General features: G+C 33.2%; 2 protein-coding genes across 2 annotated transcripts; both read right to left on the bottom strand.

Moving 5' to 3' along the window:
* Positions 1-10743: 10743 nt before the first annotated feature.
* On the bottom strand, positions 10744-15225 carry LOC149540883 (aldehyde dehydrogenase 1-like). The gene is made up of 10 exons (XM_089799750.1): positions 15051-15225; positions 14614-14756; positions 14365-14518; positions 13876-14105; positions 13170-13259; positions 12349-12522; positions 12100-12237; positions 11444-11581; positions 11290-11351; positions 10744-11150 (listed from the first exon to the last, which is right to left on the bottom strand). Exons 1-10 carry the CDS (start codon positions 15187-15189, stop codon positions 10877-10879), a joined length of 1542 nt encoding a protein of 513 aa, XP_089655876.1. The 5' UTR covers positions 15190-15225; the 3' UTR covers positions 10744-10876.
* Positions 15226-23325: 8100 nt separating this feature from the next.
* LOC149540884 (aldehyde dehydrogenase family 2 member C4-like) lies at positions 23326-37068 on the bottom strand. Its single transcript, XM_089802747.1, has 4 exons — positions 36930-37068; positions 36531-36673; positions 36282-36435; positions 23326-23366 (listed from the first exon to the last, which is right to left on the bottom strand). The coding sequence occupies exons 1-4, from the start codon at positions 37066-37068 to the stop codon at positions 23326-23328; spliced, it is 477 nt and encodes a 158-aa protein (XP_089658873.1).
* Positions 37069-72089: the final 35021 nt, after the last annotated feature.

Consider the following 72089-nt stretch of genomic DNA (forward strand, 5'->3'; position numbering starts at 1 on the left):
TTTCAAAATCTATTCCAACTTTTTTCCTACCCACCCTGATACTAAATGAAAATAATTAATATCTTTATAAGGTCTACTATATTTTTTGATACCAAACCTATATGGTCAACTTTAAAAACATCCTAAAAATGTGCTTTTGGTCTATTTTTATGTGATTTTTCCTTCAAACATGTAGCTAACGACTTTTTTTTTACCAAAATTTGATGAAATGAAAAGGGTTTCATAATAATGTTCTTATCTTTTCATAAATGTAAGGTGTGTCAAATTATGAGTTTAGTAAGTAATTATTACTTATTTTCTAATAGAGTTACATATAAAGTGTTGACTGACACACTACTTGAAAAATAACTATAACTCTCAAATGGTACAACATTGTTTAATCCAAAAGATGCATCACATTCTATGTTTCTTCTACTATAAGGAAAAATAAATAAAAAATTGAATTTTACAGAGTTTTGAATTAGTTAAAGATGGTCAAACACGAGAGTTTTTTATTTCAAAATTACTAAAGACAAAATTTAAATATTAATTATTTATTTAGAATAAAAATACCCAAAAATATGTGCCACATCTAGGCATGAGTCTACTGCTTACATCTAGAATATTATTTAAAAAATATTATCATTTGATTTTGATTAATGTGGTCAGACATATGTCTACTTCTTATTTTTGTTCTGAAATTTTTGTAATATTGCATTAAAATTCAAAATTTTGAGCAAATCAATATTTATTTTTTTGAGATAAGTACTAGTAGTTTAGAAACTAGATTCAATTTGCTAGAGATTTTTTTCTCTCAACTTTTTGATATGAAGATAATAACAAGTAGAAAATTGCATGTCAAGTTGACATAACCCTGATTTTCTAATTTTTTATTACCACTTAAGGGCATAGTTTGGTTGACCATGATCCTGCACATACCCATATCAAATATTTTAGTAACAAAATGGTTTTTATCATTGAGGAAGAGATATTTCAAGTTGTTACAAAGCAATGATAAAAACTAAATCATTTTTTAGGGGTAGAAAGATGAAAGAGATTTTACAATAGAAAAGAATGAAATTTAAGTGGACACATGTCATCTTTAGATTAGATTTGAGAATTCATTTACTGTCTATATCTTCTTCTTTCTCATCCATTGTAGGGATTCTAGTTTTGGAGAAGTTTCTCACTACTATAATACTAGGTTTGAAATTTTTAGTGTGAGACCACATTGTTGGATCCAAAAATGTGATTCCACCATTTTATTTAGCATATTTCTCTTGTATGAAGAGTAGTAGAGAAGATAATATAGCTAGTTCTAATCTATTAGGTATTTTTATGTTTTTTTATTTCATGCATCTAAATGTATAGTTTCAAAGAAATGAATACAAATGAGCAAGAATTTCTTTAGTTTCATTCTGATTCTCATCTCCTATCTCTATAATCTACAATCTTATGTGGTCTATGGACAAAGAATTGAGACCCATTTGCATCCTTTTAAGGTTGTATGTCTAATATGTTTTGTTATTTGAACAAAGGGCCAAGTAAATGCTTGATTTGTCTGACTGGATTTTTTATTATTATGAGAAGGATACTTCATAAGAATGAGGTCTTTATGAACACCGATGTCTGATTCACAAAGTGATGGGATAGATCTGATATCTTGGTGTATGAAATGAATCACTGATATCACATATGTATGTGTTTAATTAATGGAATTCCCCAATAGATAAGGCACTGATCAGCTACAACATCACTTATTCTTACTACTACATGTTTGGGTTTTTTACTGAATTCAACATCATTAATCAAATGTTTTTCCCTTTCATGTTGAAGAGCTAAAAAGTGTTACCCTCACTAAGCTCATGGATTCTGTAGAGTTGCAATTTGCTACTGCATATCTTTGTTATTATATAGGTATAGGAGAAATAAGGGTTGTATTTGCTTTGTATTAGATTCAGTGTATGCTTTGGCAATTGGTACCATATAAATTGAATCTGAGGTCCACTTGCCTAGGTTTTGCAGAGCCTAAAATAGAAGAAGGGTCAAGCCTTGTAGTTGGCTTGGCCTTTGAAAGGATATGTTAAAGATGGGAGTTAGTTTCCCCTAGATGTATGTTATTCTCATCAGGGTAATTTGGAATCATCTTTGTTTCAAAACACCAATAGGTGGCTCACTATTGCATTCATGTTTCTCACCCTAATGAATGGAATCATCCTCTATGTTCTTGAAGACTAAAATATCCTCATCAAACCCTTGAGAGAACCATGACTCTCCTAGTTGCTCTACTCTTTCTTGATGCCCAAACCATCTAGCTAGTGGTGACTTGGGTAGGGCCTCTTAATTTGTAGCTTGGATCAAAATTGGAATGACATCATCCTATTCATGTAAAACATAGACCCTTGGATCAATTTTTTCCTTATACCTAAAAGGATTTTAGTGGCCCTCCTCCTTGTAAAAAATAATATAATTCATATTTTAAGGTTTAACTATGTAACGCTCAACTTGCTTGATATGGAATGCCTCTGCCATTATGAAGGTCTTTGTGCCATTGGACTCCCTTTGAAAAAGATCTAAGACCAATCAGTAGCAATACATCCACCACTAATATTAGTAGTGAAATCCTTGGATAAGAAAATGATAGAGTGTGTGGGGAGATCTATAAAAGTTATATCCTACAACATAGTGTAGCCAAGACATGCATGTAGGGTTACTTCTAAATATTTGAATACTCCTATAGTTCTACAAGAACTATAATCCAACTAAATAATCCCATTGCTCATGGGCTCATAATTTATGGCTAGTTGATCAACAATCCTCTTGGGCATGACTGAGGTGCAAGCACTAGAGTCTATCATACAATTATGAACTACTTTATCTCCCATCACCAAAGAGATATAAAAAGGAGATGGCTTCATTTTCTTACTTTGATTTTCTTCCTTGTGGGGTCATGTATAGTTGGTTGAACCTAAAGATTCAACCTAAGTTCATATATAAATAGCCTTAGGCTCTTCTTCCTTCTTGCAATTATGTCCCTTACTCTAATCTTGAACTGGTGTGGTTGCCCCTTTTTAATCCCTAGGTCCATGGCATGCATAGCTACATTAATATTGTTCCTATGATTTCTACAACCAAAATACCCTTTACCAAAGATGGCATAAGAGGCATTCCCCTGCACTTAAGCTTGATATCCAACATTAGACTGGTTTGCATTGCATTGTTGTCCTAAAGTTATTGGCATCTCCTATACAGTTAAGGCCTGAGGAAATGTACCTTGATCATTAGATGGACAACCATGTGTGTATCCTTATTATTTTTCAGCTAGGTTGTTTTGATGAACCATTGCTTTTGATTGATCTGGAGCTACATAAGTCATACCATTGAAAGATTTATTTTGGGCCCATAGAGCCTATCCTTGATGTGCTTGCCTATATGACTACAAGAGCTAAGGAGACCTAACAATCTGTACTTGTTGTCCCTTGAGGGTTGTCATCTCACTTCCATTGTTGACCAATAGCCTACATCATAGATTGTGTTTCTAAGCTTTGATCTTAGACTCTCTTACCCATGTTAGAATGATGGTACTATTGAATTATTTTATCTATAATTTACATTAACATTTGCATCATGACCTCAATCCTATTTGTCTCATTTGAGGATGTAGAGGCTATTGGGGTTGTTGATTGATGATTGGGTACATCTAGAAAGAAAGGCATTTGAGGTCTTGGAGCTAGTTTCCCTCCTTCTATTAAGATATTTTTTGCCCTTATAGTGATTTCATAGGCATCTGGTAAAGTATCCCCTCCCATAGTTTGCACTATAGTAGCTATGTCACTATTAAAGGCTCTAAGGTAATGTAAGAAAGCATTACTAGGAGAAGGCTTTAGTGTAGTAGGTATTCTATCCCATGTCTTTTGAAATATATAGTTAAAATCAATCATATATTCATGGGGGTCTCTCTTGATAGTTTTCAGTTGCTCTAAAAGTCATAAATGATCACTTTTATCTTCAAAATGCTTGCAAAATCTCGTTCCTAACCCATCCTAATGAGTAGTAGAGTTTTGAGGTAAACCTCGATACCATTCTAATGCTTTTCCTTTTAAGGATGAAGATAGAAGCCTAACAGCAACATCATCCTCTATAATACCATGTATATTACATACATTTGAAATCTCTTGAATATGTCTATAGGGAAGATGGAAGTTTCACAAATAAAATCAGGTATACTTTTGAGAGAAAATACTAGAATGTCATGTCTTTAAGCCAATAGGAGAGGACTCCCACCATTAAAGGTGGAAAATGCAAGTGCCCTAGGTTGGGCCTTATGAAATAGTGACCTATTCAAATGAAAGGATGGCACCCTTTGTAGTGATCTATCAACAAGAGGAGTGGAAAGAGATCTTGCAGGTGTATGTGTTATTGTTGCACTCCTAACCAGTGATAGAGATAATCTACTTCTCTTTCTTCTAGGATTTGAAAATGAAAGCTCAATCTATTGAAAATTACCTCTAGAAGATGCTCTTGTATGAGCTTTGGGCATGAACCACAACAACTTTGGTCTAGAAACCAGAATATTGAGTTGGAGTCACCAAGTACTTAAATATGAGCCTCTTGAAGGACTAAAAATACTGAGAGAAGCACTATCTTCTTAGCATGTATCTAAAATTCTTGTCTTCTTGACACTGATGAACTTATAATGCTTCAAATGTTAGTCCCACTTGGCATGCCAAAAACTATTGTCACAAAATCTTGCACCCTTACCTAAAGTTTTACCTAAAGGAAACCTTGTGAAACATGGAAACAATCTCCAAGTTGTGCGACTTAAACTATGACACTGAGTGTCTAGAGAAGGTTGACTTACAAACTATTTTGGTGTATCACCCCCTTTAGAATAGGTTAGGTAGTTTGCATTCATGCATTCTATCTCTCGTTTCCTTCCAAAAAATAGTTAGATGCACCATAATAGTAAGGAAGTCAGCCTACTTTGGAGACTCAATCTCATAGTTCAAGTTCCACAGCTTGGAGATTATTTCCATATTTCACAAGGTTTCCTTTAGATAAGACTTTAAGCAAGGGTGCATGCTTTTGTGACAACAAAGATAAATACAAAAAAAATTAGACTAAACAAAAAGTTCTTCCTTTATACCAAAATACTTCATCCTATCAACCGTGTTGCTTAATACTTAGCTAAATTTATTGAATTATCTTTTTCCACATGCTAGTTAACCTCTAGGATGTCATTCCAAAAATTTTAATTCAATGTTTTAGTAAACCAAAATTTTCCCTTATAAAAATTCCTTTACTCTTTGCCTTTACCTCTATTCTATCTATTCAGTCATGTATGTGGTAAATTATCTATAAATCTATCTATACACATCCAAAACTTAAGCATTGGTACCCACATGTTCTTCAATATCTATACTATCTTCATATAAGAGTGCACATGCTCAAGTGTTTCTAGTGAACCGTGCTAAAGAAAATAAGATGACTATGTATTGTTTTGTTGAATTGTACTTAGACAATTTTCCAAGTCTTGGTATGCAAAATTTTATATTGTGTTTTACCCTCTTCATAAAAGGTATATATTCTCATAAGTGACAACCCTAACAAACTTCCTTAGCCAAATTCCTAACAATAATGAGAAGCTTTCTTTGGGGAAAACATGAGCAATTACTTGTCGGTCAAGGCAATTAAGGCAATGCCTCCCCATTATCACACCATATTTTTGGTTCTAACTATATACATGTTGTACAATATATCTCCCTACAAAGTGATTAAGGGGATGAGAATAAATTGCAACACTTAGATTTCCTTTGTTTGAAGAAAAATGGAGTTATGGCTATGATGATGTCTCTTGGTCTCAAGAAGGAGCTATTAATGATGCTACTAGTGATGAATTGTGTGGAGACCTCATTGGACTCATGTGCAAGATAAAAATTCCTACTAGCATTCCTAGTCCTTATAGATTCCATTTCTTACTTATGCACTCATAGCATAATTAATTTCTTGCTAAATATTAGGTTTCCACCATTTTTAGTAGTAGCATTCCTAGTCCTCATGGGTTTCATTTCTTACTTATGCACTCATAACATAATTAATTTGTTACTAAATATTTGGTTTCCACCATTTTTTGTGGTATGAAGCTTTTAGATTTGAGGCTATATGATTGGATATAGATTTATTGCTACAAAACAAATTTGACAAGATTTTATTTAGTTGTGAATCAATTAACATCAAAAAAAATCTTTGATGGATGAGTAGATTTTAGGATGACAAAAAAATATCAAATGGTCAAACTACCATGTAAAAGTTAGAAAACCATTGTATTATATAGTTGACAATCATTAAGTCAAACCTCATATAAAATGGGCATGATTAAGTTCTTGCAAAATTTGTCATTGACCAAATTTCAAAAATCCCAAAACACAACAGATTTTCATGAAAATTTCAACATCAATTTTTCATGATCTCCATTTTTTATGATAGAAAAACAACAACAAAAATTGAAAAAAAAAAAAAAAATTATATTTTCACAAATTTGTAGCAAAATTTAGATTAAACAATTTCCTTTGTCTTTTTGTAAAATAGTCTATCAGATATAAATAATAAATCTGAGTGAATCTTCAATCATATTTTTTTTTAATCATATTTAGCATTAAATATCATTTAATCTCAAGAAGCAACATAAAAGCTTTAACTTTCCCTATTAGTAGAGAATATGTAAGGGTTTGTCCATGGTGAGGTCCAAGCATTGGTTCTACACAAGAGGAGAAACCATCGTGGTCATCGAGCAGTCATGGGTGGTGTGTGTGGAATGTACAAGTGGGTATAGTACATTCCCTAATGGCTCCATTTGAAGCACTATATGGACATAAGTTTAAAACTCCTATTACTTGGGATACAATTTGTTAGTAAATAGATTTGTCTTCTTTGAAAATCCTTCACAGACAACTCTGAAATGGCCAAAATGAAAGACAATTCTGAAACCAATAGTTGAGTCACCTGCAATTGCTTTGTCAAGTGCTCTCTGAATTTTGAAATGAAGTTATAGCTCCCTCCTTTTGATTTATAATAATTAATTTTATGATTAGCCTTTAACTAGGAGGCACATAAGGAATACTAACATCCATTCATCAACATGATATGAATGTGAAACTTGATTTAAATAAGTTTAAAAGGAAATCAAATATATAACACATAGGCTATCTAATCAATCTTCCCATTTACAAAGAAATACAGTGGAGATATGATACTACATATATGATGCAAAAAAACCCTAGGATTCCATGACACACAATAATCTTGATAGATGAGAGAAAGATGATATTTTGGATATGATTAGAAAAACCACAAGAGCTTTTCCAACTAGAGAAATTTGTACACTCAAACCAAAGGATCTAAGAGTAAAATTCCCCTCATTTCAAAATATACAAGCAAATAACCATATGATTATATACCTTTACACCATAAACAAGTTGCAACACAAATAAAATCTCCTTCCTTCCCTTCTCTGTTGCAAATCTTAAAACTAAAAATGCCTTCCCTTTCTTGAAAAATTGATTTATCATTTTCTTGCATAATCATTTTATCTTATTTGACATTTCAAATAAAATATGATATTCCTCATTTGGTGCAATTGGAATATTTGTAATAACCTCATGTTGGTAATATCACTCTCCAAGAATTGGTTATTGCATGTACTTGACATGGAGGATTCATATTGCCCTGGATAGCCATCATGACGGCCTCAGCCTTCCACTACATTTACAAATACTTCTCCTTTGATCACTTTCATGTTAGTTTTATTACATTAATTAGGTTAGTTTTTGTGTTTAGATTAGATAAATAAAATCAGTTCAATATATAGTTGTTTGAAGTTATTCCCGTAAGTAGTTGCTGTAAGGGAAAATAATACTATATAAAGACGCTTAGACATCAATGTAATTATTATTCAATATTATTCATATCATTCCAGTATATTATTTAGTATTGTTTCAATATCATTTTTAGTATCAAGTCTATGTGTATCCGAATGATTTGAATCAGTAGTTTCAACATGTTATATTTTTAGTTTCACATTCTTTGGGTCTGTTACAGTGGTATCAGAGCCAAGTTAATCAATGGGAAGAAGAGTGCTTTTAATGGATTTTGGATGACCAAATCCTATTTTTTGTGAATAAAATAGGAGGCTAGAGAATTTTTATCATCTCAAGCTAGCTTCTTGCTTAGAGATGATTACTGCATGAGAAGCACCTATTTGTGTCCCTGTAAAGTTGGGGCTTGGCCAATTTCTCGCTGAAGAGAAGAGGGGAATTGATAGATTTGTGTCCCTAAAGAAAAGAGGGGGCTTGGCTATGTGATTGTCCTTCTATTGAGTGGGGGGGGGGGGGGTGGCGCAGGATTTCAACAATGGCATTTGAGACACTCGGAGGAGATGTCGACTTTCAGAGGAATGATGTCGAAACATATTAGTGGTGTTTGTTTCTATGGCACTTGAGGAGGCATTAGACACACTTGGAGGAGATGTGGACTTTTGGAGGAAAGGCATCTCACATGTGCAACACCAAAGGAGGCATCAGGCACACTCCATGGAGATGTGAAATTGTGGAGGAACTATGTCTTGTTGTGTAAAAGAGGTAGAAACAATGTTTTTATGAGGCCAACTTCAAGATTTGCAATCTGAAATTGGGATATGAGGGCAACTTCAGGATTAAGATTTGCAATCTAAAGTTGCAAACTATTTTCAAAGATTGGTGAAAGAGCTCAACTTCAAGATTAAGATTTGCAATATAAAGTTGTAGACTACTTGCAAAGATTGGTGAAGAAGCTCAACTTCAGGATTAGGATTTGTAATATGAAGTTGGAGACTACTTTCAAAGATTGGTGAAAGAGCTCAACTTCAGGATTAGGATTTGCAATTTGAAGTTGCGGACTATTTTCAAAGTTTGGTGAAGGAGCTTCATCAAGGTTTATAATATTGGTGAAGGTTTTTCAATTTTATTGGATTAATGTAATAAGGGGGGGGGGGGAGGGGAATCTTGGACTTATTACATTAATTAGGTTAGGAATGTTGGACTTATTACATTGATTAGGTTAGTTTCTAATAAGTGAGAATGATTGTTGAATTAATGTAATAAGGGGGGAATGTTAGGTTTATTACATTAATTAGGTTAGTTTTTGTGTTTAGATTAGATAAATAAAATCAGTTCAATATATAGTTGTGGGAAGTTATTCTCCTAAGTAGTTGTTGTAAAGGGAAAATAATACTATATAAAGATACTTAGACATCAATGTAATTATTATTCAATATTATTCATATCATTCTAGTATATTATTCAGTATTGTTTCAATAAGAAAAGCTTATGTGGAAACCTTGATTGCATTCACCTTTACAACTGCAGGTTCGGCACAAATTCAGCAAAAGAATCAACTATGTCTTTGGTATTTATACCCACACCATAAGGTGCACCTCTGATTCTGATTTATAGACCAAACATTATTTATAGAGTGCAATGCCACTTTCATGCTCAATGACATCTTGAGTAACAGATTATAATGTTCTAGATTGGCAAGATACTCATTTTACTTTACTATGAAACATTTTCTCGTATTGGTCTCAACTTTCTAATATAAAACCTTCGGCCTCATGAACCAGTCAAGTATTAACCAAAATGTTGACCATGTGTGTCAACTACCAACCTTCTTTTTTTTGTTGCTGGCATGGAGGGAAATATAAAGAGTGATCTCGTATTGGTAAGAAGACGCTTCTTTGATAGGAGACCAAACTCTTGCTGATAACATTGTGCCTTTAGTATTTATGGCATGCTGTTTCATAGATCTACTGCAAGATACCTTCATCGCACATCCAAAATGTGAACCATGGATCTATAGATTATGAAATTAGTGCGGCAAGGTTCTGGTTGTTCTTGTTATCATCGGCATCATTATTATGCGCATCAAACTCAATCAAATCTATTTCCTACGGTCTTTGACGCGCTGCTATTTCGATAGCTCCTAATCCAAGTCTAACAACTGGCATCAGTTTCTGCTGAAGGAGGCCGGTCCGTTCCATTGATTATTTTACAATATGAATCGGGTCTTTGTTAGAGTCTGGCTGCTGTAGAACTCATTCTCCATGCCCGTGAAATACCAGACATCTATCAAAGGCAAACACATGTCTATGATTCGCACGGACACTTCAATTCAATTATGATAACTCCTTGTTTGATTTGCACAGCCGGAGGGGTGAAAGGCCTAGATCCTAAATCTTGATGCGAATTTGAAAGCTGTTCAATGGAGATGATTATTTCTAACAACTGAGATTCTTCACTCTAAGTGCAGCCATAACAGTTTTTCGCTTTTGTGAAAGGAATGGATGAAACTCTCTTCTGAGATCCATGCAAGCCCACAATATATGACTGAACCATTTTTTGTTGTATGGATAGGTCAGAAGTCATGAAGAAATCTTGGCACTAAACAGGGAAGAACACAATCCGTCAATGGGATAACAATGAATGGCTCGATGGAGGCCATCAGGTAGTGATTAAATTTTTTTTTTGGGGGGCGGGGGTCCCTTTTAAGAAATAGTGCAACATAAATCTTTTAAGCAAGGAAGCAAACATGTTCATATTAGTTATCTATGAATAAATAATATTTCAAAATAAGATTCATTTAAAATAATAATAATATGCAATAAATATTAGGCTGAAAAAAATAATACCACAATTAAATTTATCAAGAAATCTATTAATTTAAACATGGAGATAATTTTTTATAATCTAATATATATTCTTGTTAAGAAGCATGTTAATACATGGTTGATTTTTATTTTGTGAGTTGATAGACATGCAAAATGTCATGAAAATAACATAATATAGAACTACATAGAAGGTGGTTCTTAGAGCCATGGAGAGTCATGAAGAGGAGTAATAACAGATTTGACTTGGAGATAACTTTGAAGGCCCTGAGGTCCATACTCTCTTCCAAGTCCGCTCATCTTGTATCCTCCAAATGGAGAATCATCGTCAACCACAAGAAAAGTATTAATCCACATAGTTCCAGCACGGAGAGATCTTGCAACTCTATTAGCTATGTTAATATTTTGAGTCAAAATTCCACCTGCAAGACCATAGATTGTCTTGTTTCCTCTCTCGATTACTTCTTCTACAGTTCTGCAAAAATGAAGTGTCAATGTTAAAGTTAATGTCAAGTGGTTGTATTATTGTAAAATCAATACTACTAATAATAGTTAGATCTTTACTTGTTGATATTGAAAAAATATGAATATAATCTAGTTGTAAATATCCTTACTTGAATTTCAAAATACATAAGACTGGACCAAATATTTCATCTCTAGCAATCCTCATATCATCCTGCAATAAATTATAATAAAGAGTTGAATAGTTAATCCAGTTAACCTACTACACACTCGAGTAACTAATATTGCATTAAATATGAGAATTACCTCAACATCAATAAATATTGTAGGTTCAATGTAAAATCCTTTCTCAGCCAAGGAATGACCACCAATTAGTAATTTGGCTCCATCTATCTTACCATATTGAATGTATTTCAATATTTTATCAAATTGAGTTTTATTAATCTGCAATAAACATTTCTTACAAAGTAAGTACATAATTATAAATAGACATTATACTATTATTATTTTATCACTTTTAATTGGTATAAAAGTAATTCACATTCTATAAATTGTATATAATAATGAAAGTCCATTTCTTATATCAAATTGCAGTATCCTTGAATTTGCATATGGGTGAATTAAGTAGTTTTTATGATCAAGTAGTAACATATTAAAAGTAAATGAATAGATTACATTTATATATATTATAATCGTCATTGTCTAATGTATCATTAGAAGGGAAAGAAAATAATATATACTTAAAAGAAGTTGCATAATGATTTCATGTTTTAGATATATGTTGATACTAGAGAATTTTATACTAAATATTTTATAATGTAAAATGTTATATAGTCAATAGCTATTTTAATTACAATTTTTACAAAGTTGTTTAACAAAAGCTGAAAATATTTGTTTTGAATGTAGATAATAAATAATTATGCATGTTTCAAAGAAGAAAAAAGAGTCAAATAATGGACTACCTGAGGGCCATGTTGTACTCCTCTTTTAAATGGGTCACCTACCACAATCTTCTTTACTCTTTCTCCTATTTTCTTCACGAATTTATCATAAATATTTTCTTGAACAAACACTCGTGTACCTGCTACGCATATTTGTCCCTGTAACATAATCCAAAGAGTTTTTTCTTTTCTTTTCTTTCTGAAAACCCAAATTGATAAATACTATTTTATACCATTCAATAATGCAAACATTAAACTTTGGGAACACACCATGCTTGTGAATGTAGCCATAGTAGCAATTTCTACAGCTTCATCAATATTATAGTCATCCATGATAATTAAAGGTGATTTCCCACCAAGTTCTAATGTCACTTCCTTCAAATTACTTTTGGCTGCAGCTTCCATTATCCATCTTCCTACTTGAGTTGACCCAGTAAATGCAATCTGTATAGAATACATATAATTTTAATTTTAAAAGTATAAAATACAAAAATATAAATTAATTTCAATATTAAAGAAACAAAAAAATTATTAAATTATTCTAATTATATAGTTTTTTCAATTAATTAATAAATGCAGTGAAACATCACTTCTTTTTCCAATCTTCCATTTATTGACAAGACCTTTTTTTTTTAAAATTGAAAAGTCAGATAAGCTCCTTTGTAAACTACATTTACTATTATTAAGCCGAGAGGCTTTCTACAGTGGCAACAATCTTCAATGTAAACATTTTCTATTTTGAAAAAAAATTGACGTTCATTTACATGTCAGAAAAACAAAATAAAAATATGCATTTTCTTATTATTATGATTTATATGGAATATGATTTTTTAAAAATTTGCACATGGTGAAATAAATCATTGTCTAAATCTTAATTTTTGTGTTCATTTGAATACAATATTTACTAAATTTATATTAATTCTTTCTTGAAATTAGATACCTCTCCACTTATTTTTTTAAAAAAAAAATTGAATTAAATTTTTAGGTATACTAGTTTATAAATAAGTAAACAAGATAAAATGCCCAGCTTAGACATAAATACATATCATGTTTTGAAAAGATAATATTGGTTTTTATATTTTTATACTTACCTTGTCAATATCCATATGACTGCTTATGGCAGCACCAACAGTTTCTCCAAAACCGGGGAGTACATTAAGGACACCAGGAGGTATTCCAACCTATAGTAATCAACTCGATATTATTAAAAATCAATTCTGAATCCATCCTATGAAACATATAACTGAGGCATAAATCGTTCAAACTAGATTGATCAGAATGATATGAAAAAACTATTCTAAATCCATTGTATGGAGCACGTAGCCAAGTATAAATCTTCTGAACTAGATTCCAACATAAATGGGTGCTGTTATCAGCAATATTTAAAAGGAGTGATATCAGATATAAGGATCCACAAACTAAAATTATTGATTCCATATCGAAAACGAAGGAGATTAAGATGATCTATTTCGTTAACATATTAGAATTTAAGTTTATATTGATACAGTGCTTCAGATCCAGAATCAAATCAAGAAAAATTAACATAGTCAATGCAATTTCACAGCATAAACTGCAAATGGGAAGTTATACTACTACTTAAAGGTGTTGGCTATCTTCCAGACAGAATATATCAAAAGTAGAAAAAAATAATGTAGATCTTTGGAAATATATGATTATTTTTCAAATTTTTTTATTGTTTTCGATTACAGAACACTTTTGAATTTTGATCAAAGATACATTTTATCTGGACGATGACCGTGTCCCTACTTAGATTCTTAAGGAAGGTTGAGCATATACCTCTAGAGACAAATGAGCACAGTAAAGTGCAGTTAAGGGAGTCAACTCTGCAGGCTTCACAATCACTGTGCATCCACATGCCAGAGCAGGAGCAATCTTAGTGAAAAGCATACACAGTGGAAAATTCCATGGTATGATCTGACCACAAACCCCAATGGGCTCCTGCAAAGTATATCCTTGGTATGGCCCATTCATCTTCAAACTTAGCCCATGGATTTTATCAGCATACCCTGTGAAAAATTTGAATAAGTGTGTAAATAAGGTCAAATATAAGGAGATAGACGTTGTCACAAGTGTGGTTGTTGTTGCATGAAAACAACGATCTTTCAATGTCGAATACAACTACTAGACTTATAGAATTCACAGGAGGTGGTTTAACAATGTCATGAATCCCAAGAGAAGCACTGACCATTTTGCCAACAGACTCAACTGCAACCAAACTGTGAAGCACAAACCAATATAACTAGAACCAAAATGGGTTATCTATACCTGCATAGTATCGGAGAACACCAATGGATTTTGACATATCTAGTACTCTTACAAGATCCAGAGGTTTTCCTCCATCCCATGATTCCAACATTGCAAGTTGTTCGGAATGTTGTTGAATCAGATCTGCAAACTTGTTCAGTATGCGGCCCCTCTCCTGAAATCACAAGAACATTTATTGGATTATGATTCTTTATTAGAAGATTTTAACTAAAAAAACCAGCTTTCCTGATGATGAGTGAGTGAGCTTACAGCGCCAGGCAAGCGAGGCCATGGGCCATGATCAAAGGCCGCCCTGGCTGCCTTGACAGCCAAATCGACATCTTCTTTGGTAGCTTCGGAAACACTTGTTATCACCTCCTCTGTTCTTGGATCAAATGTTTCAAATGTTTTTCCTGCGCATAAGTTCATTACAAGGCATTAATCTCTCGTTAGTAAACATCACACATTAATGACGGGGCTCTCAGACTAAAGTGTAAAATAGTCAAAGTAGACTTACTTTGTCCAAAAGTGTAAAATAGTCAAAGTAGACTTACCTTGTCCAAAGTTACGGTGTTGTATTTTTTTATAGCATGTGATGTTTAGGGGTGACGGACATTAATGAATGTTAAATTGTTCATAACTGATAGATCATAAAATATGATCTGAAATGTTAATGCAAAAACTATTCACTTAAGCTAACTGATTACCTGAAACTGAATCGACAAATTCTCCATTGATAAAAAGCTTTGTGTATTTCACTGTAATTGGAGGTTTTATGGGTCCTCCATCTTCCATTACTAACTTCCAAGGTTCTGCTTCTGCTACATTAATTTTAGGAGAAGCCATGAACACTATTTCTTTCTCTCTTTCTACTCTGCTCAAATTTGCTTCACTGCTTGCAAAACTAAGACAGATGGACATCTATATATAGAAAGATGGAAGCGGCACAAAAAGTTATATTAAGAAAGGTCGAACTATATTAAATTCAGGCAAGCTTGACGTTTGAAAAGATTAGAACACCTAAGCTATAAAATTTTGAATGAGATTATGATCCAATTGACAAATTGAAAAGAGGAATCCATATTTTAGATTCCATGGTTTTGGCATGATTAGAGATGGCACTACCTGAGATACGAAGAAATAATTGTCAAGTATAATTGAATACTACTTCTTGCTATTGATTGGTCATTTGATTCAAACAAAGGAAACACGTTCCCTTGAATTGTCATTTAAGCCCAATTGATGCTCGGAATTCTCCAACACGTTACACTGACTTTGAATTAAGCTATGGAACGTTGACGAAGTTGGGGTAAGTGTGAAATTATTTTGTAAATGTTTAGGATTTCTTACGGGTCTCATAATACGTTAATATTGTATACTCCATATTCTTAAAGGATATATCAGATTTTGATTAGTTTTTATGTTGTTTTAATGTAGTATTTGATTGTTTATACTTTATTTATAATATCAGATTTTTACTATCTATCATAAGTTGTTTTTATTGGATTTGATTGTGTTTGAATTTTTTATTAATGTTTTAGATCATAGTTTATGATTTATTTTGAGAATGCTATATAGCTAAGGAATAAGATAGTATTAGTTGTTTTAGCTATTGTGGGATCCAGTATTCACACAAGAATTAAAAAACTGATATCTAAAATATATTCTTTATTGTCTCATTCTTGGTTCATTTTAACAACAAGAAATTGCAGAATTTATCCAATACACATGAACCAATAAGCGATTAGGAGCGATCGATCTCGGCTGGGCTAGGGCTCAATCCCTAGTCCATGTTTGTTTTTTGCCCTTTTTGTTGATATTCTTCCCTGATCTTTTTGGATTGACAGCTGCTAGACAAAGTTAGTGTAGGTTCCGAATTTTGGAGACCATTTGTGAGCAATTTTGGCTTGGGGTTTTTATTGTTTGCATGGCAAGGCCTGAGATTTCTTCTGCGTTGATGAGGACAGATAGTTCTTCTCCAACTATGCATGCAATGTGATGCAAGAGCACCCTGGGTTTCCTTATAATCATACACCTTTTGTTCATTTTGCCAGTTGTTTTTGAGTTCTAGTTGCTGCCAAGTTGCAAGTTTCTAGTTGATGTCGAGTGCTAGTTTCTAGTTGATGCCAAGTTCCTAGTTTTCAGTTAATGTTGAGTGTTAGTTTCTAGTTGATGTCGAGTGCTAGTTTTTAGTTGATGTTGAGTTGCCAATGTGTGCCAAGTTACCCAGTGTATTCTAAGTGACTCTTCATGTGCCGAGTTACCCAGTGAATGCCGAGTGTTAGCCTTTGGACATGATTTCTACGAGCCGACTTGCGGGATTTATTTCGACCATGATATTTATGTTAAGATCTTTTCTTGGGATGTGTCCAAACCATTGTTGGATCAACCTTCCTCTATTGTAATATTCTAGAATAATCTATAAGCCATTTTGGAAAGTATATATAGAGTGTTTAGGCTTAGAGTGAGGCAAGTTTTTAGAGAGCAGATTGTGGAGTGGAACTGAAAGTGCGAATTTTTAGTTGGATCTTTGAATTTGAATGTATTTGTAACTGGTCGTAACCCAAAAGGCCTTACAATTGGGCATGTATGAAGATGTTTTAATGAATCAATAAAAATATTTCTCTCTTCTTCCTCCTTAGTTTTTTGTTCCTTGTATTTGCTTCTGTTGTGTTAACTCTTATAGGGTGGTTTCGATGGTTGGGTGAGCCTTTGGCCCTAGTTATTCATCCCTTTACCTACATCAGTTGGTAGTAGAGCTTGAGGTTCATCCTTGTGGAAATTGGATTGTGTAGAACCCTAATTTAGATTTGGTTGTAGGGTTGCAGATCTATGGATTTGACCTATAACTTGCATAGGGTTACGATCTTGTAGGAACCTGATTTGTAAACATGGTTTATGGTAGAAGAAATGCCAATGATGCTATATTGGATTAGTTGAGACAAATTGCAGCTAGATTAGATGCTATGGAGATAGCCCAGAGGAGAGGAGTGCATTTTGATGATGTAAGTGATGATGAAGCAACAACACCAAACCATAGTCCAGAACTCAAAGAAGATCAAGATGAGAAAATATTGTTGTGAGTGTTGCCTAGGGAAAATTCAAAGCCTGCTATAGAAGTTGTTCCTTATGATAAAAAATTGGATACCAATGTTGTGTTGGATTGGATCTCTAATATGGAGAAGTTCTTTGAGTATGAAAAAACTCCTGATAATAGAAAGGTGAAGATTGTAGTCACTAGGTTAAAAGGTCATGCATCACTGTCATGGGAACATTTGCAAACTAATAGACAAAGAAGAGGAAAGGAGAAGATTAGAACTTGGCCAAAGATGGTAAACAAGGTAAAGAACAAATTCCTCCCTACTGATTACCAAGTTAGCTTGTTGAGAAAGATGTAAAATTTAAAACAAACGAACATGACTATGAAAGAATATATTGATGAATTATATAGATTGGATATCAGATCTGGACATGTGGATGATGATGTTGAGAAAATTGCAAGGTACATTAATGGATTGAGATCTAGAATTCAAGATGAAATAAGTTTTGTGAAGTTGGAAATTGTAGAAGAAGCATATGAATATGCCTTAAAAGCTGAGGAGATCTTGACAAAGAAGCATGAACAAAGACAAAGAGGTAGAGGTAGTAGATTCCAGAGAAGTAGAGGTAGATCTTATGGATAAAGTGGTAGATCTGACAGTTCTATGCGGGGTAAAGGCAAATCTGAATGGAAGAATGATGACAAAGGAAAGATTGAATGGAAAAGTGGTAATTCTTACCGAAGAGGCACTAATTCTTATCGAGGAAGAGGTAATTCCTATTCTAGAGGTGGATTTTATGGTAATTATTTCAGATGTGGTAAAGATGGACATAGATCTTGTGTAGATCCTCTGAAAGTAGGCAAGGTAATAGAAATTTTTTGATTCAAGGAGATGATGAGGGTTCACCAAGTGGACCCAAGGCTAGAGAAAATGTGATGGTGAGAAGAACCTTATGTAATAAGGGAAGTGATGAGGAACTTGTTTTAAGGAGAAGTCTTTTCAAGACAAGATGTAAGATGATTGAAAAATGTTGCAAAGTGATCATTGATAGTGGACGTTCTACAAATCTAGCATCAGAAGATTTGGTTACCAAGTTGTAGTTGCAGAGGTTGAAACATCCCAAACCCTATCATGTATCATGGATCAAAGATCAGCATAAGATATTGGTAAGTGAACAATGCCTTGTAAAGTTCAAAATTGGACATTACTTTGATGAATTTTTGTGTGATATTATGCCCATGGATTGTTGTCATATTTTGTTGGGTAGACCTTGGCAATATGATAGATATGTGGTACATGATTTTTCAAGAAATGGTTATGGAAACCAAAAGACAACCCAAAATGTTATTTATTGCAAGATTCAGATGTAGTGAGGGTTCTTCTTTTCCCAGGTAGGAGTTCTATAGCTACTGCTATAGGGAGAAGAGATTTCTATTTTGTAACAGAGGAAGTAGTTTTTCTTTATGCAGATCAACTATGATAAGGGGATTGAACAGTACTATTATTGTTTTATCATGTTTTTGAAATAAAGAGGAACATTAGTGTGTTTGATTGTATAGTCATATACATTAGTGTTTCTGATTTGGAAGGATTCTGAGTCCTTTTATTTCTTTTTTAGATGCAATTCTTTATTACTATGTCAGATGTGATATATGTAGTCTTGTGGTTATGTATTCACATTTTTGCCTAAAGATGCTTACAACTTTCTCAATTTTCTCTATAATATGAAAATATGGTAGATAGTCATGTGGTTGTTTACTAGTTTTTCATTCATTTCTAGTTTAGCAATTTGTTAATCACATTTATTCCATATTGATGGATGAATGTCTGAAAAACCCTTTGTGTCTTCAGGTTAAAGACATAACCAATTATCACATTCATTGAATATCTTTTATGAGGGAGTTGTACCTCTCAACTCAAAGGAAGATTATCAATAAAATGATAATCTATCCAATTGTTAGTGCATTTTGTTCTTCTTTTAAAACATATTGAGTCATTGTTTGCATTTCTATCCGAAGGACAAACTGTTTACTAACAGTTTTTGGTGACTCTGTTGGGGAAGAAAGTGAAGTTTCAGTGCTTTCTTTCCTTTGATATCTGAAGGTTACCTCCCCGAGGATGGAGGTTGGCAACTCTGATCTTTTGGGTAAAAGAAGCCTAGTATAATCATGGCCTTGGTTGCAACTCAATCATGGCATCCACATTTTGCTCCTTTTGGTCTACCTCATTTCACACTCATGCTTGTAGGATCAAAGAAATATTTTTCTGAGTATGTTGGAAGAAGTGATCAAAATCCAGATAGCCACATTCGAGCATTCAAGATAGCCTGTGGGATTCTTGGTGTTTTGGAATAAGATGTGGGTGAACCCAGAATAATAGGTTCCACAATATGTGATATATATGTTCGCGCAAACATGATTTGCATGTTTGCGCGAACATATGTTCACGCGAACATGGTAAACGTGTTCGCATGAATGCCATGTTCGCACGAACATGCAAAATCACAAAAATTTTAAACTTTTTTTCTTTTTTCTTTTTTTTTGCTCTTTTGACTGCCATAATTGCAAGAGAATGATCTCCTACTGTAAAATAAAAATGTTAAAATGTGCTGCTCGGAGCAAGCTTTCCAACGACTATAATTTTATTACATAATTTAATCATTAAGACTTTCAAATATGAGTTTAACTCATTATAGGTTCATTACCGATTGAACATCAACCGACTTTGACACCTCGGAAAAATTAGTAAATTAGGTCAAATTTTTTTTGAAAAATATGGAGGCACTAGCTTATTGAGATACCTTTCTATTCAAAAAAAAAAAAATTGGTTTATGATAAATTGACTTCAAATTATCTGTGTCAAACGGAATGTATGTCTGAATTATGGTTCATGTCACTTCAAAACTTCATAAACTATACAATATTCAACAAAAATAAATCAAACCAAATGCAGACACTGGATATTGATGTTACAAATCCAACGCCGAAAGAATTACTTCATTATCATTTCTAGAAAAAAAGTTGTGTGTCAAACAGACTGTCACTTTTTAAAATATTGAATTTTATTATGTACCACTTTTTGGAGGAGATAAAAAAAATTGACATAAATAAATTTTTTTTAGATTAAAAAATATGGTTACAAAGTAGGAACAAAGTACTCAAAATCACTAGTTTATGTCATCTTGAAATTATTTATAGTTTTGGAGATATAGTCACTTGAACGTGACGTTTGTTGCAAAAATATTGATTTCAGTGTCAAAATTGGTCAAAAAGTGGAACCCATTATTGTGGGATCACCCATCATGTGTATGTTCACCTATTTGTTAAATCTCTTGTTGGTGATGTTGTTTGGTTTCAGCATTTGGAAGATGGGTGCATAACTAGTTAGCATGTGCTGGAAAATAATTTTCTTGCGAGATTTAAACCAGAAGTTAATGCGGCCCACCTATTATGCCAACTATTCAAGATTTAGAAAGGATAAAATGAAGAGATAAGAAGCTTTGTCGATTGATTCACACAAACCTTGACAAAGATTCCACAAGTTAACCATCCCAGGCAAGATAACCTGTTGTCAATCTTTATTGCAACATTACATCTAGAAGTCCAATTTCATCTCAAAAGAAGTAAGGTATGTGACTTTGAAATTGTCAAGAAAGAGCTTGTTAAAATTGAAGATGATTTATTTTTATCTGGTTGGTTTCAAAAAGGCATTATTGCAAAAGTCTCAGGTCCAGATTTTAAATTAAAAGATGAGCATATAAGTGATAAACCTTCACAAAAAAGAGTTTGCCTATATGAATAGCAATATCATCCGAAGGCAAAACCCAAGATGAGAAGGCTTGTCTTCAAAAAAGTAAAACCAACAACCTCTATTTTTTATTGTCAAATTACATCAGTCTTTCATGCAAAGGATTTGGTAATACCTCCTTTATCTTAAAACAATTCTCACCATACACTGGGATCATATCACCTGCATGTCGAATATGATGATGAAGATTCTTAAGAAGTCACACCTGAAGAAAATAGTTCTTCTAATATAATAGGGTGCTTCTATTCACACAATGAGAATAATAGTGAACATATTTTCCAATCAGATGATTCTATGAAGCATCTAAGTATGCCTCCTATAGAGGAAGAGCTGGCTGAAAGTGAGTTAAATACAAGCTTACCAATTGATACCTCTCAGCCAATCTTTGAATCTTTTTCTATTGAATTTTATAATGTTGTTTCAGCAATCAACATTAATCAGGAAAGCATGTCAAATTAGTATGACAAATGAAAGATTCATGAGGAAGGAATGAAAGGCATCTTTCAAGGTGATGGAGAGGTAGAATATGAAGCCTTTTTATTTCATTTTCCTTCTTCTCAAGAAGAATGGTCACAACAAGAGGACTTCTACATTCCTATGAGGTGTTCAAATATTGATTTGCAGCCTAAGGTTAGACCCCAGTCAGGAAGTCTTCATGAGTTAGAGGAAATCACACTCACTTGTGACAACAAAGGTTCCCAAAAGGAAGAACTTCTCACATGCTTGGGTAAAAGAGACTCTCTTCAAGCAATGGATGGATCAGCAAGTAAGACAAAAATAGAATTTGAAGAGCTGGATGATAAGTGGTCTTGGAGTGAGCTTAACCCGCTATACCTACCAATAGGGTTCCATGAAGATGTCATGGTTAGAGAAAATCCTCTTTTCCAAATGCAAGAATCACTTCTAGGTGGGAAAGACTATTTATTTCCCTTTGGCATGGAGAATGCTGAAGCAAGTATGCTACAAGAAAAGTCCCAAGGACCATTAAAAGTTTTAGCAAATGTAGTCCAATTCCACTTTCTCTCAGCGAACAAAGAAGGATTTGCTCTCATGAAAACTCCAGGTATAAACCTTTTCAATTCCTCTGCTTTAGATAAAGAGTTTTCAAACTTGCTTTCAGCAAAAGATGATGGATTTATCTAGACTGAGATTGACCATATGTTTGAAAAGGCTCACTTCTATCTTGAGGGTGTTTTGAATTCTGAAAAGGCTCTTTTGTGTGCTGATCCCAAGGGTATGTGTGTTGAAAATGACATAATCCTTGCTTTGAAAATTCTTGAACAAGCTCTATTTCAGTGTAATGTTGGAAAAGGACTTGAAAATTCTTTGCAAAGTGACCAAGAAAACTCAAAATTTTATGATGAGATGTGGCTCTTTGGATGTGATGATTGGTGGATAAGGTTACTATGCATGATCAGCCTGAAATACTAAGAAGACGAGTTTTCCAAATGGAAGTGTTGGGTTGCACCATGCCAGCACAACTTGCTGTTCAGAATGGGTTCTTTTTTCTCATAGCCAGTGAATGGCTTCGTGTAAGTTTTTCCCTCGCCTTTGGTCCTGTGGTGAGTTCTTCTCACCTATTTACATTTGTAAATATTGTTGCTCTCCATTTTTGGTGGTGTTTAGTGTAGCAGTTCGATTGTTGTTTGGTTGGTTGTTTTGGTGTTGTCCCCTATTCTCCCTCTCTCTCTCTACAAGAAACCCCCTTTCTTTGTTCCCATGACTCTGTTGCCCAATGGATAGACATTGGTCTCTACCATAGATTGCTGGATTTTTTATGTCGCTTATGACTTGCATCCCCAATCAGAGCCAATTGTTACCCTTCTTTTAACACCAACATTCTAAACTTTCAAGTCAACTCCCTAAAGTAAATTTTGTCCAAGTTTTTATTACTGATGATAGTTTATGAAGTATAACCTATGAAGAAGATAGAGTTATGAAGATATGCTGAGGTGGAACCATCGAATTCAACACTTCAATTTCTACTTCATTTTAAGATTGGGTTTGTACAAGGCTGAATTGTTAATACATTCCAAGGCGCAGCATACCCATGTGAAGTTGAACTTGAACTTGAACCAAAGGTTTCAACTTCAACTTCAACTTCAAGTTTGAGTTAAAAATTTAGTCTGTAAAATCAAAGTTCAGAGCTCAAATTTATCAGTACAGATGTGTAGCCTGATTTTCCAAACATAATTCTGTGTTCTCAGAATTAGACTTTCATGCTAGATCATAGGTGAAGCTTGAAGGATTTCCTTTGTAAATTTTGTACCTTTTTAACAAGGTACAAAGGTTCAATAGGTTCAAATGGCTCAAGTACCCTAGATTGAATCTCAACTTCAGATTCAGAGGTATGTTTAGAGAAATGATCATGGGTGTATTTCAATGGTTCAAAGTTTCAAAAATTGAAATGTGCAAGAAAAACTTAGATCCATAGTTCAAAAGATAGATGTTGAGGTGTAAGCGCATCAACTCAGGTTCTAAAAAATAACTTGTTGGTTTCGAGTTGAATGATTTAGTAATGCAGATTTAGTGGTTCCATAATGCACTTTCGAGTGTCGAAGTTGAAGTTGAACCTTCTAGCCAGTTCAAGTTCAGCTTCAAGTTCTATCACTAGCGTGAAATGTTAAAAGCAGGCTAGTCATTCTCCTAGTTATTAGCCTTCCTATTCGCATATGGGAAAGTTGAAGTTGAACCTTTAGGTCAGTTTAAGTTCAACTTCAAGTTCAAAGTTTAGCAAGGTTCATGGTTTAATATCCAGGAATTTAGTTTGAAATTCAAAATCAGGTTACTTCAAGCTCGAAGGTCCAATATCCAAGGCCAAAAGAGGGTGGTGGATAATGAGATGTCCAACAAGTAAATTCCAACATGTGATTAATGTGCAGGTATTGGTGTATATATTGTTATCAATTTTAATACAGCCTATAATCACATATTTTTGTTAGCATTAAAATAACAGTCACAATGCGAGGGGCATAACTTTTAGCTCCACTGTTGGATCTGATTTAATTTTGGATATGTTGCCCAGAATCAAGTTTTCTAAACATGCACTAAAGCAATCTTCAAAATTTGGCCAAAGTCAAAAGTTATAATGGATAGTATGTAGGTCTGTCAATGCACCAGCAAATACAAATGTGTTGTAGTCAGAAAAATAGTCATGTTGCAGGGCCCACAAATTTTAATCCAACCATTATATTGAGCTAAATTTCAGATATGTTTGAGGAAAACTAAGTATCTAAATACTCTCCAAGTCATTTTGTAAAATTCATAACAGATCAAAAGTTATGACTATTTAAGTGCAGCAGTATATTAGTGATAGTTACATGATCATGATTGCAATCTATAACAAACACATGCCATCTATCAAAGAATGCACAAGGGATTCATTTTAAATTTGGTAAAATGATTTTTTATAATTTAAGAAACTTTAAAGTGGCTCTGCTATTAAAATTCCAAAGGGGTAAGAAGAAGACGAGTTATGAGAATGATTAAACTGATTTTTCAAGAAACGGTTATGGAAACCAAAAGACAACCCAAAATGTTATTTATTGCAAGATTCAAATGTAGTGAGGGTTCTTCTTTTCCCAGGTGGGAGTTCTATAGCTATGGCTACAGGGAGAAGAGATTTCTATTTTGTAATAGAGGAAGTAGTTTTTCTTTATGTAGATCGACTATGATAAGGGGATTGAACAGTACTATTATTGTTTTATCATGTTTCTAAAATAAAGAGGGATGTTAGTGTGTTTGATTTTACAGTCATATACATTGGTGTTTCTGATTTGGAAGGATTTTGAGTCCTTTTATTTCTATTTTAGATGCAGTTCTTTATTACTATGTCAAATGTGATATATGTAGTCTTGTGGTTATGTATTCACATTTTTTGCATAAAAATGTTTACAGCTTTCTCAATTTTCTCTGTAATATAAAAATATGGTAGATAGTCCTGTGGTTGTTTACTGGTTTTTCATTCATTTCTAGTTTAGCAATCTGTTAATGGCATTTATTCTATATTGATGGATGAATGTCTAAAAAACCCTTCATGTCTTCAAGTTAAAGACATAACCCAATATCACATTCATTGAATATCTTTTATGAGGGAGCTATACCTCTCAATTTAGAGGAAGATTATCAATAAAATGATAATCTATCCAATTGTTAGTACATTTTGTTCTTCTTTTAAAACATATTGAGTCATTGTTTGCATTTTTATCTGAAGGACAAACTGTTTACTAACACAACTAAAGTTTAAGTTCTTTTTTAGTTCAACTAGTTCAAGTTTCAGTTTGAAATAGATATATATCACAGTTTAATGTTTTCATTTTTGTTCAACTAGTTAACACTAGTGGCATTCCAATATACCCAAAACTCTCAATGTAGAAACTTAGGCTCTAATACTAGATGTAATGCCTTGCCAAGGGACCCAAAAGAAATGACCTAAAGTTTTACTAAGTTTGCCAAAAAAAATTTTTTTGAAGTAAGAAACAATAATATACATATCAAACACCTAGTAGTGGAAGCAATAAGATACGATCAACTAAAGCATGCATAACAAGTTACATTTCTTAAGGATCCCATGACGTTGAATTACATTTAAATTTAACTAGTACTAATTCTAACAACTACCACATCCACATGAAAGAATAATGCAAAGTCCAATGCCCAAAATATACATTTGTTCTGAATGCCTCTTGGCAAATTAATTTGGAATGCTCAATCATCCATTGTACATGTCACAGGTTATGAAAGGCTTAAAAGAATATACATGTGTAGAAATAAAGATACATCATCCACCTCAAATCCATGATACAAAGTATAGTAAAATAAAAGAACTCATCCACCATACATGATACATCCATCCATCATAAAAGATATATATATATATATCCAACATGAAATACAACTATCCATACCATCAATAGCATCATTAGACCATCGTGGGCCCTAGCCATCCCCCATGTGTAACATCCACAGTCACTGATAAGATCGTCAATACTATAGTAATAGGAATGTCACTACTAAACATACTACAACATAATCATAAAGAAATCTAACATACAAGAATACAACATAAGATGATCCTACAAGTAGATAACATCACCTCTCACATGCTAATCATCAACATGAAGAAATGCATCAATAAATAACATCACCTAATCATGATAAAAAAGAATCCCAAAAAGCTCCAGCCACGGAGACTATGGATAGATCTCAATGGTAAGAGTAAGAGCACTACCACTCAACCGTGTGGAACCTAAATGGCCCACTCCCACTGCATTGAGGAGATAGTCTCGAGTCCCAAACAGGACATCAAATCATATAACACAAGAACGATCTAAGTTTAGGAAATCCTAAAAGTATACTAATTCAAAGGTTCCAACATAGATCGATATCTAGACCCAGAGGCACACAAAGACACATAAGAAACCTACTATGTAAGTGGGCAAGTTTCATTGCATGAATCATGTAGGAGTTACCCTAGTAGTTAGCTTAGGACTCTAGGGTCCCTAGTGATCCCTATGCGGCCACTAGTATCCTCTCATACTGATGAGGCATACTACGGAATGCAAGGTCGTAACCAAGCATTCTCTCTACTCCCATCCTAGTCTGTACTAGCACTCGAGGCATGGGCAAGAACATACAATTATCTTATTAGGTTCATTTTACTCTCATTTAGTGTAATATTTTCACTTATTAAAACAACTTACAACAGGTTCCCCTGACAGCCACTTAGGACCCTGTCCCCCATTGCAAGCCACTTCCTAACACTACATATAGATTACCTACCCTAGGCTAAAAAAAAAAACACAAATCAATAATCACATAAGATCACCTCAGTCCTGTATAAGTGACTGGAAAGCAACAAAAGATAATCCACAATAATCACACTAGTTCTCTATGAGCAACTAGAAAGCACCAAAAGATAATCATAATGATCACAACAGTTCTCAACAAGCAACTAAAAGATATCAAATAATAAATCACAATATCCATGAGTTCTCAACAAGCAATTGTAAAGTATCCCAAGGTAAATCACAATATCCATTAGTTTTCAACGAGCAACCATAAAGAAACCCAAAATAATACCAATCAAAGACTCCAAAATGGTCAAGTCAAACATGTCACAACATGACATCATCATTAAAAAATCACCCAAAACATCTCAGTTCTCTCAAAGTGAATGGAAGGTAAATCAAATATAACTGATCGATGACTCAAAAATGGATAAGTTAGGTATCTCATATACATACACCTTAGCTTCACACAAGAAGACTAGAAAGCAATAACAATCAGTAAATACATCCATCATAGAGCATACTAAACACATCACCATGGTTGGGTTTAAAAAGATTGAGACCAAATCATCATAACATCACATTCACATAGCCCCCAAGCCTCTGGTAACAACCTAAATTGGTCAATGCTAGGCCAACCCCAAAACCCGAAATCATAGACAATATATAGTACACATAATGCAAGTACATGTTTTAGTTCGTTTGAATCACATGGTTGGGTTAGATTTGAAAACACAAAGTTGAGTAGAACAATAAAGTTTAAGTTTCAATTTGCATTTCAATGTTCATTTTAATGCATATTCTAGGTAGATGAACAATTCTGAGTTTACCCCCCCACAATTAACCCATTTTAAAGTTCGAAGAATAAACAGAATTAGCCCTATTAGTTAGAGTCAATTTTCTAAACTAAGGGTAATCTATTTTTAATTCATTAAAATAATGCTAAGATAATAATCATTGATTTTCAATAAAATAATCTATGATTTTATTAAAATCAGTGTTATAACAATTTAATAAATTTAAGACTTAATTAAGCAACTTGCCTTATAAAATAATCTTAATTAAATCATCTTCAATTAAGTTAACTAATGAATTACATACCTCACAATTTTTATGATCCTAAAACATTATAATAATAATAACTTAATTGAGACTTAATTAAATGTTAATAAAATTTAAGTCACTTAATTAAAATCATAAATAATTTGTTTATTAAAATATAATCTAAATTAATACTCAACAACTATAATATAATATCTAATACTTATTTATTAACATTTTATAATTTTAAAACTCTTTAATATTTAATATATATTAAATATTATTTAATACACATTAAATATAAATTAATTAATAAATATATTAATAAATAGTTTTTATAAACTAAATTTTATATATTGAAAACTTTATAAAACATAATAAACAATGCAAATTTTGAAAAAAAGAACCATGCGATATATATAATCGCAAGCCGCTAATGCACGACTGCTGTCGTAGTCATTCTAGGATTGTAGTCACAGGTATGACTATGTACAGCAGCTGCCTACACAAAAGGTAAGGCAGAGGGGGTGGGTAAAACCCCCTCCCCATATATATATATATATATGTTTACAATCCTAATCCGGTAGGAAAAATACAATTAACCAATTGAGTTCTTAATCTCTAATTTTCTTCCTATTTCGACCCTTCTCGAATCAAGTTCTAATTTCTTTAATCGACTAAAAAAGAGTCTTTGATTTCTTTTCTAATCTCCACGTAGAAGGTATCAACATACATTAATAATTACAATATTGAATGTTCAAGTATTCACCATAGAGAATTCGAATTCACAATGCACAAACATGAAGAAGACAGGAACGAAAATTATGTAATTAAATTGTGAAAATAATCATAAGCATCTACTTGGACACTGATGCTAATTGCTACACCCAATAGGCTGAAGAGAAATCCCACCTAACAAAACCTTCCCCTTCAAAAATTCCATCCTCTTCCAAAATTTTGCTCTCCAAATTCGTTTCCCAAATTCATGTCCAAAAAACTCCTCTCTCAAAAATGAACCCTTGCATTGTGATAAAGAGTTTTCTCCTTAAATCGGGGCACTAATTGTGCATTCACCCAAGAGAACTCCTTGCTCACAACCCTTAAATCCTTATTGACTTTTATTTATCTTTCTTTATCATGCATTAATCTTTTTCATGCACATTAAAAGAATAACTTTATTAAATTTCCACTTGACTTCGCTTTTCAATTAATTAATTAAATTTTAAAGTCATGTGCACTTTATTAAAATATCTTTATTAAGTTCACATGTTTAATCTTTTTAATTAATTTTCTTATATTATCAACTCATGCTCTCATCATGTGATCTAGAATTTAATAATTTAATATCTTTTCACTTTTAATTTATTTTCAAAATTTAATTGATAAAATATTTATTAACTTAAATAATAATAATATTTAGCATTTATTTAAAAATGAATGCTAAATATATTATTATTAAATTAAATAAATATTATCACATTCTAAAATTATCCTTATAACTTTTATCTCAAATTTAATTCTTTTATTTAATTAATTTCTCAATTAATTAAATATTATTAAATATTAAAATATCATAATAATTTTTTATTAAATTAAGTCATTAATTTAATCTTTTAATTAGACTTAATTAATAGAAAATCCACCAAAGACTCATGAAACAACATATGAAAACCTATCATAGAAAAATATATACAAAATCAAACTAAAGGGTTATAATCCTAAATTAATGTCATTTGACGCATTCAAAGGGTACTCAACTTAGATACTTGTCCTAATTTTCAATTAGGTATAATGGCTTAAAAGTTTAGGATTTGGACTTAAGAACTTATCTCCCCTCTCTTACCATTGAGGTAATGCGATAGGGTAAGCTCATCTTGACAATTCAGGGAAGTTGATACCCGGTACCTGCAACCTACATAAAATCCATGGATGTACAAAAACAATATTCTAAGCTAAATAGGCAATGGCAGGAAGTGGTGCATTGTGTAGATCTCGACTAGCAGGTGACTATGACTCCCTTCCTTATTCACATCAGAAATGTCATACATAAAGATAACAAACACGCACACAATACACATGCAGTATGGGGTAAGTATCCATAAGAAAACACATATGATAATCATCATCAATAACTATAATCACTAAATAATCCTCATGCATACATGAAGTATAGAATACCAAGTAATCTAATCATATATATGTTGAATGTAAAACCAATATCTGATAATCTGAAAGTAATGCTACTAATCATCAAACATAAACTGGCCTAAAAGAGTTTGACAAGGATAACAGAAATGTGAACTAGGGGCACACACTACACTACACCTAAGAATGTGGGTGAGGTAAGATCATTTCATGATTTGGCTAGTGTTTACAGAAAGTTTATAAAGAATTTCAATGATGTTTGTAATGCTATGACTGAGACAATGAGGGGAGATAAAAAGGAATTCAAGTGGACACATAGAGCTAATAAGAGTTTTGAGACTTTGAAACAAAAGGTTGCTAAATTACCTATATTAGCTTTACCTAATTTTAACAATGTATTTCAAGTTGAATGTGATGCAAGTGGTAATGCAGTAGGAGCTGTATTAAGTCAAGAAGGTAAGCATGTTACTTTTTTTAGTGAAAAGTTGAATGATGCTAAAAGGAAATATTCTGTGTATGATCAAAAAATTTATGCCATTGTTCAAGCATTGAAGAAGTGGAGACATTATTTTATTCCTAAGGAGTTTGTGCTATATACTGATCATAAAGGTTTACAATACATGGGAAGTCAACATAAATTGAGTCAAAGACATATGAAGTTGGTTGAGTACTTGTAGAGTTTTACATTTGTGATCAAGCATAAGAGTGGAGTTACTAATAGAATTGTTGATGCATTGAGTAGAAGACATTCTTTGTTGATTGAAATGAAGGTTGAAGTTCTTGGTTTTGATGAAATGAAAGAGTTGTATGATGCTGATCCTAATTTTTCTGAGGGTTGGAGAGAGTGCAGAGCACCAAATCTAACAGATCACATAAGCAAGTATGATGAATATTGTATTCAAGAAGATATGTTATTCAAAGGTATTCAGTTGTGTATTCCTAGAAGTTCTATGAGGTTGAATTTGATTAAGTAATAGCATAGTGGTGGACTATCTAGACATTTTGGAGTTGATAAGACATTGAATTTGCTGAAAGAGAAGTATTATTGGCCACAAATGTATAAGGATGTTCAGAAATTTTTAAAGAGTTGTGGAGTTTTTCAAGCTGCAAAGGGAGAGAATCAAAATATTGGTTTATATAAACCTATTACTATTCCTGAGAAACCTTCAACTAACATGAGTATGGATTTTGTTCTTGGATTGCCTAAGACAATGAAAGGGTATGATTTCATATTTGTTGTAGTAGATAAATTTTCTAAGATGGCTCATTTTATACCATGTAAGAAGACATCAGATGCTGAGCATGTTGATAGACTTTTCTTTAAAAAGATTGTGAGATTGCATGGATTACCAAGAAGCATTATTTATAACAAAGATAGTAAGTTTGTTGGTTATTTTTGGAAGACTTTGTGGAAGAAGATGGGTACTAAATTGAAGTTTAGTTCTACATTCCATCCACAAATAGATGGATAGACATAGGTTATGAATAGAACCCTGGGTAATTTGCTAAGATGTTTAGTTGGGAATAGGCCAAGTAATTGGGAGATGTTATTGGCACAAGCTGAATTTGCATATAACAATTTTATGAATAGGAGTACAGGGAAGACACCTTGTGAGATTGTTACTGGAATGCATCCTAGAGGTATATTAGATTTGAGAGATGTTGTTGGTGAAGAAAAGAAAAGCATTGCAAGAGTAGAATTTGCTGATTTTATGGAGTCTTTGCATAAGGAAGTGAAGATTACGTTGGAACAAAGTAATTAGAAGTATAAGGAGAACGTTGATCAGTCTAGAAGACACCATGATTTTCAGGTTGGTGATGAGGTGATGGTTCATTTAAAGAAATGAAGATTCCCAGTTGGAACATACAATATTGAAGAATTTTGATAGTGGTAATGCTTATAAAGGTTGAGTTACCTAATGGCATGGACATATCTCCTATATTCAATATTTCTGATTTGTATAACTATCATGAGCTAGAGGATGAAGTTATTGTATCAGATGATTATCCTAAGAAGCAGATTGAAGAAGTTGAATAGATATTGGATCAGAAAGTTGGCAAGAGCACAAGAGGAAAAGATTACTATGAATATTTGGTGAAGTGGAAAAATAGGCCTATTGAAGATGCTTCATGGATTTCTTAATCTGAGTTGGATTCAACTGAGATTGTTACATCTCAATGATTTAGGAGAATCATTTCTTTCAACCCCGATTGTCTGATGTAGGAGCATCCTAGGTTTCCTTGTAATCCTGCACTTTTTGTTCATTCTACCAATTGTTGCCAAGTTCCAATTTCTACCGAGTTACTAGTTTCTAGTTGATGCTGAGTGCCAGTTTCTAGTTGATGTCGAGTTACTAGTTTCTAGCTAATGCCGAGTTGCCAATTTCTAGTTGATGTCAAGTTGTTAGTTTCCATTTGATGCCGAGTTTCCAATTTTTAGTTGATGTCAAGTTCTAATTTCTAGTTGTTGCCAAGTGCCAATTTTCAATTGATGACAAGTGCCAGTTTCTAGTTGATGTTGAGTTGCTAGTGTGTGCCAAGTTATCTAGTGTATGTTGAGTGACTCTTCATGTGCTGAGTTACCAAGTGAATGTTGAGTGTTAGCCTTTGGACATGATTTTTGTGAGCTGACTTGCAAGATTTATTTCGATCACAACATTTATGTTAAGATTTTTTCTTGGGATGTGTCTAGACCATCGTTGGGTTGGGCTTCCTCTTATGTAATATTCTAAAATAATCTGTAAGCCATTTTGGCAAGTCTATATAGAGTGTTTAGGCTTAGAGTTAGGAAAGTTTTTGGGGAGCAAATTGTGGAGCAGAACTGAAAGTGCAAATTTGGAATTGGATCTTTGAATGTGAATGTATTTGTAATTGGTCATAACCTAGTAAGCCTTATAGCTAGGCATGTATAAAGATGTTTTGATGAATAAATAGAAGTATTTCTCTCTTCTTCCTCCTTTGGTTGGTGTTCCTTGTGTTTTCTTCCATTGTGTTAACTCTTACAGGGTGGTTTGGATAGTTGGGTGAGCCTTTGGCCCTAGTTATTCATCTCTTTGCCTATGTCACAATGAGATTTGAATCATTTTATTTAGAGGAGAGCTCCAAGATGAAACAAGTTAATGGTTGTTTTCTACATAGCCATGATCACCCTGTTCTAGTTATTCCTCTAGTGGCGATGATAGAGGACATTGAATATTGGACCAAGCATGCTTTGATATGCAAATTTCTTGGAATCCAAATTTTCTTATCTACACTTGAGGTATGGATTTATTGTTCATGGAAGGTGGAAGGAGATATGAAAATCATGCTGGCTGGGAATAGCTTTTTGTTTGTTGTATTCTTATGCATGTTTGTTCATGATCATGTTTTTGAAGGAGGGCCTTATTTCTACTACCATGTAGGGTTATTTGTCAAACCTGAGCATTTAGGATTTAATTTTTCTGAGGATCCCCCTTCAATAGTGCCAGTTTGGGTTCACTTGCCTCACCTTCCCCTGAAATTTTGGTGGGAAGACATCCTCTGCCAAATTGCTAAGAAAGCCAACTATGATTACGCATTAATCCCTCAATAAAAAGGTTATTTCTTTTGCTAGAATTTGTGTTGAAATTAATTTGAATAACCCATTACTAGATTCCTTGGAAATTTATCTTGGGGCTTCTTCCTAGGTGCAATAGTTAGATTATGAATCCCTCCCTTTCTAATTTTAGATATGTCATGAGTATGGTCATTTGTAGTGTCAATGTCCTTGTAACTTGACTTCCAAAGGAGTGGATGGTTCTATGATCGGCAATGGTGGTGGTTTGGTAGATGTTGTAGGGAAAGGACAAACTCAGATGGATAACACAACCAAGGGGAAGAATAATCCAAATGTTATAGGAAAGGGAAAGGCTCAAATGAAAGATAAGGATGGATTTACCCTTTCTCACCCATGAGGCAAGGGGCATGGTCAAAAGAGACTTTTGAAAGATAGACTATATGATTTAGGTTTTAATTTCTTTGAGGTGTTGGATAGTATGGTTCTAGAGCAGGGTATTCATCCTAGTATCTCTCCTGACCTAGTTTGCCTAGATGAGGGACTTTCATCTAATGATGCTCGTGGGGCATCCTAGATTGTGGTATATCAAAACTGTGAGGTTCCTGTAGCTCCTATGTCAGATGCTTTGGTGACACTTGTGGTGTCAGAGGAGAACAACATTATTCTAACAGACTTGGTTAAGGATGTGCTAGCATCTGGTAAGGGTAAGGGGTCTCCTCTCCCCTTGGGGTTGATGTATAGACCCTTTAAGTGAGTTTTATTTACTCCTCCTCTAAGGAGTGGGTGCAAAATAGACCAAGAGAAGATTAAACTCATAGGAGATATATTGTTAGAGTCTGGGTTAGTGAAACCATTGGATGCTCATTTTCCCCAGTCTACTCAATGATGATTATTCTATCATGGAATGTTAGGGGGTTGAATAGCATCCCTAGACAAAAGGCTATTCAAAATTTGGTGGTTGATCATTATCTTATGTTTTTTGTATCCAAGAGACTAAGCTCTTTGTAGAGTCTATGATCCAATATGCCTCTAGTATTTAGACTCCTGGGAAATGCAAGTGTGTTGGGGCTATGGGTAGTGTTGGTGGTTTGGCTATCTTTTGGGATCCATGGAAAATTCTCCCCTTGGTTGGGTGTCTTCTCGCTCAGTTCTCTCTATGGAAGCTACTACTTTGGACTCATGAGAGGTAATCATGATTACTAATGCGTATGCACTTGATGATTTTGTGGGAAAGAAGGAACTTTGGAGGCATATTCAGCATGTTAGAAATTGTCACCCTTTTCATCCTTGGGTGTTAGTAGGAGACTTCAATTTAGTTTTAAGTTTGGAAGAGAATCAAGGTGGTTTGGCTAGATTGGGGCTTTTTTCTTCTCTTTTATGACAACACATAACACTTTTGCACCTCTTTGATGTTAAGCCTTCTAATGATCTCTATACTTAGAATAATTAAAGGACTGGGGTTGATGTTATCTCAGAATATTTGGATAGATTTCTTATTTCTTGTTTCTGGGTTAGTGGCACCCTTTCTCTTTGAAAATTCTTGACTAGAGGGGTTTTGATCATTGGCCAATCAAATTATCTACTACTAGGGCTTTTATTCTGAAGCAACCACCTTTTAAGTTCTTGTTGATGTAGCTTCGTGATTCCTCTCTTCATGATCTTGTTTTTTGTTCATGGAGAGGTGGCACTTTTACATATGGTACAGCTATGTTTTCATTTTCTAAAAGGCTTCAATATGTTAAAAGACAACTCAGGATATGGAATAGACAATGTTTTGGGAACCTTCTTTGTATGAAGAGGCTTGCTTAGGAAGATCTTGATGTCATCACCAGGCATATCATGGATTGAGGTTTCTCAGAGGATATGGAAGGGTTGAATCCCTTGCTTCTAGAGTTCTAAAGAATGGGAACTTCGAGAGGAAATTTTTTGGAAGCAAAAGGCTAGAGTTGATTGGCTCTAGGAAGGTGATAGGAACACTTCATTTTTCCATTAAACTATGTAATCACATCGGCATCAGAGCAATATCTATTCATTGGTTAATTCTCAAGGTATCCAACTAACTTCCTTGATAGCTTTGTTCTAGGAGGCTACTTGGTACTTTTCTACCCTCTTCTCGGAGGACTCTCCTCCTATTGATAATGACAAAAGTAGTATTTTGTCATATATTCCTTTCCTTATTACCTAGGAAATGAATGATTATATCATGTGACTAATCTCTTTGGAAGAGCTAGAGGAGGTGGTCTTTGGCATGCCTAAGGGAAACGCTCCTAGTCCTACTAGCTTTCTAGTTGAGTTCTTTTAAGAATTCTGGGACATCATTAATCATGATTTTTTGGAGTTGGTTCAGGAATCCTATTCTAGTAAGCATATGCTTTGGGCATTGAATTCTACTTTCTTGACTCTTCTTCCAAAAAGAGAGGGGGCTAATCAATTGGAGGTTTTTAAACCAATTGCCTTATGTAATGTGGTTTACAAAGTCATTACTAAGTTGATTGCTAAGAGACTTAAAAAGTGACTCCCCATTATTATCTTAGAGGAAAAAAGTGGTTTTGTTGAAGAAAAATTTTGGTTTATCTATACCTGCATAGTATCGGAGAACACCAATGGATTTTGACATATCTAGTACTCTTACAAGATCCAGAGGTTTTCCTCCATCCCATGATTCCAACATTGCAAGTTGTTTGGAATGTTGTTGAATCAGATCTGCAAACTTGTTCAGTATGTGCCCCCTCTCCTAAAATCACAAGAACATTTATTGGATTATGATTCTTTATTAGAAGATTTTAAGTAAAAAAACTAGCTTTCTTGATGATGAGTGAGTGCGCTTACAACACCAGGCAAGCGAGGCCATGGGCCATGATCAAAGGCCGCCCTGGCTACCTTGACAGCCAAATCGACATCTTCTTTGGTAGCTTTGGAAACACTTGTTATCACCTCCTTTGTTCTTGGATCAAATGTTTCAAATGTTTTTCCTGCGCATAAGTTCATTACAAGGCATTAATCTCTAGTTAGTAAACATCACATACTAATGACGAGGCTCTTAGACTAAAGTGTAAAATAGTCAAAGTAGACTTACCTTGTCCAAAGTTACTATGTTGTATTTTTTATAGCATGTGATGTTTAAGGGTGACCGACATTAATGAATGTTAAATTGTTCATAACTGATAGATAATAAAATATGATCTAAAATGTTAATGCAAAAACTATTCACTTAAGCTAACTAATTACCTAAAACTGGATTGAGAAATTCTCTATTGATAAAAAGCTTTGTGTATTTCACTGTAATTGGAGGTTTTATGGGTCCTCCATCTTCCATTACTAACTTCCAAGGTTCTTCTTCTGCTACATTAATTTTAGTAGAAGCCATGAATACTATTTCTTTCTCTCTTTCTACTCTGCTCAAATTTGCTTCATTTCTTGCAAAACTAAGGCAGATGCACATCTATATATAGAAAGATGGAAGCGGCAATGTCTAAGTCTTGTTTTAATCAAGAGAAACATAGTAATTTTGACATTTAAAAACAAAAATTTATATTAAGAAAGGTCAAACTATATTAAATTTAGGCAAGCTTGACGTTTGAAAAGATTAGAAAACCTAATCTATAAATTTTTTAATGAGATTATGATCCAATTGACAAATTGAAAAGAGGAATCCATATTTTAGTTTCCATGGTTTTGGCATGATTAGAGATGGCATTACCTAAGATACAAAGAAATAATTGTCAAGTATAATTGAATACTACTTTTTTCTATTGATTGGTCATTTGATTCAAACAAAGGAAATACGTTCCCTTGAATTGTCATTTAAGCCCAATTGGTGCTCGAAATTCTCCAACACGTTACACTGACTTTGAATTAAGCCATGGAACGTTGACAAATTTGGGTTGAGTGTGAAATTATTTTGTAAATGTTTAGGATTTCTTACGGGTCTCATAATACGTTAATATTGTATACTCTATATTCTTCAAGGATATATCAGATTTTGATTAGTTTTTATGTTGTTTTAATGTAGTATTTGATTGTTTATACCTTATTTATAATATCAGATTTCTACTATCTATCATAAGTTGTTTTTATTGGATTTGATTGTGTTTGAATTTTTTATTAATGTTTTAGATCATAGTTTATGATTTATTTTGAGAATGCTATATAGCTAAGGAATAAGATAGTATTAGTTGTTTTAGCTATTGTGGGATCCATTATTCACACAAGAATTAAAAAACTGATATCTAAAATATATTCTTTATTGTCTCATTCTTGGTTCATTTTAACAACAAAAGAAATTGCAGAATTTATCCAATGCACATGAACCAATAAGCAATTAGGTGTGATGGATGTCTGCTGGGCTAGGGCTCAATCCCTAGCTCATGTTTTTTTTTGCCCCTTTTGTTGATATTCTTCCCTGATCTTTTTGGATTGACAGTTGCTAGACAAAGTTAGTGTAGGTTTCAAATTTTGGAGACCATTTGTAGGCAATTTTGGCTTGGGGTTTTTATTGTTTGCATGGCAGGGCTTGAGATTTCTTCTACGTTGGTGAGGATAGATGGTTCTTCTCGAACTATGCATGCAATGTGATGCAAGAGCATCTTGTGTTTCCTTGTAATCCTACACCTTTTGTTCATTTGGCCAGTTGTTGCCAAGTTCTAGTTGCTACTAAGTTGCCAGTTTCTAGTTGATGCCAAGTGCTAGTATCCAGTTAATGCCAAGTTGCTAGTTTCCAGTTAATGCTGAGTGTCAGTTTCTACTTGATGTTGAGTGCTAGTTTCTAGTTGATGTCGAGTTGCCAGTGTGTGCAAAGTTACCCAGTGTATGCTAAGTGGCTCTTCATGTGCCGAGTCACCTAGTGAATGTCGAGTGTTAGCCTTTGGACATGATTTCTATGAGCCGACTTGCGGGATTTATTTTGACCACGATATTTATGTTAAGATCTTTTCTTAGGATGTGTCCAGACCATTGTTGGATCAGCCTTCCTCTTATGTAATGTTCTAAAATAATCAGTAAGCCATTTTGGCAAGTATATATTGAGTGTTTAGGCTTAGAGTTAGGCAAGTTTTTTGAGAGCAGATTGTGGAGTAGAACTAAAAGTGCGAATTTGTAGTTGGATCTTTGAATTTGAATGTATTTGTAATTGGTCGTAACCTAGAAGGCCTTACAGTTGGGCATGTATGAAGATGTTTTGATGAATCAATAAAAGTATTTCTCTCTTCTTCCTCCTTTGGTTGTTGTTCCTTGTATTTGCTTCCATTGTGTTAACTCTTACAAGGTGGTTTGGATGGTTGGGTGAGCCTTTGGCCCTAGTTATTCATCCCTTTGCCTGCGTCAATTGGTAATAGAGCTTGAGGTTCATCCTTGTGGAAATTGGATTTTGTAGAACCCTAATTTTTGGTTGTAGGGTTGTAGATCTATGGATTTGACCTATAACTTGCATAGGGTTAAGATCTTGCAGGAACCTAATTTGTAAACATGGTTCATGGTAGAAAAAATGTCAATGATGCTATATTCGATGAGTTGAGACAAATTGCAGCTAGATTAGATGCTATGGAGATAGCTCAGAGGAGAGGAGTGCATATTGATTATGTAAGTGATCTTGAAGCAACAACATCAAACCATAATCCAGAATCCAAAGAAGATCAAGATGAGGAAATATTGTTGTGAGTGTTGTCTAGGGAAAATTTAAAGCCTACTATAGAAGTTGTTCCTTATGATGGAAAGTTGGATACCAATACTGTGTTGGATTGGATCTCTAATATGGAGAAGTTCTTTGAGTATGGAAACAATCCTGATAATAGAAAGGTGAAGATTGTAGTCACTAGGTTAAAAGGTCATGCATCACTATGGTGGGAACATTTACAAACTAATAGACAAAGAAGAGGAAAGGAGAAGATCAGAACTTGGCCAAAGATGGTAAACAAGGTAAAGAACAAATTCCTCCCTACTAATTACCCGGTTAGCTTGTTGAGAAAGATGCAAAATTTGAAACAAAAGGACATGACTATGAAAGAATATATCGAAGAATTCTATAGATTGGATATTAGATCTGGACATGTGGATGATGATGTTGAGAAAATTGTAAGGTACATTAATGGATTGAGATCTAGAAATCAAGATGAAATAAGTTTTGTGAAGTTAGACATTGTAGAAGAAGCATATGAATATGCCTTGAAAGCTGAGGAGATCTTGACAAAGAAGCATGAACAAAGACAAAGAGGTAGAGGTGGTAGATTCTAGAGACTTAGAGGTAGATCTTATCGAGAAAGTGGTAGATTTGACAATTCTATGTAGGGTAAAGGCAAATCTGAGTGGAAGAATGATGACAAAGAAAGATTGAATGAAAAAGTTGTAATTCTTACTGAAGAGGAACTAATTCTTACCAAGGAAGAGGTAATTCCTATTCTAGAGGTGGATTTTATGGTAATCGTTTCAGATGTGGTAAAGATGGACATAGATCTTTTGAATGTAGATCCTCTAAAAGTAGGCAAGGCAATAGAAATGTTTTGATTCAAGGAGATGATGAGGGTTCACCAAGTGGACCCAAGGCTAGAGAAAATCTAATGGTGAGAAGAACCTTATGTAATAAGGGAAGTGATGAGGAACCTATTTTAAGGAGAAGTCTTTTCAAGACAAGATGTAAGATGGTTGAAAAATGTTGCAAAGTGATCATTGATAGTGGACATTCTACAAATCTGGCATCAAAAGAGCTGGTTACCAAGTTTTAGTTATAGAGGCTGAAACATCCCAAACCCTGTCATGTTTCATGGATCAAAGATGAGCATAAGCTATTGGTAAGTGAACAATGCCTTGTAAAGTTCAAAATTGGACATTACTTTGATGAATTTTTGTGTGATATTATGCCCATGGATTGTTGTCATATTTTGTTGGGTAGACCTTGGCAATATGACAGATATGTGGTACATGATGGAAGATTGAATCAATATACTCTTTGGATAAATGGGAAGAAACAAATATTGCTGCCTTTAATTAAAAGTCTAGATGTGGCTAATTGTACTACTGTAAAAATTTGCATGGTTAATGAGAAAAAAATTGAAAAGGAAATGAAATAGAATCAAGTCTATTTTGCCATAGTTCCTAGAGGACCAAGTGTTGGTAGTAATGACTGAGCAACAGAAGCTAGTAATGACCAAGTGACAGTAGACAATGATTGCTAAGTACTAGTAGAAATTATAGAATTGTTGAATGAGTATAAAGACATTATTTCTGATGATATTCCTAATGGTTTACCTCTAGTAAGAAGTATAAGTCATTGTATGGATATGATTCCTGAAGCTAGTTTTCCAAACAAAGCACCACATAGATTGACACCTACAAAGAATGAAGAACTTAACAGACAAGTCCATGAGTAGTTGCAGAAAAGTTTAATCAGAGAAAGCTTGAGTCCATGTGTTGTACCTACTATTTTAGCACCTAAAAAGAATGGAGAATGGAGAAAGTGTACTGATTCAAGAGCTATTAACAAGATAACAGTGAAATATAGGTTTCCTATGCTAAGGATGGATGACATAATGGATTGTTTGAGTGGAGAAAAGTACACACACACACACACACACATATAAAGAAAGAGGTATATATCAAACACTTATTTAACAAATAACAAATAAAGAAAACCTTTCTAATTAATAAAATACACTAACCTGTTTATCACATACCTTCCATCTTTTACTCCTATAATTTTGGCTATTATTTCTCTTTTCACCTTATTTGGTGGACCTCCTCTTATTTATGCATTTCTTTATTAAATTAATTTCTCATACTCCTACAATTCTTTACATTCATATTTATATCAATTGCTTTTATTTTTGTTATGTTCTTTTCCACTCGATGTTTTTGCATGCCATAATGTTATTTAAATACCATCCCTTTGTTGTTGTGTATATATATACATATACATACATATATATGTATATATATACATATATGTGTGTGTATATACATGCACACACATATATATGTATATATATACATATGTGTGTGTGTATATAACTACACACACACACACACATATATATACATATACATATGTATAGATATACATATATGTGTGTATATATATATACATATATATACATATATGTATATCTATACATATGTATATGTATACACACACACACACACACACACACACACATATATATATGAATATCTATACATATATACATATACATACATACATATATGTTTATCTATACATATATATATATATATATATATATATATATATATATATATATATGTATATCTATACATACATACATATATGTATATCTACACACATGTACACACACACACACACACACACACACACACACATATATGTATGTATATATGTTTGATATTATGTTTTTTGTTATGTAATAATATGGAATCTAAGCAATTAATAAATGTAGATTTCAGATTGCTAATCTAATCAATTAATAATTATTAATTTTAATTAATAATATTTAATTATTAGTTTTATTTAATACTAATATTGTTTATTTTCTATTATATAGATTTATCAATAAATTAGGTATTTTTATTAAATGATTATTATTAGAGGGGATATTATAGGCCTACCCTCCCAAAATTGCTTGTCCTCAAGCAATTATGACTCTTATTTGATTTGTTAGACCTACATGAATGTCACTTTGTGTAATCTCTAAATTTGGGTTAAATGATACAATCAAGAGTTGGAGATAAATTAATTGAATGCTATCAGTGATTGAACTTTGATTTATATGCTAATCAATTTGTTAAATATGACAGAATGATCAATTCATTTTTATCCTACAGGATGCGAAGATCATTGCTCTGACACCATTGTGATGTCCCCACTCTTTAGGACAAGTTTACCCATAAAAATTATTAGCAACATAGACTATTAAAGTCAATTCTAATGACTAATATCTAGAAATACACTATTTCTACTATCCTTAAGGATTTCCTTAATTTGGTTTTCTACCCCTCTATGAGGATCCCTTGTGTTCTGAGGAACAATCCTCAATTATTTGGCCTTCCTTGTTGAAACTACCTTTCAATTCATGCTTCATAATCCTCTATGACGACCCCATGTATTCCTTAGAATGACCCTTGATTAGTTAGCCATCTCATTGAAAGAAATATCTTTATTGTCTACAAGATTTGTTTATCAAATCCCCTACAATTTATATTATAATCAACCATTAATCCTTGATATTAACAATATAATATAAATATATTTATTTATCTCATAAGATACTATATTGATATCTTATAACCAAATAATTACTCTTATAGAATCAAATATTTATTTATCACCCCTTGAATTAAAAATCATTTTCCAAATATTATTAAGATAAAATAAATATATTTTGTAAACTTCCATAAATGAATATGTCCATACATATAAATAATAATATCAAGAAAGAGGTATATCAAAAACTTATTTAACAAATAACAAATAAAGAAAACCTTTCTAACTAATAAAATACACATACCTTTTTCTCACATACTTTTAATCTTTTACTCCTATAATTTTGGCTATTATTTCTCTTCTCTCCTTATTTGGTGGATGTCCTCTTATTTATGCATTTCTTTATTAAATTTATTTCCCATACTCATTTTTTTCCACTCTTATTTATATAGGTTGCTCATATTTTTGTTATGTTCTTTCCCACTCTATGTTTTTGTATGCCATAATGTTATTTAAATACCATCTTTGTGTTGTTTTTAAGGGATGTGGCTTTTGAGTGGGTTTTGTTAACATATGCATACTTTCTCATTAATCTAAATATTAGTTTGTTATGAATGTCATTTTCTAGTTTGTCATTTATTATAATATATATATATATATATATATATATATATATATATAATGTTTGTGCTTTGTTCTTTGTAATAGGTTTTGTATTGTAAGTAAGCTCACCTTCTTGATGCCCCAGACTAGTCTGGAATAATTTCATTGCATCTTTGTTTATCTTTCTTCTATGAAGCTTTGATATCTCTTTTATGTTGTGTCACAGGTTATTTTGGCCACCTAGGTTTCATTTCATATTAGTTCCACTCTATGGTCGATGATGATTTTTTTTCATTCACTTTGGGGGACTATTATAATTCAATTCCATTTGTCATGATCCTTCATCTTCATAATTGTATATCAACTACTGGAAAATTTGATGCTTACTTAGGTAGGAGGCTTTATTTATATGTAAACATTTCTTTATTGTAAGGGTTTTTGGATTAAAGGGCACCCTGCCTAATTTTCTTTTACTTATTTTCGATTCAGGTAGGGATCATGGGTTATTGCATATATCCACCCCTTATTTTTGATAGGGTTGTACAAATGATGCCTATCTATTTTTATTATGGTATCTTTGTAGCTAGGGACACAATCTGCTTGATATGCAAATTTATCTACTTTGTATATATGGGTAACAAATAGAGTTTTTCTTCATTGCTTCTTTTCTCCTAGAGCCCTTTTGAGCCAATTTTATTTTTAATATAAATATAAAATTTTCACCAAAAAATAATAATAATATGGAATTTAAGCAATTGATAAATGTAGATTTCATATTGCTTATCTAATCAATTAATAATTATTATTATTACTTAATAATATTTAATTATTAGTTTAGTTTAACACTAATATTGTTTATTTCTCTATTATATAGATTTATCGATAAAGTAGCTACTTTTATTAAATGATTATTATCAGATGGGATATTATAGGCGTACCTTCCCAAAATTGCTTGTCCTCAAGAAATTCTCACTCCTATTTCATTTTTTAGATCTTTATGAATGTCACTTTGGGTCATCTCTAAATTTGGTTTAAATGATACAATCAAGAGTTGAAGATAAATTGATTGAATGCTATAAGTGATTAAACTTCAATTTATATGTTAATCAAGCTGTTAAATATGACGAATTGATCAATTCATTTTTACCCTACATGATGGCAAGATCATTGCTCTAATACCACTATAATTTCCTCACTCTCTAGGACAAGTTTACCCATACAAATTATTAGCAACATAGACTATTAAAATCAATTCTAGTGATTGATATATAGGATTACACTATTTATACTATCCTTAAAGATTTCCCTAATTCAGCTTTCTAACCCTCTATGAAGACCCCCTATGTACTAAGGAATGATCCTCAATTATTTTGCCTTCCTTTTTGAAGCTACCTTTCAAATCAGGCTTCATAATCCTCTGTAAAGACCCACTTGTATTCCTTAGAATGACCATTGTTTAGCTAGCCATCTTATTGAAAGGAATATCTTCAACGTCTATGAGATTTTTCAATCAAATTCCCTAGATTTTATATTATAATTGTAAGAATTTTTCTTAGGGAAAATTTACCCAAGATCAAAGAACTCAAACACAAGCACAACTATAGACCAAAAAGAGTATGATCAATATATCATAGCATGTCCTGATACATCATTATGTGTTCAGATGAGTGTGCACACTAGGAGTGCCTATATATAAAGGCCTCTAAGATGCATCTAGAATGTCTTTAGAAGGTGCTAGGAGATAAGCTTGACAACTAAGCACATGTCCTCCATTGTGCATGAATGTACATGCAACAATGAGAGGATAAGCATGACAAGGTGTCCCACATGTAGAGATGTAGACACCATGTGCTCCAATAATGTGCTAACTCCTATGTTGTAGACACCATGTGTATAAATGAGGTGTGAACTCCTCTGTCATCAACATGACAGCTCACAAGAGTGAACATACTCCTAGGTGACTAATAAATAAATATTAAAATAATGCATTAACCTAAGTAAAATTAAGTAAGTGTAAATAATGAATACTTATTTACACCAACACCTACTTATTTACACCAACACCCCCTCTTACGTGCAACTTAGGGGAATGCACTTAAGTTCACAAAAAACTAGGATGAAATGCATAATGGGTCCCAGCTACTAGGCCATATTAGGTACCCATGTCCATAATAAAAATTCAATCTCTCATAAAGTGGAGAAAGAGGGAAAACTACAAGGGAAAAACCCTCCCCCAAAGAGAGAGACAAAAAGACAAGATGCATGGATGGATGGATTAATCAAGACCCCCTCATTATGACATGCATCAAGTATATACAAAAGAAAGTGGGAGAAGGACAAAACCCCTTAAGATGAAAAAGTCCCCCCCCACCACCCCATAAAAGAGAAGAAGGAGACAAGGTAGTCCCCCCCCCCTAAATGTAAGATGTCAACTAGTGAGAAATACTCCAATGTAGAAGTTGGTCCATGGCCCTTGAATAATGTTTCTCCCCTTTGGAAGAAACAATGGAAAAGGTATTGGTGAGATGCTTCCTCTGGGTGTGGAAAGAATCTCAAATATAAAAGGTGTCTTTGAAACTAGCTCAAGTGTCCCTATGTTGATACTGATGGTGGCTTCTTCCAAAACTGTTGAGAAGAAGTGCAAATCTAGCAAAGATATTTGTAGAAACTATTGAGAAGAAAAATCTATCTCCTCAAATGATAGAGAGACCTCTTGCAACTACTGTGCATGAGGATCCACAATCACATCAGCCTATAAAGACTGATCATGTAGAGAATGGACATGAGGCTAAGAGTGAGCACTTGCAACAACTGTACAAGGATTTTCCTCATCAAAGAGAAGTGGTATATCAGCAATGAAGTCTCTCAAGTCTGCTATATGTGGCTCCACAAAAAAAGCTAAAATGTTAGTCAAGAAGTTTGTTGGTGCTCAAAATTGTAGCCTGAATTTTGAGCATTGTTGAGAAAATTGAGCCCTATAAATGCTTTTAAATGAGATTGTACCCAACTATACCTTTGAGGCCCCTAAGGTTTTTAATGTTTCTAACACCCTACATTCAATGTGTCTAAGTGTTCTATGAAGTTAAACTAATGTTTTGAGCCATTTTGCAAAGCCCCATTTTGAGTGTTTGTCAAATTTGCATTTTACCCTAAGTTTCAAATAGTGATAGGAGGCCATGTTTGCAAGGGAATATCTCACACCCAAAAATGTGTCATGACTTGTTGCTTTGTGAATGTTTAGTGTCCATATAGAGAGCCTATGTTTCAGATTTTGAGCCATTTTGAGTCCGTTTGACTAGGTTTTGAATCCCTCAAAATTGGTCTTTTAATGTTGTCATGCTGATGTGAAATGTCCAAAATTTTGGGGAGCCCTGTTTGGCATGTTCTAACTTTGACCCAGTTGACCAAAATGAGAAATTTCCTCTTGTATTGCATTTTAAACATAAGAGAGTTGTTATGTTTCAAGTTTTAGCTTATGACGAATCCGTTTGATTAGTTTTCAAACGTTCCAAATGGAATTTCTATCTTTTTACTGGTGTCAGCATTTGCAAATTTTTATTCGTGATAGGTGAGATCAAATGAATTTTACACCTATGTTTTCCTTTGAAAATACTCCAAGTGTGCCAGTTTGTAAGTCATGAAAAATCTGTTTGCACACTTTTCTAGGTCAATTATATTTGCAAAAATCGTTCTTGTCAAATGTTTACAGTCAACAAATCCAAATAGCCCACTTTGATTGATCGTCATTTGCGCCTAGTTATTTTTCATGAGCCCAAATCACAGATCTATATTCTCCTCATGAAACAGAACTAGTGTCCCAGATCTTGTTTCCCCATGTGCTCATTTGCCCAATTTTTTAGGTCAAATCTAAATGTAATTTAGTGGTTTTCTGACATGTTTATCTACAAGTGATTCTGAGAAGGTGACTTTGATGGCCAATATCATTTGCCCCTAAATTTTTCATGAGATGAGATTTGACATGGTGCAAGTTTGTAGAACAAAGAGTCATTGTACCAATTTTTAGAGCCTAATCAGGTGATTTGGTCATTTTTTAGAGCCAGTCAATGGACCTCCTAGTGCAAAAGTGAAAAAATGCAAAAAAAGGATCAAATGAGTTTTAAATGTTGTTTCAGTGATGGATTTTGTTTTCAATCAGTTCAAGATGCCAAATGGATTAATTTGAAGGATCAGTGTTCTAGAAAAAAAAATAAAAAATTAGTTGGACCCACCTTAGGGCCCAACTAATCTTCATCAGATTAACTAGGAGCGTATAAGTGTTATGCATGATTGAAATTGTCCATTGTGCCCTCTTTCAATTGAGTTAAAAAGTAAATTTTATATTTTTAGTGGTATGGTTGTTATTGGTAATGCACATGTCAAGAAAGGGCAGACCTCGCCCACAGAATGGCTTTCATATAATGATGCTATTATTCTTATTGTCAACACCAATCAACTTAATGGAGATGGCACCCAATATATTGCATGGCTTTCAATAGATATGATCTATGTCCAATTTCTAGATTCAAAGATCAAAGAAGATCAAATAAACATTAAGATAACTATTAAACAAGCAGCCAATGCATTGGGAAAAGAAAGCTCACAGCGGTTTCAAAAGAGCCATAACCTAGTAAAGAGAAGCCATCTAGCAGTGAGGAAAAACTCATGCCTTTGAACAAGCTACCTCACACAAGGATAAAAGAAAAACCAACCTGCTAAAAGGAGTAGGTAAAAGTCATCTCACGTAGGCTATTGATAGAAAATCCACGACTTTAATAGGACAATAGGGAACAACTTGTCTGCAATCTAGTGCAATAAGGAGACTTCTTTTTAAAAAAAATGTGAGTAGTCCATGTCAGATGAAAAGGAAGTGATACTCCATGACAGGATAAAGAATAGACTATGCAAGGGTTTTTACAAAAGTCCTAGCCTAGGGCAGAGAGTCTTATTGAAGCCACAAGCTTAGAGAGAAAATGAGTAAAAAAAAACTGTAAGACAAAGTTGACCACACCAATGCAAAGAACTCACACTGGAGGAGGAACTCTCAACACAATTAAAGTAGAACTAGCACCAATGTAAGAGGAGAGGCTCAATGCACAACAAAAAAAGACACCCACACTACATAAAAGAACCTACAGGAGACAAGTAAAGAAGTCATTGCACAAAAGAGGCAGAGGCGGTCCATGCCAGAATCAAGACACCAAAAAAAAATGCCACCAGTTGCAAGGCATTTTAAAAGTAGAGGAGTATTTTCAGTGTTGGAGAAAGTCAATAAAGCTCATGTGATTGCATCTACTACTCGCATAGGACAAGGAGGACTCCATTTGAATGGGCAATTCATGCAAGGCACCATTAGAGGAAAACAGAGTCAAAGCAAGGAAAGTTGTTGAAGGCAAAGAAAAAACTTTCAAGCATAAAACAAAGCCCACGTTAAAATCCAAGCAATCCCCCATGGCATATAGAGGAGCTCCATGTATAGCCAACTATACAAGAAATAGAAAGCGGATTATAAACAGAGGAAGACTTAGCCACATGTTGTGTAAAAATGTTGCAAGAGGCAAGTAAAAGTAGAGGGAAGATTAATGAAGAGTTGTAGCCCATGGAAGAGGCCAGTATTAAAAATAAAGACCCAACACCAATGGAAAATAGAGATGCCCATGTCCAAAGAGGCACACAAGAGAAAAAAAATCTAAAAGATATATCCCACATTGCTAGTGGGATGATGTTTTTTAAAGTTTAAATACAAATCACTACAAGATGGATAGTGTCCAATGAAAAGGGCTTTTGGAAGCTATGTGACCCAAGGTGGGGCTCAAGGATAGTTGGGAGGTTGTTCAAAGCATAATTTTACACAAAGATTCATATGTGATGATGTGGAAAGTTTGGGAGCAAGTGCATTAGATTTTGTGAAGTGTCCAAATCATGCGGTGTGTACACAACCCCACAAAATGAAGTTGCGAGGAAGATAAATATTGTGGGAATATGGAAATGCATCATGTGGTAGCAATGGTCCCAGCTAGTAGCAAGGTGGCAATCAGAACCAATTGCAGATGGAGGCACCAAATCATGCCACATGGCCCAAATCGACGGCCGGTGCATTTCTGCAAAACAAAGATGCAAGATGGATAAATAATGTAGGATAGCAGGTGACTGACACATGGCACCAGGTCAAGGCAGATGATGATGTAGCAGTGCAACATGCAGGCCAATTAAATCATGACAAGTGGCACTCGGTGGTAGTGGTCGACTAGTCAGGAAGTGACATGTGGCACTCGGTGGTAGTGGTCGACTAGTCAGGAAGTGACATGTGGCACTCGGTCAAACCTAAGTTGACCCAGAATTTGAAGGGGTTAGGAAAAAATAAATAATTTTAAAATCTCGCTTTAAACTAGTTTTTCAAAACTTGCACATCAAAGGTTTTAAAATTTAAATGGGCCTTTTCCTAAAGTTTTGACTTTAGGTTATTTTAAATTTTTGAAATTTTAATTTCAAAGAGTTGCACACCTAAGTTTTTCTACCAGGGCAGTGATTTTTGAACTGACTTCTTGGGCATTTCTAGTAGGCTAAATATGTGATCTTATATTTTGCCAAAATTGGGAGAAAATGAACCTTTTGATTCTAAGGTTAGTTTTTGTATAGAATGCCACTGGTTCAAGCTATAGGAGGTTTTCTTCCAGATTCCTATTTTGTAACTATATTCAGGTGAGGAAGTTTAGAACTAATTTTTGACATGGTAATGACTTGAATATGAGTAAGAGATAGTGAAAAACCAATTGGGGTCATTTCTAAGTTAGTTAACTAGAGTTTTTATCAGCATTCTTGATGCATATCAGATATTTTGGCAAACAAAGGATTTCATCATTCAACAAGAGATATTTTACAAATTAGTTACAATGTAATGATGAAACCAAATTAGATCAAAATAGAAGAAGGAAGAGAGAGCTTATTCAGTTGCAAGGGATTGAATTCCAAGTGGACACATGTCAGGCATAAATTAGATCTAGGAATTCATCTTCTTCTATATCGTTCTATCTTTCTTTCATTGTAGGGGTTGGCAGTTTTCTTCGGGTAATACTAGCAAGGTTGTAGTGTTCTACTATGAAACCATGGATGTGATTGGTTTTGCTTCCTATTTATTGAGCTAAGCTCTAGAAATTAATACCACACACCCACACCTATGTAGATTTGCATTTCATTTTCATGCATTATTTCTCAGATATGATAGTGGATGTTAGATTATGTGACATATCTTGAGCTTCATTTTGTGTTGCCAAATTGTGTATTTGGTATTTCTAAGGATAAATACAAAAGGGGATTTAAATGAATTATCTGACTCTAATTTTGTCTCCTAATTCTTCATGTGCTATTAACTTTGAGATTAAATGGATAAGGTTCATTTCATTTAAGGCAACTTGGATGAGTTGTATGTCAGATCTGTTGTTGCTTTTGACTCAAGGAGTTAAGTAAATGCTTTAGTGTTCTGATAGGGTTTCTAGGTGTATGAAGGGGATATTGTATAACAATGAGATTTGGGGATTTCAATTGATAAACTTGATTAAAATGCAAACAAGTTAGGTCATCTTGCTAATAATGACTCTATGTTTCAATGGATAAGGCATTGATCACTAAATCATATGCAAGCTAATATGAATGTCATTTGCACAAAATATTTTAATAAAATCAGTTCAATATTTCATGTTTTGTAGTGGGTTGAAAAGAATTAACCCTCACTTAACTTATGTGATCCATAGATTTGCATTTAGCTACTATATATCTATGTCATTTCTTGAGTTATTAGGAGATATAAGGGGTTTTCATCTACAGTAATTAGGTTTAAATTTATGTTTTAAATGCATTAGTACCATATCTCAAAAGTTCAAGGTTAACCCGCCTAGGTCTTGCAAAGCCTGAAGTGAAGAAGGAGTTATGCCTTAAAGTTGGCCCAAAACTATAGTCAAGTGTATCCATCATAATAATTTGCTAGCTTTAGATGCATTTGTCTGGTTTCTTGGCCATTTTCAAAACTGTTAAATCAGGAGCCAACAAAGTCATCACCTAAGGCCAGAACTAGAAGAAAAAGTCTATCCTGTTGTGCTGAAGTACATGAATTGATCACTATGGAAATAGATGAATAATTTGCCTCAAAAAGAAGATGAACATCATCAATGATGTCTCCCACATCTTCAATGTGAGACTCCAAGAACAACATTGCAATGTCTAAAAGGAAGTCCTCACATGAAGGTAAAGTAGGAAGACATGAAAGTGCCTACTACATTGAATCTAAAGCATTTATGGCTAGAATAGGATCAATAGGAGAAACAAGAGCATTTGGAGGTGTGATCTCATCTAGAGAGGATGCAACTGCAATTGGAGGTAAAAGGTCTTTGGGGAATGGAGGAATGTGAGGATCTCCATACATCTCCCAAGGATAAATCCAAACAACATATGGATTAGATGACTTAATGTCAATATGTGAATCCAAAATTTCCATATCCACATATAGAAAGAGAGTACTATTGATGATGGAAAAAGTGTGAACATCGTATGTAAGTCCAGTCACATATGGTAGTGCATTATGCTAACTGAGATATTTGATAGCTAATTGACTCCATTCTTGATAGTTTTATGGTGTCAAGATAATTAAATCTTCCTCTTCCATGATGGACTAATCAATGTAACCCTCAAAGATGTAGGAAAAATGAAAGAACCCTCCCTAATGAATGATTCAATGCTTTAGAAATGGTGCATGTACAATAGGCCACTTGTCAAAATGTACAAGATGGGACTTCTAATTTTGCTTATTACAACTACCTTTTGAGGCCTAAATCTAGAACTAAGCACTATAGCTCAGATATACAATGATTCTAAAAAGAAATACAATGTAGAAAAGGCCGTAATGCTAATAGTGATATTTCTATCCACACAACCCTATAATCTAAATTAAGAACTAGAAAGTAGATAAAAAATAACACACTTAAGAAAAAAAGGAACATGGAAAGGAGTCATGATGAGCCCGTATAGAGCATTTCAAGTTGAAAAATGTAGTATTAGATAGGTATAGTCACCAAAAGATACAAATTCTAACAAATCTATGCAGGAAAACTAGAAAAAAATAGCACCAATGATGAGTTTAGGAAATTTTACCCAAACTCAAAAAAGTTGCACCTGATTTGGAGTCCAGATGATCGAGTTATGGCCTCTCAAGTTAGGCTACCAAATCAAGACTAAATCTAGAGAGGGGTCCAAGTACAAAACTATGAATTAAATTTGATGATCAAATGATCATCACAATAGTTATAAATTTCCTAGAAATTATGGTCAAATAGGTGTCAAAATTACCACCATGAAATGCTGACATGGCAAAAAATTAGCTCTTTTGATGACATGGTAGTATGGTCAGTACACGTGCTAGAAGTATGATACACATGTCAAGCGTATAGTTGTATGAAATGGCTAACATAGTAGTGACTTGGATAGGCTGACTAAAGAAATGTTAATGTGGAGGGAAGCTAACATGGAAATTTTTTGGGCTGACATGTGTCAAAAGTTGAAGATGTGGCAATTATACAGTCCACACTGTCCATTGTGGTAGGTTTTGGGTGTGGTTTTTGTGGTCCACTAGGTAGATGCCACATGGCATAGAGCTAGAATAGGGCTTTTGCATCAAAAAAGGTTTGTAGTTAACTAGATATCAAAATAGCAGACCGAAAAGATCAAAGTGACTAGAAGATAGAGCCAGCAAAGAAGAAATAAGTCATTGGAAATATGTCGCCAGTGAGGAGAGCAGTTCACTAGAGCATGGCTAGAGATTGAATCCAATGTGGTGTCAAGGGGTAGGTCCCTATGGTAGAATAAAATGCCTCCACTTGTTCTACACAAGGTCTATAGTGGTCTAACATGGATGACTACGAATCACAGTTTGCCTATTGCCAAGAGGGTCCCATCCTAGATTTTTATTTGCAGGCTACCAAAAGAGTGGGTTTTTAATCCCACATGTAGTGGGAGAATGCTGCACTTGGCATTTAAATTGAAATGCCATTGGTATTGTAGCAAAAAAGCCACTAGGTAATGGGGCTTGTCATGAGTGGGATGCCTAGTCATGGGTGAAAGGGTACACACTAGATTTTGTGGAATATTCCTCGACTTAAATGTAGAATATTCTCTATTAAATATATGATGCAGCTGTAAAATAAAAGAAAATATTCTTGCGATGTGTAGGGGCCAAGGTGTGACTACCCAGTGCCTATACAAAACAAAATTCTCAATCGATTTTTTTTGAAAAACCTACAAAAAAATAAGAAATACATATTTGAATCAAATAAAATTACAAATCTAAAAGATTATCATACCAGAATTGCAAATTGAGCCTTCGAGTTCTAGGTTACCAAAAACATTTGCCTCATAATCAACTTTGGCCTAAGGTAGGCAAGTTTATAGCCAATTTTCAGATGATTTTCATTGAATCAACATTTTGAATGCAATGGTGAGGTTAGATCTGGCTCTAGATGCTCCCAATGACTATGATACTTCAAATTTAGGCCAAGGTGTTGAAGCAACAATGGTCTCAAATTGCTATATGAAGAGAGATTCTCCAAGAGCTCTAATACCATGTAAGAATTTGTCTTAGAGAAAATTCACCCAAGATCAAAGAACTCAAACACATGCACAATTGTAGACCAAAAAGAGTATGATCAATATATCATAGCATGTCCTGATACATCATTATGTGTTTAGATGAGTGTACACACTAGGAGTGCTTGTATATAAAGGCCTCTAAGATGCATCTAGAATGTCTCTAGAAGGTGCTAGGAGATAAGCTTGACAACTAAGCACGCGTCCTCCATTGTGCATGAATGTACGTGCAACAATGAGAGGATAAGCATGACAAGGTGTTCCATGTGTGGAGATGTTGTAGACACCATGTGCTCAAATAATGTGCTAACTCCTATGTTGTAGACACCATATGCATAAATGAGGTGTGAACTCCTATGCTATCAACATGACAACTCACAAGAGTGCACATACTCCTAGGCAACTAATAAATAAATATTAAAGTAATGCATTAATCTAAGTAAACTTAAGTAAGTGTAAATAGTGAATACTTATTTACACCAACAATTATCAACCATTAATCCTTGATATTAATAATCTAATATAAATATATTTATTTATCTCATAAGAAATTTTATTGATATCTTATAACCAAGTAATTACTATTATAATATCAAATATTTAATTATGACACCTTGAATTAAAAACCATTTTCCAAATATTATTAAGATTAAATAAATATATTTTGTAAACTTTCATGTATGAATATGTTTGTATATATAAATAATAATATCAGGAAAGAGGTACATCAAAAACTTATTTAACAAACAATGACAAATAAAGAAAACCTTTCTGATTAATAAAATACACTTACATTTTAATCACATTCCTTCCATCATTTACTCGTATAATTTTGGCTATTATTTCTCTTCTCTCCTTATTTCGTGGATCTCCTCTTATTTAGGTATTTGTTTATTAAATTTATTTCCCATACTCCTGCAATTCTTTTCATTCCTATTTATATGGGTTGCTTTTATTTTTGTTATGTTCTTTTCCACTCATGTTATATGCCATAATGTTATTTAAATACCATCCCTATGCCATTTTCAAGGGATGTGACTTTTGAGTGGTTGTCGGTAATATATGCATACTTTCCCATTATCTAAATATTAGTTTGTTATAAATGTTATTTTCTAGTTTGTCATTTTTTATTATATATGTTTGTGTTATATATATATATATATATATATATATATATATATATATATATGTATGTATGTATGTATGTATGTATGTATGTATGTATGTATGTATGTATGTATGTATGTATGTATGTATGTATGTATGTATGTATGTATGTATGTATGTATGTATGTATGTATGTATGTATGTATGTACGTATGTACGTACATATCTGTGTACGTATGTATGTATGTACGTACGTATGTACGTAAGTATGTATGTACGTATGTATGTACGTATATATATATATATATATGTATATATGTATGTATGTATGTATGTATGTATGTATGTATGTATGTATGTACGTACGTATGTATGTATGTACGTACGTACGTACATACATACATACATACATACATACATATATACATATATACATAAATATATATATATATATATATATATATATATGTTTGTTATTATGTTTTTTGATATTTAATAATATGGAATTTAAGCAATTAATAAATGTAGATTTCATATTTCTTATCTAATAAATTACTAATTATTAATGTTAATTGATAATATTTAATTATTACTTTAGTTTAATACTAATATTGTTTATTTTTCTATTATATAGATTTATCAATAAATTAGCTATTTTTATTAAATTGTTATTATTAGAGGGGATATTACATTTACATACCTACTATGCCCAAAAATTAAGAAACAATCATGGACACCAATCTTGACAAAGTACATAATCCTCTTCCATTAGTTCTTTAAACTTTTGAAACAAATGTATATACATACATACATACATACATACATACATACATACATACATACATACATATATATATATATATATATATATATATATATATATATATATATATATATATATATATATGTTTGTTATTATGTTTTTTGATATTTAATAATATGGAATTTAAGCAATTAATAAATGCATATTTTATATTTCTTATCTAATCAATTAGTAATTATTAATGTTAATTGATAATATTTAATTATTAGTTTAGTTTAATACTAATATTGTTTATTTTTCTATTATATAGATTTATCAATAAATTAGCTATTTTTATTAAATTGTTATAATTAGGGGGGATATTACATTTACATACCTACTATGCCCAAAAATTAAGAAACAATCATGGACACCAATCTTGACAAAGTACACAATCCTCTTCCATTAGTTCTTTAAACTTTTGGAATTTTATTTCTTCCATCAATTTTATTTCAACCTTCTTGAATATAAACTAAGGGTTCAAAAATGGGGTCAAATGTAAATCTCAAATTTGACTATTCATTGTTAACCAAGCAATATGTAAGACCATCAAATTTGTAGGACTTTGTAATCTATGACTATCTATTAGGCTATCATCTTTTGATAAGAATAGGCTAAGTGTTCTATGAATATCTTTTGTAATATAATGGACTAGCTTAAAGTTTAGTTTCACTACTTATAATCCTTTGAATTATAATATGAGTTTTACCATCAACTCTTGAATTGATTATATAATGTCTTTGATATGTCATTGACTAATATTTATGTTCCTTACTATCTCAGATATATTTAATCAGATGCAACCTTAATGAGTTGTGTTTTATAGTAAATTTTCTTATGTTATCAAGTATGACAAACAAATATGCAAGATGAGTTCCTCTTATGGTTTTCTATTGTAACTTTACTCATATATTGGATGTCCAATAGGTTAAATCTTCAACTTAACTAATTTTGAATGAACTAGAATGAAGTGATTCTGAATCTGGTTTGAAATTCATAAGAACTTAATTAATGTTTCTTTGGTACATAGTGATCTAATGTCTTATAGATTTTATGGACTTTTATCCTGAAGTTTATATTTACCTCCTTTCTTATTATTGTACTTTTATGCTTCTCTTTTCTCCAACTTGGGAAACCCTCAAAACCCAAAAATAGTGAAATATTTAAGAATAGCACAATTGTGTGATATTTTTAGGGAAAACCTATAAATATGAGCTCATGAGGGTATGCATTAAAGGCACAACTAGTTACAAACTTGTAGTGAATTATGGTTTAGTGCATTTTCGTCAAATGCAAGCATTTTTTACAATGACACTAGTAAAATAAATTGTTTAACTTCATCTAATATTAGTATTTACACAAAATATAACTAGTCCATGGTTTAGAATCATGTGATGAGAATAGATTGATTTTTAACAGAAATTAAAAATGAAAAAACACCATCTTATACATACTATTTATTTTTTCATAAGTTATCAAAACAATTTAGATGCCATCCTTATTGATTAGATAGTAATATTTTATTATTTTTTATTATATACAAGATACTACCAATGCTTGTATGTTTATATTTGATATAATTTTATAGCCCAAATATTTTCTTATGAAGAAAGACCATACCTATCAATATGAACCAAGAACAAAATAAGGAGACAATTGCCAGATTATGGTCTCAGTTCAAAAGAAAAGGTAATAGAAAATGGTATTGTCCCTGCAAAAATTGTAAGGGCTTAAAGAATCAAAGACTTCTAGTCAAAACTACTAAGAGACATTGTAGGCAATGTGGTCACATTGAAGGGGGAAATGATTTTCATCCATTGGTGAATGTTTAATTTCCAACAGGGGAAACATTGAGGTGTAAATATTGAAGAAGAAGGTAATGCTCCCATGGAATAAGATGATCCTAAGGTAGAGAACATAGTTAAAGATGTTGATATTGGTGCAACTAATCATGTGCTAGAGAACACAAATAAAGAAGTTGTTACTAGCACAACTGATGAAGATGATGATACTAGTGCATCTGATGATGATGATGAAGAGAACCTTGATATACCTATGATTGAAAAGACACGCGAGCCCCTATAATAAGGCTCCCAAACAACTCTTCTCTCTAGTGTATTGTTGTCGATGAACTTCAAGGTTATGAATGGCATATCTAATGTAGAAATCTCATGCATGCTAAGTTGTATTGTCAATTTTTTCATCTTCTATGTTAGCGTACCCTTTTTTTCTTTATATTAACAAATATTTTTTCATAGGTTGATAGGCGAGTGTTTATTACCACCATCAAATATTCTACCTCACTCTTACTAAGAACCATTAACCATTATGAAATATATTGGAATGGATTATGAAACAATACATCTATATCACAATGATTATATTATATATCATAAATAACATGAAGTTTTAATAGAGTGACCTGATTGCCACATTAGTAGATATCGATTAGACTAAATAACAAAAAATGTTCTTCACAAGGTTCTTTGGTGCACAATATAAGTCAAGATGACATTATGTGAATGCCTGTAGATGGTCTTACATTTAAGGACATAGAAGAGATGTGGCTTCTCTTTAAAGAAGAACCTCATAATCTAAAGCTTTCATTCGCAATAAACAATGTCAATCCATTTGGAGAGATGCTATCTATTTACTTGGTCTAGTCTATTTTTTTTATTAACAATAACATTCCTCCTTGGATGTCCATAAATAGGGAGAACATAATGTTGGAAATGATTGTACCAAGTATTTTTCCATTTAAGTCATCAAAATTAATTTATAAATACCGCATCAAAATGACCATAAGAATTATGTTTTGTTTATGTCCATTAAACTAAGTAAGTACCAAGTGAAAGATAAAAATGTATATATTGAGCCCCTTATTGATGAGTTAATGGAGTTGTGGAATGGGGTCACTATGTATGAAATCTCTAGACCAATAGGTCAAAGATAGTTTCAATTTTGTGTAATGCTTGTATGGACAATACATGATGCCCCTAGGATAACACATTTTGTGGTATGTAAAATTGTTAATGCATATTTTTGGTATGTAATAGTGCTAACATATTTTCATTTTATGTTTAAGTTGTGCATGATAATTGTAAATATTAGAATTAACACATGTCATCCAATTATACACAATCTTTTAGGTCTTCAGACAAAGGTAAATATTTGCACGGCCAGTTTGTGGTCCAAAGACAAAAAATCATTATTCAAAATGTTTAGCAAAGAATATAGTAAATGAGAATGGGCACTTTCTCCACAAAAGTTATAAGTATCAAATTATTGAAAAACATCTTTTCAATTGGAAAGAAAAGACAACATCAAATCTACAAAGAATGACATGTCACCTATGGAAGTTGGAATACAATAGAATGAATCATCAAGGTAATGTCATTCCATCTAATGTAGATTTTAGCATGAAATTTATATTTGGATATTGTATTTTGTTTAGTAATGATGTAATTAATGTTCACGAAGGTTTTCAAGGAATTGATGTGAAACTTCCAAAAGGACTATAAAACTATCCTAGACAATTTATTAGGTTGTCATACTATGAGAACCTAATTTTAATCATGCATTTGTATGATGCTATGCATATTGAAAAGAATATAACAAGGATACTTTGAAAAATATGGATGGAATACATGACAAAGAAAAACTGGTCAAATTTTGTAATGACATTCATGAATCCAATCATACACTTGAATTTTTACATTGAATCAAATAAAAATTAAATTAGGCATGTAATGACTGAATCAATGATCCTAATAGACCTATCATTGAACATGATAATAAATTTATAATGATTACTACAAGATCATTTGAGCTAGTTGGAAATAGGCCCTATGTTCTTCCAAGCCAATGTACTTGAAATTTTTTTACTTTGGCATTCCCATAAACTAGGTTAGTCATCTTTTGTTAGACATGATCCCATAGGAAGACTAGTAAAGTATAATGTGATTAAAGATAAAGATGTCAATGAAGTGGAAGATGAAGTAAATGATGATAAAAAATGACAATTAGTGGATGATGATGAATACAAAGATGATGATGATGATGGTGACGATGTTCTTTATGATGGTGATAGAATTGATGATGATGATGGTAGTGGTGATGATGTTGATGATGATGATGATGACAATGAGAATGATGACTATGATGATGATGATGATGATTGTAAGGTCCCTCCTCACATGTACTTATTAAATATGAATTTCTTTGTTAAATCTATTATAGGAGATTGGAATGGATATGAAGTAATTTTTTATGGTTTAGATTTCCTAATAGAAACTGAGATCATCAGATGCATTCGTGTTTTAAATACTCAGTGATTCAAGAACTACTATGTTATCTCAACTATTTAGACATTAAATTTCACTAACAATGATATGATGTGTTTCACCTTATGATGATGATGTTAATTATGGTACCTTGATGATTATGTTATATGCATATTTATGGTGTAGTATAATAAATGAATGCAAGATTAGGAATATGAAAAAGAGGGGTAAAAATTTATTCAATCAAATCCAAGTTATAGAGCAAAGGCCAAAGGCCCAAAACAACACTACATACTCTTGTCCTCTAGTAGCAACTATTCAATGATCCCATAATACTTAGAAGGTATTTCATCCCTACCATTAATATCACATCTACCCACATTCTCTAAAGCCCACTTTGCCAAGTAGTCTGCCACTCTATTCCATTCATGAGGGATATGATGAAAGGAGATAGAGTCCAAGGAGCCATAAATATTAAGAATTTGTTTTGCCAAAGAGGCAAGTTGCCAACTAACATCCTCCAACCTCTGGTTATTCAACATATCCAAAACAATCTGAGAGTCAGACTTATAGATTACCTTCCACCACCCTAAAGAGAAACCTCACTCAATAGAAACCTTAATAGCTAGGGTCTCCATCAAATTATTTGAATGTTGACCCTTGTAAATAGAGAGGAGAAAAACTACACCACTATCACTGTCTCTACCAATAGCCCTAATACTAGCATGACCAGGGTTCCCCCAAGAAGAACCATATATTGATCTTCAAGATCCCAGTCAAGGGAGGAGACCACCTCCCATCCTAACTAACCAATTTCTTAACATGGCTAGGTCTTTTTCCAAGAGTGCATCCTAGGTTGTTATCTCCCAGGCCTAGATTCCTCACAATAACTTGATCTAGAGGAGCAATAGTCTTAGACATATCACACTTTGCAAAAATCATTTCCTAAAGCCTACTAAGAATCATCTTCTGTAATTGGAAGCTTCCTAATTTGGAACCAAAAAAAATCATATGATTCTTTTATAGCCAAAGGTTCCAGAGAATGAAAATTGGGTCAACCATCTAGGCAACCTGTAAGAAAGAAGTCTTCGCTGGAGGTCTACCCAAACTTTCCTAGAAATCAATAAGGGAAGTAGCATGAATACAACCATGATACCAAGCCTCCCACCATCTATGCCATATCTCTATCGAAAAAGGGTAGAGAAAAAAAGTGGGAGGCACACTCCTCATTGTGCAAACAAAGAAAGCAAACTGAAGGCCCTTGAAAACCTCATTTGAAAAGATTCTACCAAGTGAGGCACTTCTTCTAAGCTAATAGCCATAAGAGGAAATTCAAGAAAAGTTTCTCCAAGCCTTGAGTGTACTTTAGCCAGACCGTGTAAGTTCTTGTCAAGTATAGCATAGCCTTGAGCCACTGTAAATTTACCTTTTAGACTAGGACTCCAAGCCAAGTTGTCCCTCCCATTAAGGGAGCTACAAAACCTATTCTCCAAACCTTTAAAAAGGAGGGCACAATCCTCATCAGAGCCACCAACTAGCCACTCCTATGAATCCATTGAACAAATCACCTCAACCTAACCCAGGCATTTGATAGTCTTAAAGTGCTCCACCTTAAGCCAACCAACATTAGTAAAAGTGTGGGAAAGGGGTAGAAGCTAGGGAAAGCTAGAGATAATGGGAGGGTGGCCATTCCAAGAGTCCTACCAAAACAAAGTATCTAAGCCTCTGTTACAAATCTAGAAGAGACCCTCCTTAACTAGTTGGGTTCCCTTCTAAAGAGTATCCCAAATAGAGGAGCCTTTACCCACCAAAGGAAGTTATGGCACCTCAAAATAATCTGCATTAGGAAAGTACTTATGGGAAAGAATATTTTTCCAATCTTGGTCTTGATTGTTACACCATCGCTAGTACAACTTGCAGCCAAGAACAAGAGCCATCGAATGAAGCCCGCTCTAGCATATTTTGGCCTACACACAGACTTCCACTTGACCAGGCTCCACTTGGAGGAAATAAGGCTACCAGATAAAAGAAATTGTTAAGATAAAGCATCAAATTCACTCACAAAATTAGAGGGTGGGACCTGAACACAACACCTATAAATGGGAAGAGGCTACACCACAGTCTTAAGCAGAACCACTCTCCCAGTAGAAGATAACCATCTGTATGTCTAGTGACTAACCTTACTCCTAAATTTATCCAAAATCCCCTACCAATAGTCCCTCCACTGAGCACCCAAGGACAAAGGGACCCCGAGGTACATCAAAGGAAGAGAACCAAGTTGGAATCTAAGAATTCTAGTAATCTTGTTTTTAATAAGCCAAGGAGTATTAAAGAAATAAATGAAAGACTTATCATCATTAATCCTCTAACTTGAGGCTTTCAAATAGGTATCCAAAGCTTTCATGATATTCACTACCTCATTGATTCTAGCCATGCCCATGAATCTAGTATCATCCACAAACTAAAGATGAGAATATGAAGGAAGGTCATTTTTCCAACTCCAACCTTGGATAAGACCCTACCACACTTGTTTTTTAGAAATCTACTAAGACCCTTTGCCATGATAATGAACAAGTAGGGAGATAGAGGGTCCCCTTGCCAAAGTCCTCAAGAGGCACCATACAAATCTAAAGGTTCTCCATTAATAATAACTAAGAAGGAGGACGAGGTTACATAGCTAAGAACCCAATCCACCCACTCCTCAGCAAACCCAAAAGTCAAAAGAATTTTCTGTAAGAACTCCCAACTCACCCAATCATAATATTTAGCCATGTCCAATTTAATGAACATATCTTTCTCCTTAGAAGTATCAATAGAGTGTATAGCCTTCATTGCTATCACAAACCCATCCAAAATTTGTCTTTCTTCAACAAAGCCACCCTATTCAGCAGAGATCAAATAACCAAGGAGTGGCTTGAGCCCCTCACCAATCAATTTGGTGATGATCTTGTAGAAAACATTGCATAATACTATAGGCCTAAATTGATCCAACTAATTTTCCCCTTCCTTCTTAGAAATGAGACCCAAGAAGGTAGAATTCAAAGACTTCAGTATTTGTTTATTCCTATGTGATTCCTAGACCACATCTAAGAGATCATACTTTATTATCTCCCAAAATTCTTGGAAAAACTCAATCAGAAAACCATCTGGGCTAGGGGCCTTACCTTTCTTTATATTAAGCACAACTTTCTCCAATTCAAGAAGCAAGATAGAGCTTAAGAGGGCACCATTCATCTTAGTAGAGACAAGGTGAGGGATACAATACAAGATGTCCCACTCCTCAAGCCCAACTGAAAGATCCTCCTTAGAAAAGAGATCAGAGAAGTAATTGACTAGTTCCCTAGAAATATCTTCAAAAGAAAAGATCTGAGCTCCATTAGTTAAGACAAGAGAGAAGAGAGAGTTCCCATGCCTTTGTGCCTTAATAGAGTTGTGAAAAAATTAGTATTCCTATCCCCCTCCTAGAGCCAATCGACACAAGATTTATACTTCTAGAAAATCTCCTCCTAAAGCTCTCATTCTTCTAGATCCTTAAGATTTGAGGACTTGGCTTTAATCAACTCACAATTCAGCCCATGGTCATGAATCTGGTGGGTAATATCATCCAGCTTGGTTTGATAATCAGTCTTCTAAACATGTAGATATCTGAAACACTATTTATTCCATCTCTTAAGCCTATACTTCACATGTTGAAGCCTATTACTAAAAGTGTACATGGCCATACCATGAGTAGGCATTCCCTCATACCACCAATCCACCATAAGATCAGGTAAAGAAAAATCTCTAAGACATATCAGCTAGAATTTGAAAGAGGGATTCTTGGTCACTCTATATGAAGAGATGGAGAGCTTAACGGGCTAGTGATCTAAGCCCCTCCAGTCAAGAATTTCAAAATTGGTGATCCACTTGTTGTCACTCCAATAGCAAGAAACCAAAAATCTATCAAGCCTTTCTGAGATAGCCTCACCACCACATCTCTAATTATTCCATGTAAAGACCCCATTGGTTGGTTTCACATCAATGAGAATCAATGAGCCAATCATATCTTTAAGTAGATTTGAAGATGGGTCTAGCTAGCCCACCCCTCTTTTCCTCCAAAGTAGTAAATACATTAAAATCTCTAGCCATAATTAATGGAAGAAAGGGGTCTAGGGACTAGATGAATCTAATATGAGCCCATAACTAGGACTTACCTAAAAAATCATTAGGAGCATAAATATTGGATAGAAGGCACCTTTCACCAATCTCAAAGCTAGTGACAATCAAAGAGATGGAGGACCGACTAGAGATCCACCATAAGAGGGAGATTTTCCTTGGGTCCCAAAAGCAAGCCACCCCACCTGAACTATTCAAGGCACACACCCCTTGTCAAGAGCCTAGGGGCCAGATACACATAGCACAATTAGCCAAGCCATCTAGTGAAAGTTTAGTTTCTTGAATAAAGACCATATCAGAAGACTGAGATTTAATTAATCTGCAAATAGCCTTTTTTTTGGGGATGTTGTTCAACCCCCTTACATTCTATGATAGCACAATAATTTATGAGGGTGGGAGAAATGAGAATCAATGGGTTTCATAGACCCAAACACTACCAAAATTTCACCCATAATCTTCACCTTCTCCTGATCAATCTTCCTACCACTCTTTGATAGTTTATCTAAAGGCCCCTTTTTGATGGATTTCTACTGTATGCCTAAAACAAGAGAAGCCTTATTATTCTTTGTGAAATTAGAGGTCCCCTTGGGCAAAAGGGGGTCAAGAGCCACCAAGACTAGGGCCTTCGAACCCTGTGACCCACAAAGATCTCAAATATCTTGTATAAGAGGAGGCAAATCAATATCTAGCTACCTATCCTATAGGTCTCCTAATAATAGAATCTAATCCTCTCTCTACATATTCCCAACTTGAATCTCATGCTGACCTTTGGCCTCAAATGAGAGCTCAACTGGGATACCTTCCTCTTGGACCATGTCTTTAAAAGCCTCAAACCTATTAAAGGTGCTATCAGTCTATCTATCCACCCAGGTTCTCTTCTTACCTCTACCTCCATTATGAGATTTAACATGAGTAAACCCCTTGATATCAAGAGGTCCATTAGATAACTTAGCCTTCCCCTTTTCCTTCCTAGGGGGTTTGGGAGCATCCAAAGTAGATTTTTTATTCTTGGGACATCTATAAAGTAAATGCCCATACTCATGGTAGATTCTACATCTAAATGGTAGGGTCTCGTAATCCAACTACTGAATCCAGGAAATTGAGCGCATACAGATCTCCATAGAATTTGGTAGAAAATTATTTAAATCAACTTCTACACAAATATGAGCAAAAGAGATTACCTTACAATATTGAGTCTATATAGCTGATCCCATAGGTATTCTAAGAAGCATTGAGATTGATTGAAGAATATCTTTCCTCCAGAATTCCAAAGGAAGTCTCAACAAGTGAACCCACACTGGAACTCGAGAGGGGATTTCCTCAGCTGAGTTAAAGCTTGTGTGCAAGGGCTTGATGAAGAGCCCCACTTGACTAAAGAAATAAGGGCCACCTTCAAAAGCCTTATTCCTATCCAACATATTTGAGAAGATAACCATGAAATAATTAGTCACTACTAATAGAATCTCCATATCTCCTTCTGGGTTCCACACTTGGTGGGCCTAGGAATCCAACATAGGCAATGAAAGGTGAAGGCCTAGAAATTTGGAAATAAGAGCATGATTGCTCTAGTACTTGACATCCTCTAAAACTTGTTTAGGTTGAATAACCAAAATTGACTTGAAATTGACTTTCTGCAAACATCCATTAATTTTTTGTAATTGAATCTTCCCGTTTGAAGAGGATTACCTTCCCCTAATTGGGGTTTACCATTTAGAACCTTACTAATAGCATGCACCATCAAATCTAGATCACCCATCTCCCAATCTCCACTAGAAGGTAGGGAGGAAGTGATACCAAGATTCCCAATTCACGGAGAACCTGCACGTAGTAAACAAAATAAGAAAAGATTGGAAACACCCACCCACAACCAAAGGAAGACCAAGCCACTCAAACTAGCAATGTCCAGCTAGGCTACAGTAAGCACTGGCCCTCGCAAGCATGAAGAAAATGCGTAGCAAGGAAATTAGCCTAGTCATAGGTTGGGCTAGGGCACATAGGCCCTAGCAACAAACCAAAACATACACACCTTTACTCTCCCATATTATTTTTTATGTAGATTAAGATTAAATTTTGGATTAGGTATATGATTAATACTTTAAAATTATGCAATTTTTTTAGTGGTTAAATATATGAGCAGAAATGAGATAAAGGTTATTTAAATGAAAGATTAATGTGTCAATTTATGCGATTATCTAGATGAGTTTTAAATATATACATGTGATTTTTCTTGAACTACTAATGTGTGAAATGAAGTGTACATGATTATTAGCTAAGAAATCTAATGGAGAATTAGAACTTGACCCTATGTACAATTTGTAAAACCCAAGGTTGAGTCTAATGAAAGATATAGACCAAGTGTTTCATATTTTATTTGTACAATAATCTAAATGTCTGTATCATTCTATAATCATAAAGTGTTTAATGTTTTATAACAATGATTTTATAGTGTCACTTGACACTTTTAATTTGTATATGTATATCAACAAGATAGTTAGGGTTAGTCGAGTAACTTAATAATGTGAGATGGACTAGGTTAGTAACCTAAAACTAATTCCTAAGGTTTTTAGAAAGTCCAAATATTTCAATCAATTTAATAGGTCCTTAAATAGTCCTAGAGGCCAAAATTTATGAAAACTAAGTGCCTAGGGGGTATATGCATGGCTTGGGGGCAATTTCTACCTGTCTAGCCCCTTTTGTTGACTTTTGTGACAACCCAAATATCTTGTTTTTACTTTAGTGCAAAAATTGGAACTTGACCATGAGTTTGACAAGTTTATACTCCGTTATAAAGTTTTTGTTAATGATAATATTAAGTTAGAAGACCCTAGAATCCCTTAGTCAAGTCTAGAGTTATTACAATTTTTAGGTGGTTGAGTTAGGAACCTATTTAGTTGGAAATTTGAGGGTGGAAGAGTGTTCACCCAATCTCTACATTTAGAGAGAGTAAAGTCAGGATTGAAGGAGGAAGAAGGGATAGCTCTTCTCAAAAATTTAGTTGCCATAATCATTTGTGAAGGTAGGAATCCTTCAAGTTCGTATCTTCATGCTTTTTGCATGTGTGTGTATTCATATGTAAGATGAAACATGTAAGAGATGAGATTGTAATGGGTTTCTTAATTCTTTTCCTTTGATGTTTTTGCATATATTTTTATAGGGGAAACTGTAAGGGTTGTGTTGGCATTACTCACCCTCGAATAGGGCAGAAGTGGCCATGTATGGGAGGATGACTTCAGTTAGACTCTGTGTAGTACAAAGTCTCTCCTCAAGAGGAGGAGAGGGAGAGAGTAGGGTTATATGGGCCCCTACTCATTAGTACAAACTATGTTTGTATTTTAGAAATTAAGAAGTGAAAGAATGGAAGTTCTTGTGATTATAGCCTCTAAAAGGGCATCTATTATGGTGTTGTGACTAACTTCTCCTACCCGAGAAAAATCCACCTTCTAAATAGTCTAGTTTGTTAATGAACCTATTGTGCAAACCTAGGATGGGAGAATTTGGTTGTATGTGTGTTGGTGTTAAACCTATTTGCCTCCTGGTCAGTTTTTAGTTTCTCCATGGTTAGCATGATGTGATTTGCAGATTTCATAGTGAGTACCTTGATATGGAGCCAAGCATGAATTTAGAGTTTTTGTTTCAATTCAAATGTGTGGGAGACTTCTCCTTGGGATAATGATCCTATTGTTAAAAGTTATTGATAAACTTATTTTTGGAACAATTATGATTTTGGGTTTTCTTCCCTAGTTCTTTTCTAAGGGAGTCCTTGAATTAGATGATTGAATAAAATGAATAAGAAGTGGCTAGCTCACATATGTTTTAAAAAAAAGAGTATTTTCCTTTCATATGATATTCTTTATTACTCAAATTTATATGCATATGTTTATCAAAAAATATATACAATGATGTTATACAAAGTTATGGAATTTGAACTTTGATTTGTGATAATGAAACTTGATCTATTAGGTTGGTATTTCATTTTAATTTAGTAACTAATGGAAAGAAAAATATTCCTACGTTAATGTATAAATATTGCATTAAAGGTTATGCTATAAATCCAACTCAAAAAAACTCCCCTTGCCATGTAAACTAAATAAATTTGAAGATCCAACACTTGGAAAAAAAGAGACTCAAGAAAAAAATATATTTCTTAGAGAAAAATTGCTCTCAACCCTTTGTATGTGAAATATTTAATTCCCTCCTAGAATAGAGAATATTCCATTCTGATTCCATTTAATACCTTTAGATATCATTTTAAAGGAAAAAAATTTAATTTAAAAATGAATTAAAAATAAATTAACAAGCTAAAATTGATTGTCTTACCTTATCCTATTTTTCACCAAAAAGACTTTGTTGCATAACTCCTTTGAAAAAATCCACCACATGGGTGTTAATGCCACCCCAATATCTCCTTTCTCCAAAAGTAAGTGCAGGCTTTTGGGACCAAGGGCAAACACATTTAATGTGATTCTTTCCTATTTATTCAAACTTGCACGTGCCCCCATGACAACCATCATTAGTTGAGCACTTCTTTGGTTAGTGGATGCTTTGATATATTTATTTGTTTTTTTTTATAGGGGGAGGGAGGGAGGGGGGGGTGGGGGGGGGGGGGGGTGTATCTTTGTTTGATTTGATGGGTAATGAGGTAGGTAAAGTTAGGGAGTAGGAAATGGGTTGGAGTTAGGGGTAGTTAAGTGTTAGGATATGTATTAAAATTTAAAGTTAGGATTGTTAGTAGATGTTAAATGTTCGAAGTAGTTAGTAATAGTCAGTGAGGTAATATTAGTTAGTTTTATTTTTGTGTTGATATTTTTTAGTTAGTAATTATTTTAATTTAAAGATGTTAGTAGTTTAGTATGGTTTATTTTGTTTGGATAGTAAGTGATAAAGTTAGGATAATTAGTGTATGTTAGGATTTAATTAAGTTTTAAGTGGTTAAACAATAATTACATTTAATTATTATTGTTTTAGTTATCTTAAATTCTTTTTTTACTAAATTATAAATGGAAGTTTTATTAAAGTAAATCAATTTTCCAAAAAGAAAGTGTTTATAGATTTAGGTTAGTTAGTAGTTAGTTGTTAGGGAAATTTTAATGAATTTATCTAATTGCATATTAGATAGATGGGTATGCAAGTTTTTTTTGTAAGTTATTTAGAATTTTATTTTAGTAGTAAGAAATGTTATATAATTAGTGTTTAGTTAGTTCATGTTGTTTTTATAGAAATTGTAATTGTAGATATATACATATATTAGATGAAATTAATTATTTCAATGTGTATGGTTATTAATCTTTCGATGTAATATCAAGGTTGAAATGGTGATAGGTTTATTTGGAAGTGGTGTAATGTTTCATTTTATGGGTAAAGGTATAGTCAAACTTATCATGGAATATTACTCTAGTTACTATATCATTTCAACCAAATGTTGAATTAAATATTACTTCTAATGTTATTAATGTTTTGGTTACTAGGTATTATCGAGTTAGTTAGTGATAATATATGATGATCTATGTGTTTAAGTCATAATTGACTATATAACTTGTTTAGGGAATCAAGTTATGGTTTAAAATGATGTGAATATTGTAAATAAATTAAATAATGAATATAAATTATTCAATTATTTTAAATGGCTATATCAGGATTTAAATATGTAATGGATTTAAAGTTGTCTAGAAAACTTGATAGAATGGTTTGGGTTTTCATTAGAAGATGGGACAATGTTGCAATTCATTTAATGATAAATATTTAATGTTTTTAATTAGTTCTAAATTGGTTATGATAATATCTAGAATTAAGTATTAATGTGTTATGATAGATTAACCTTTAAATGTAGAATTAGATTCTCCCAAGGATTGATCTAGTATAGTGTTAAAAGGGATAGCATCATAGCCAACCTATGAACATGGAAACCCTAAAATGTAATTTTAATTAGAAGTCATACCTTTTTAAATTGAACCTAAATGTTAATCGATTAACTCACTCAACATGAGCTAACTATTCCTATAACACTAGGACTTAGGGTTTCAAACTTGTGCATTGTGTTGGAATACCAACTCTACATCTTTATGATATGTATTCAAAACTCACTTTAATCCTTGGTCAAACTTTCCTTAAAGTTTTCAGTGTAGCATGCATTTATATAGTGAATTAATTATCAAAAAAAAATTGTTGGTGTGTTTTTTCCCTATATTTTGGGCATGATAATGATGATAATGATGATGATGATGGTCATAGTGATGATCATGATAATGGTGATAATGATGACGTTCATGATGATAAGATGGACAAAGAAGATGATCAATGACATGATCAATAGAAATGTATGAGGTATGATTAATAAAATGTAAGAACTATTGATATATTCATTGAAAATTTGTTTAAGTTGTTATATGTTTTCATGATTAATATATTTTGTGTTCAAGTCTAATGTCATTGTATAATTATTTTATTTTGTTCAATTCTAATGATAAAAACATTGATAATTAATGAGACACATGTTGAAAATATGTGTTATGATGCTCAATTCTTGGTGTTGATTAATTATAATTTTATGTCCACAATTTTCACCCTTTGTGGAAACATGCTAAGGATTGTAGACATTCTCATCCCTTTTGTTGAGGATCTTTCATAGCTAACACACATAAATTAGAGGTAATAAATTTAAACTTATACAATGATTATGATGTATGCATATTGTTAATGTTATGTTCTATGTAATTTATAGCATAAATATCATGTAATTTGCAATCAACTTAAGATAAATGATTTATATGTGCAAGAAATGATACCCCTTTGACAAGGATCCTATATAGTGACACGGATAAAGAGGTATAATTTTATTACATGCTTTCTTTCTATTTACCTTCAACATCAACTTTAGGCCAACTTCATTAATATTAGCCTCATTTTATAGAAAATTATTTTTTTCCTTCAATTGTATCTCTCATTAGATGGGCTACAGGTACCACCAAATATGTATCTTTCATACTTTTTTTCCTCAAGTGAGGGAAATGGTAGAATAGAAGAGGATAATGAGAGATGTAGTAGGTCTACAAAAGCGAGACAAAATAGAGGTCAAAAGATTACAAGAAAATACAATAAACACATGCAATTTTTCTTTTATCAAGGGTTTCATGTTCTTATGATGATGAGACAAAAGGAGACATCAAGGTTTCCTTGAGGTATACACATCTTCAGAAAGAATAAGGACCCACTAAATTACCTCCGATTGACATTGATTTTTGTGCCAACAAGAGGATATATCACATAGCTCCATCATCATTACATGTTTTGGGCCTATTTTCCATGGATGACATAAAGGCCAGTTATAACAAAGTTGTTGAATTGATGGAGTATGTAGGAGCTACTAGCAATTATAGTAATTGGATATGGAAAGTTCAAAATTAAAAAAGTATGCATAGGTTTGCACCATGAGTAAATTAAATATAATGTAAAGAAAATGATCAAAGGAAAAGACTTGTTGTGATCATTGATGGAAGGAAAAACAAGCAATGAAATTTTGTATCATTTTTTTTAATATAAAGTTACAAAAAAGCAATGTATTCAATATTGATGTTATTGCATAAAAAAATGTAGGGCTTTTAATTTAATCTAACTTAGTCAAGCAAGAGGAAAATCAAATTGGCTTC

This window comes from Cupressus sempervirens, chromosome 9, assembly GCF_028749045.1.
Source record: "Cupressus sempervirens isolate cs-2001-9-10 chromosome 9, ASM2874904v1, whole genome shotgun sequence".
In the NCBI taxonomy this organism is placed as follows: domain Eukaryota; kingdom Viridiplantae; phylum Streptophyta; class Pinopsida; order Cupressales; family Cupressaceae; genus Cupressus; species Cupressus sempervirens.

Excerpts from the sequence above, each read along its gene's own strand:
- LOC149540883 (XM_089799750.1), bottom strand. The coding sequence starts at position 15,189 with ATGGCTTCTCCTAAAATTAATGTAGCAGAAGCAGAACCTTGGAAGTTA. Across the intron at positions 14,757-15,050 it reads ATTTGTCGATTCAGTTTCAG|GAAAAACATTTGAAACATTT; the intron begins GTAATCAGTTAG and ends ACTTATGCGCAG. Across the intron at positions 13,260-13,875 it reads GTGCTCATTTGTCTCTAGAG|GTTGGAATACCTCCTGGTGT; the intron begins GTATATGCTCAA and ends TGATTACTATAG.
- LOC149540884 (XM_089802747.1), bottom strand. The coding sequence starts at position 37,068 with ATGGCTTCTACTAAAATTAATGTAGCAGAAGAAGAACCTTGGAAGTTA. Across the intron at positions 36,436-36,530 it reads GGCCTCGCTTGCCTGGTGTT|GAGAGGGGGCACATACTGAA; the intron begins GTAAGCGCACTC and ends TTGTGATTTTAG. Across the intron at positions 23,367-36,281 it reads TGTTCTCCGATACTATGCAG|GCTACACATCTGTACTGATA; the intron begins GTATAGATAAAC and ends TTGGAAAATCAG.